Source organism: Trematomus bernacchii, unplaced genomic scaffold (genome assembly GCF_902827165.1).
Source record: "Trematomus bernacchii unplaced genomic scaffold, fTreBer1.1, whole genome shotgun sequence".
Lineage (NCBI taxonomy): Eukaryota > Metazoa > Chordata > Actinopteri > Perciformes > Nototheniidae > Trematomus > Trematomus bernacchii.
The window spans coordinates 11144243-11199833 of record NW_022987714.1 but is presented as its reverse complement, the minus strand read 5'-3'; the positions used below and the strand labels follow the sequence as shown (position 1 = coordinate 11199833).

General features: G+C 41.0%; 1 protein-coding gene across 4 annotated transcripts; it reads right to left on the bottom strand.

Moving 5' to 3' along the window:
• Positions 1 to 11011: 11011 nt before the first annotated feature.
• si:ch211-1e14.1 (UPF0606 protein KIAA1549) lies at positions 11012 to 52544 on the bottom strand. 4 transcript variants are annotated; one of them, XM_034142009.1, is made up of 21 exons: positions 52389 to 52544; positions 51139 to 51428; positions 35317 to 37449; positions 35060 to 35148; positions 34485 to 34644; positions 34264 to 34394; positions 32925 to 33117; positions 32764 to 32823; positions 32521 to 32666; positions 28468 to 28645; positions 27550 to 27734; positions 22375 to 22601; positions 21319 to 21455; positions 19789 to 19994; positions 19069 to 19298; positions 18775 to 18919; positions 18050 to 18373; positions 16144 to 16190; positions 14508 to 14659; positions 13686 to 13840; positions 11012 to 13031 (listed from the first exon to the last, which is right to left on the bottom strand). In XM_034142009.1, exons 2-21 carry the CDS (start codon positions 51269 to 51271, stop codon positions 12798 to 12800), a joined length of 5265 nt encoding a protein of 1754 aa, XP_033997900.1. In that variant the 5' UTR covers positions 51272 to 51428; positions 52389 to 52544; the 3' UTR covers positions 11012 to 12797. The 4 variants fall into 4 exon arrangements, with proteins under 4 accessions (XP_033997900.1, XP_033997903.1, XP_033997902.1 ...); XM_034142012.1 differs by having other exon boundaries at positions 11012 to 12989; XM_034142011.1 differs by having other exon boundaries at positions 19069 to 19292.
• Positions 52545 to 55591: the final 3047 nt, after the last annotated feature.

The window sequence follows — 55591 nt, the reverse complement described above, 5'->3', positions numbered from 1 at the left end:
ATAGGCTAAACATAAACTGTTATTGATTTTTTTCTGAAGGTAATAAACTGACTATGGATAAGTACCCCATACCACCTACTACAACAATCAGAACTATCCCTTTAAAGGCCAATTATAAGAGAGGCAGAAGCTGGTTGTAGTCACTCATAAAGCCAAGTGCTGTAGCCTGAACTGAACCCATTGTCCCATTGCCTCGGAAAAATCCACTAAAGCCAAGAATAAAACAGAACCCAACCACACCCAGGGCATCAAACCACATTCAATAGGACTTTACACAAAATACATCTGGGGAAAAGAAGATTCCCACAATCCATGTGGCAGTTTGGCCTGAGCTCAAACGGTTCAAGGAACTACAGAGATCTGGATTATGGAAATTATTTTTTACAAAATCCCTGCTGTTCTCCTGCTCATGCTCAGCCCTCTGTCTGTCCCTCGTGTTGAACTTGCATGAGTGCCCAGCTGGAATCCCCACCCTGTCAGACAGGCTTTCTTTAATCCAGTATTCAATTGGGACTCTTCCATCACTACAGTTATTTTCACAAAAGCCCTGCCCCCTGCCAAGCTTTTGCACGAGTCCACGAGTCAGTTGTGTCATTTTGGATGGTTACTAGGTTACATGATTGTTTGTTTAGTGCTGTTGTGATGAAGAAGGCCAGTATAAGATGAGAAAATACAACTTTGTGCCAGGAAAGCACACAAAAGTCAGCCAAAAGTGCAAACAAAGTCATTATTTAGATAAAAAGATTTAAACAGAACAATAACAAGATCTAAAATGTCTTATTCTATGAGACACTTTGGTTGCTTTTTAAAAATTAGATACACTGAACTTTGCATGTAAGGACAGCCAACCAATATTTATTTGATCAAATCTTTGGTTTAATTTATTTGTGTATATGTGGTGTACAGTATATGAAGTGATTTAACTGGGGTCATTTTTGTATACTTATTAAATTATAATGCAAAATAATTATATAATTGTTCAGCATTTCTGAAAAAAAACCAAGACAACTTCCTTCTCAAATTGTTGTAATCAAATCTCCCTTATCAAAAATACACCTCACTAATTGCAATTGACGGAAACTTTAGGGACACACATTTGTAACATTCACAATCATCAAATGTCAATGTGTCGATACACCATTACGTTCACAGCTCTTTAAGCGTGTTTCATAACTCTGTGACTCTGGCTTTGTGTGACTGACACACCGCCTGTCTGAAAGTTGATCCCGGTGGGATTGGGAAGAAGAACCAGGGACAGCTGCAGTGAAAACTCAGGTCCAGTTGGGACTCGCTCCACTCTCTGTTGTGTGGACATGAATCATATGTCCAAATGTGTGTTGCATCTATTTATGAACTTCTGACCCGTGTCTGACCTCATGCCAACACCCCCGGTCTGTGTATGTGTTGAGGCGTGTAACCCGCTCCTTGTCGCCCTTCTCAGCGTTCAGGGCTGCCATATCCTGAGCCTCTGATCTTTACCCCCCTGTTTTTTGTAATTTTTGGCCATTGGGAGCATATTATTTTTATTGAAAGTCTGTATGGTTAACATGCTTGCAAACAGGTTCATATGTGCACATACAGAAGACATGAAGCAAATATATTTAATTTGGAGTTGTGTTTCTGGAGGAATCAAGTGCAAAAGTATTGCTTCTTTTCGCTCTGTTAATGGTCTCTGTTGTGCCCATTTGTATGTTTTTTGTTGTTGATTGTGAGCACTGGATTGTGCAATGGGGCACAGAGAATTTAAGTGACCTCACCGGCACAGGTGATTGAGGCTGTGTGAGCAAACATTTTTCGACCGTGTTGCAAACACACGCCTTTTTTGGTTTAATAAATGGTATTAATAGCAAGAATGTCGTGGTCGTAATTGGAGAGCGCACTAAAAAGTACACAGTGTCAATCCATGGTAATGTTGAGTGGCAATAGTCACCACAGTCTCCATCTTCTGAGATAAATATCCAGCTCTTTCGCTGCTAAATGCTCCACTGTTCACCAGCTAGTTGAAATGATTAGCCTTATTGGTGCTCGGCAGGTAAAATCAGAATGAATTGTTACCAAAAATAACAAAATTATTCAAAAAGGAAAATAATGCTTTCTGCAACAAAAACAGTGAACTTGACCCTCACATGAGCTGAGGGACATTAAAATGCTCCATAAAACTGCTGTGTTGGTTTATGATTATCTGGTCATTTGTTGCAATGAGTGCAGCTTTAATGAGTACATTCAAAAATATAGTGTTGATTTCAGTTGGCTATGTTAGTGGTATTTCTCTCACACTGATTACGTTCCATGAACAATTTCAACATTGGCAAGTCACACAGTCTGTGTTCGATACGGAACTCAATTATGTTCAACTAAAATGTATATAAACCATGAAGTTGATGTAGACAAGCTTCTATGTTCTTCGAGTTTATGTCTTTCTGCTTTCGACATGTGTTTCCTGTAGTGCTGCCCTTTTTGGTGGGGTTATGGTTAAGGGTCAAAGCCACAATTAATTGGGGTTAGTGTAAGTTGAGGTTTTAGGTAAGTATTACAGAAGAAAACTGATTGGGGTTTTGGCTAAGGTTGGGCTTTGTTAAAGTAAGGAGAGTGTTGGAGTCTTGCCAGAGTCTGGCAGCCAGGTGTGGAGCTTTAAGTGGCTTTTGACCTGAGCAGTTTGGTTACCTTGGGAAATGTAACCACTCGCCTGCCTGATTTGGGGTGACAATAACTTTGGGCTGATTGTTCTCAATTTACACTTCACGACTATTTCATGTTATAGAGTTAGCTTGGAGGTCAGATGAAACGATCTATTACCTTGTCTATGTTTTCTTTACTAAATAAAATTGTAGTCAAATGTGCACAAACCTGCCACATTCCTCAAGCCATATAGCCCTGACCTCTTTCGTGCCATTGGTCACCCACATCTGAAGATGGTTAGAGTTATTACGTGTAAACCAAAGACATGCAGGCAACAGACAAGACTTCTGACAAGTAGGATATCTATTGGAACTGTTTATCCCCAACAGACTGCCATCTAAGCGTCAACAGATGTGTCTTTGTCTATTAGAAACGCAACAGAGAGAAAAACTCTAACCGGCTAAGCGTGTTTTAAAACGTTTTTTTTGTTTACTGACAATTACTCTCACATGAGGCATTGAATAGTTATGGTTAATTGTTTCTGGTTGCTGTGTCATTGATCAAAAAATGTTTTTCCTAGCAACAATGCAACTGTGGGAGTCGCACATGAATTTAAAAAGAAATCTGATACAGAAGTCAGACGCGTATCCCATATGGTGCCCATATGTTTCATGTGTAGTCCACTCACAACAGCCCTTAATCAAATATCCAGCCACCATTTTTATTTTAATGGCAAGCTGTTATTTTGAGAACTAAAAAACTGTCAATTCCTATAAAACTAAAAATCTCTCCATACATATACAGTTCCCCTTCTTTTCATGTAAAGGTCTTGGTCTCATGTTACGTGTTACAAGTGTCAATTCCCTAAAAACAACATTCATCCATTCTTAAGCACTAAAGTGCAACACCTAACTCAATGTAGAGTCAAATAAACATCCGACTGACTTAGTGGGGGAGGGCGTGAAAACAACAAGGACTGACTGTCCCCATGGTGATGAGCTCATGCACATTTCAACTGTCACAGTGAGGAAACCTGTTGTTAACTACACGCAAATACATCAAATTGGTGTATGAGGCTAATATGTTTATTTCTGAATAATCTGTTCAGAATTTAGAGTTATTTTAGACTCTTTATAACTAAAAATAAACTCAAGCCTGAAGAGAGCTGTTTATGGAACATAAATACATAGATAGATACATTTTTGTGGTTCCTAAATTCATTAACTTGATAAATGGTCTTCCTGACTACAGTTTGGGCTGCTGACCATTTTCTTAAAACATTGACTTGCAAAATCAACCCCACACAGTGATGTTTACACACGAAAAAGCAGGGAAAGCCAGAGGAGAATCAAGAAAAGAAAAATGACAAATGAGCAGAAGAAGCGTTGAATATGGCACAGAAAAGCTCAGTTTCTCAGTTTCTATGTAACAAATAGTTCTTCATTATATGTTAAACCACTTCTAGCTGCATTTTTGCTGATGTCTGCTGACGAGGTTAGTTAAAAGGCTGGACGACCTTTTTTAAAACCAACCCAAGAAAATCTGCTTCTGATGAGGATCAAATGCTCAAAGTTGTATTCCAGTTGTGGCTGGAGCAGTTGTTTATGACTGGTAGCGGGTTCCATGATCAAATGAAAAATAACGATGTCAAGGAGATGCTTTTAACTTTGCTTTGGAGTGGACTCCAAGTGGTACTCAAAGGGTTTGGATCCTGTGGTTGTTCCATAGATGTCGATAGATACAGACACAAGTTCTGAGATTATTCATAGAGCAATGTTTAGTCACAGCCTGTCCACATTGGGGCTTACAGGCATCACAGTAATGGTACTTTGTGCTCCAGTGGTGGCTGCAATACAAAAAGAGCTGCTTCCACAAGTACTGAATTAAAGAGATCTGCATAAGAAGCACTTGGAGAGCGCAGACTTCCGCCAAAATCAAATTCCCTATCCTGCAATGAGATATAAGACCCTCCAAAAGGTAATGGATTCTTCTGTGGCCCATGCTGGACCCTTCCACCAATATTCATGAAAACAGGGCTAGTGTGTACTCCTTAATCCTGCTGCCAAACAAATCGCATCAAATCACAACTTCCTTGGCGGAGGTAACAATATTGTGCAGGTTAGTTGTGTGATGAACACTGACCCACAGTTAAACAATCAGACCAGACCCAATTCACCCCTGCAGGGTCCATCTGCTGACCAAAACAAAGCCATTAGAGAAATAATAGCTTAACAGGATTATCTGCTGATTATGGAGCGGACTGCTCACAAAAACAGAAAAACACCAAATCTGCAGCTCTTGAAAAATATGAAGGAGGTACAAGGTCACATGACCGTGATGCCTTTCCATTCACTCCTCTAATCACTCCCTGTTAATGGTTTGACAAACTTTATCTGCACTGCTGTCGCTTCAAAAGCAAGGAAAAGCAGGAAACAGCAGTTGAAATGCACTCGGGAAATTGTTTCAGTTCATCCTGCAGAAGTCTGCTCTCACATGCACGCTCTCTCAGCAGCACATGGCTGGTTGCTGCAGTCTGCTGCTGACTGCTCTGAAACATCCAGAGGCTCGGTGTGAGGACAGCAGAGAGATCCAGTGTCTGCCAACAGGGATTAGCGCTGTCAGAGGATCAGCAGGGGCATACCGGGCAGCTCTATAAAGTTGAACAAAATACCTCTGCCACTGAGCTACATACAGGGTAGTCTTTTGCTTAAATGGAGCCGTTTGTACACCTCATTACCATTTTTTACATATTTTTTATTAGTAAATTCTACTAAAGGAAAAATGTCCACGTATTGAGTCTCACTAAATTGTCCCTCCTGGCTCCCCTACAGTCAAGATGGCGGTGAGATAACTATAACACAGATGTATTGATCTAGTGGATCATACCATCTTGGGTATGGAATGAATCTGCAGATGCTCAAATAGAAAATGAGACCTAACTTTTCTATTGTATGTCAGTTGTTGAGCTACAACAAAAGCCAAAATGTGGCCTCCAACAGGCTAACGCTTGTTTTTAGCCTTGCTAATTCCTGGAAATGCATATTGCTACTAAAGCAGGTTTTAAATAACATGTGGCCTCTACTGGCTGTTTAAACGGAGTAAATGTATACCTGGCTGCTAAATCCTTAGAACCGTTACAAGGTGTGTTTGTTGCATTTTGTATCTTTGTGTAACTTGCTGCAGTTACATACCATCATACTATGTGCAATATGTGCTATATGTGCAATATATACATTATATACATATGCCATTAATAACTGTGTAATATATACCTGGCTGCTAAATCCTAAGAACTGTTACAGGATTTGTAATTTGAAAAGTATTTTTTCTTTAGTTTTATTTTTTTAATTATATTTTTCTTATATCATAACTTTTTTTTTTCAGTACTTTTTTTTTAACGTACAGTATGTAACATTAAGCTGTCTGTGGCTCTTTCCTGCTGTAACAATGCAAATGTCCCCTCTGTGGGACTAATAAAGGTATTCTGATTCTGATAAAGAGTAAGCAGTAAATGGACAGTAAAAAAAGTTTGGAATCACTGCGACCACGAGAGGTCCTTGAGCATACAATTATAAGAAAAGTAAAAAAAAAGAATAGGCTGACGATTCCAGTAGAATGTGCAAGTAAACACGCACACTACCAAACACATGATTTCCCCACAGGCTCATACTAGGCGAAGATAATGAAGCTTCCTCATATATCTCTGGTTTCTGTCCATATCAGATACCAAAAACATTTCAAGAAAAGTTTGATAAAGGACCAAAGGCTAAACAACATGAAAAACCACATTGGTTATCATCTCTACTTAGATATGTTATTCATTCAATTAGATTTAACCCCACTCCACCACACCTCTTATCGCAGCACATAAAACATGTCTGATGCCCGACCCTGTGACCGGGGGGGGGCGCAGGGGTGCTGGGGCAGGGGGCCGCAGGGGTGCTGGGGCAGGGGGCCGACAGCAGCTGACTGCAGGATCAGTGTCTGAAGTCAGAGCGGCGGTCAGCTGCCGAGCAAACGGACAGCCTCTTATGAATGACAGCTATTCACCTCCCTATCACATGAGAGCTGCCTCCTCCACACAGCGCAGCACAATATGTCTCTGTGTCCCCTGGTACAGTAGAGCCTGGTGGGGGGGGGGGGGGAGACAAACTGTGTGACCATGAGGACAGAGATCACCGCTGGCGACAGGAGAGAGAGTTTGTGTAAGCGACCTACCTTGATTTTCTTTTGAATAATCTTTTCAAAACTGTCCTATTTAAAAAGATTTTAAAAGATTTAAAAAAAGATCTCACTTTTGCAACATTTCATATTTTTTGAAAATGTACCTTACATTTAATACAATTATATAATCGGAAAAAATTACTTTTGAAAAATCCCATTACTTCTAAATGAAGTAAATCACTTCAACAACAAAAAAAGAATATCAAAAACTGACCTTCATTTTAAAATGACTTGATTTGGGAAAGATCTATAAATATTCCTTCCATGATAAATGTCCTTACTTTTTTGGTTCTTCTCACCTTGGGGAAAACATAGTTCTGTGTCATGCAGCAGCAAGTAGGGCAGCACCAGCCACTGGCAAAACAAAACACCCCATCATATTCTTTCTTTAGCCTTCTTTAACCTTCACTCCTGCCTCCTCTGCTCATCTGTTATGAAAACAGAGGACGCTGGGGGTCCACTCCTCCTCTCTGTTACGTCAGAAGTGTTTGCTCCTGGCATACACATGTGGGCAAAATGTACCTCACAACCTTTTGTTACAGCTCGGAAATCAAGTTCTCACAACCCTGTATCCCCCCTTCTCACTATGTTCCTTAACGCCAACGTCAGAAGGAGAAATGAGTAAATGACCCAATTACAGTGTACTGCACTGAGAGAAGGAGCAAAGGAGGTGGTAATGGGAGAGAGGAGAGGGAGTGGGGGGGGGGGGGGGGGGGGGGGGCAGTGACGTCATCACCAGTGGGCAAGTGGTCGAAATTAAAAGGGAAAAGATGATAGAACAGCAGAAATGAGATGAGTAAAGTGCTGTTTAAACTGCAAACCCCTGTTATAATGTCCACACAGCTGAGCCTCTGGGAGGGAGAAGTGACCTCCCTCGGTGACAGCGGTGCCAGTTGGCCCATAGCTGGATGCAGCAGAGGATGCTCAGCTGCTGCAGTGTTTCTGTGAGCCAACCAATCCTGCTCACATCGATTCACAAGCAGCGACTCTGGGGCTGTGCAACGGTGCGGCATGCATAGCGTTGCATAATAAAAAAAGCCATGCTGGTAGACAAGGAGGACCACATCCTGCCACTGACACCAAAGTGTTACAGCTGTAACGCCACCGCATGTCGCTGGAATACTTGCTCATTCATTCGTCATCAACCCACAGGAATGTATTTGTCTACACACACACACACACACACACACACACACACACACACACACACACACACACACACACACACACTGTAGAAACAGCACATAAATGCCTGCAACTAGACTGCATCAAGCTCACCACCCCTATGGATTTACCTTGGTTACAATAACAAACAGTGTGGAAAGACTGCCCTGCCTGCTTCTAAACTCTTCCTTTTGCATCCATAACACCCTGAGACACACACACACACACACACACACACACACACACACACACACACACACACACACACACACACACACACACACACACACACACACACACACACACACACACACACACACACACACACACACACACACACACAGAAGGGCAATGTGATGGCAGTCTACTCACTTCTGAATTCTGTGCAGGGATCAGTGAACAGGCAGATATCCTCCTTTCTCATCTGTCAAAAGATTTTGTTTCACACTTGTCCTCCCCCCTGCTCTCCCTTGTCTTCCTGTCTTTCAGCGGCAGACTAAAAAGGGTGGCTGAAGACAGAGAGAGAGAGAGATAGAGAGAGATAGAGAGAGAAAGAGAGAGAGAGAGAGAGAGAGAGAGAGAGAGAGAGATCTGCAGTGCTGGAACTCTGTCAGTATGCTAATGCCTGGATCTGCTCTGCCTCCCACTCTGTTTCTCTCCTCCCTCCCTCCCTCCCTCAGAGTAGTCTCCAAGGTCAGTGGTTAGAGCAGCCTTCTTGACTCCTCCCTCACTGGACAGGTGCCCCCCCCCCCCCTCTCCACTCCCTGCCCCCTTCTTAGGCTGGACACCCGGACAGTAATTACCTTCATGATCCAGATTAACTCCTGGGTGTGCTCTTGTTGTGCTACGCTGGGCCGGGACAGCACACAGACAGGATTACTGTGTGTGTGTGTGTGTGTGTGTGTGTGTGTGTGTGTGTGTGTGTGTGTGTGTGTGTGTGTGTGTGTCTGTGTGTGTGTGTGTGTCTGTGTGTGTGTGTGTGTGTGTGTGTGTGTGTGTGTGTGTGTGTGTGTGTGGGGATGTTAGACCCCACAAGGAGGGCCAGGGGCAGGCAGACAGGCAGGATGGTACACTCTTAAACCCTGCAGGAGACACGAAAGAGACAGAATGAGAAAAAGACACTGAGCTAACAGCAGGAGTGCATCTACAAGGACAGACACAACACGGCACGTCACATTTAAGAAACATTTATGGTATGCAGAGTGTAATAAATCAATTAAATGTAGTTTAAATTAGCAGAATGTATATAAGGGATGATAAAGCCTGATATCAAAGATGCTCACTATGGAATTACACTGATTTACAATAGATTATAACATGTAAAAACTATGTTAAATTGCATCTTAAGCTACAGTATAGGACCCACACGCAGGATTCTCATAGAAGAAACCAGAGTTAAATAGCTTAGCAGTTAGCACTGACAGTTCTCGTCGTTTAAACACACACCAGATTAAGCTCTCTGATTTAAAGGCAATATAAACACAATCAGGAAGTGAAAAGCAGTGCGCTGTCCTTGCCGAGTGCAAAGCAGCCCCCCCCCCCCCCCCTGCAGAGTGAGCGGAGGAGCTTTGCTGACCGTTTAGCTGCTACATTCAGTGGCTTTGGATCCTGTGATGGGATTAGAGGGGAGACGTGTCTGATGGGATGAGATAGAACTCAATATAGAGAAACAGGAAGTACTCCTTCAGCAGTAGGGAAGCATAAACTCAATACAGGACTTCTAATCACATTGATTGACAACAAAGTGTCTTAGTTTGGGGGAAATGCTTCGGTAACAGAGCACATTTTACTCAACATGCTTATTTATTTACATCTATAATGTGTGTTATTGCCATCACACTGTTCCTATTTTTGCATTTTCTGACTAATTATCATAAGAAACACACCATATCATACCCAATGTATAACAGAAGCATTACTGATCAACATGGAATCATTCACCCGCCAAACACTATTTAAAAAAAAAGAGAAATGAAACACATTACCCTTCATTATTCTGAGAAATGATCACAGTTCCTGTAATAGTGAGAAACAGTACATATAATAATGTTTTTTCAGAGATTTACAGAGAGATGCTCAAGAGATGGTGACATCATCCGCAGCCAAAGGAGCCGTCTTTGTTGTGAATACAGTGGATTTTCTTGTGTTGTAGTGACACCTTCTGGTTGTTTGTGGTAAGTACAACACCTGCAATAGTGCTTTGGTACAGAATGAATGACTGACCTGAAATATGATGTGTGCATGACGTCTTTGAACTATTAGGCTTCAAATCAATACTAATCAATTCATTACAATATGCTGGTGCCACTGGTAGGTCAACTAATGTAATGGTGATGTGTGAGAACAAATTCATAACAAATAGAAATCAACATCAAATCGACTTGTAGTAATGAACTTAAAAAAAATCAGAGGACAAGTTTCTTTTGTATTTCAAGACATTTTGGAACAGCATGCGGCAAAACAAAGCAAAGAAATACAATAATAAACATGCAACATCAATCAGACGTGAAGTTGGGCCAGCCAACAGATACCACTCACAATATACATAATGTAGAAATAGATGAAAAAACACCAACAAAAATAATAGTTATAAAAAAAGAACAAGTGAAGGAGCTGTTGTTACAGTACAGAACCAGCAGGTGGAGGCATACAGTGTGAGGTTGGTGACATCAGACAGAAGAGGTGAAATGAAAAACAGTCCATCTCCCTGCATATCAGAGGCAACTCCATACACGGAAAATGCAGCATTAACTGGATGAAATGTCATCTTAATGTATTTAAAATCAAATGTAATCAAGGCTGGTAATCACAAGACCTTGGAAAGTATGTGGGGAAATAAAGAGATGTGCTTATTGTGTTAAGATGAGTCCAAAAGGCACATCACATTTCAAACTAAAAAGGATGGGAAGTAGAAAACTGTAGAGTATTTCAAGTCACACCAGAAGAATTGTAATCGAGCACAAAATATGGTACACACTTTGAAAAAAGAAATCTAAAGCCCTGCTTTTAAAATCCATCATTTCCATCATTTTATTTAAATAAAATATCACTTCAAGCCCCAAAACATCACAACATGTCAGGGGAGGGTTTTGTAAAAAAAACAAACGTAATTATTTCCAACCAGTACGATGACTAAGAGACATTTGAGGTGAACAAAATGACATGAGGCAAGGTCAAAGAATCCAAAGAAATGTGAAAAGCACATAAACAGGACTGGTTGAAGTAAACCATACATGAAAACAAATACAATAAGTACACTTGTCTGCTTCCTGTGCTAACAAAAAGGCAAACGTTAAATACTGCATGAACCAGAGATGTGGTTCAGTAAATAGTAAATACAGGTTCATGTAAAAACACACCACAAGTCTCTGTGAAAGTCCCTCATTAACAGTTCTTCAATGTGACTCTTCAAACTGTCCCGTCGCTGATTTGTCTGCAAGCAAATCTCAATTTGAACAACCTGAGCTGTACCCAGTAGTCTGCATACAGTGCATCCAACTACAACCAAATACATCATTACACCCTAACAGTCGATACATACTGAAAGTCTATATTCATGACACGTGTGCCTGTAGCTCCAAATTCAAGGCCATTTCTTTCCTTGCTTGTGTAGCTGTTAAGTATAAATAAAAGCAAGGAACATGATTGAAAGCTGTTCACAACAAACTATATCACAAAAAGATCACCTCAGACTAACTCTACTGCTATCGTGCTACTGTAGTAAGTATGTAAAAACGACATAGTGTTAATGAGTGTCATTAGTCTCTATAGGCGCCCTGTCTGAACTGGCTGTGATCTCTGACCCTACTGTAGATCATACAGTAGTTGAACTACATCACAGTGTCAAGGCATAGAATGGCTCATTGTGGCAGAAATCAGGAAGTAGTACACGATGGTGATGAAGAGGTTAAGGACCTGCATTTGGTAAACAACAAAATACCTGTATGGTAGGTTAAGAAATGAAAGGCATCCTTCAAATGACACTGTGTCTTTGGGCATGGGTCCCCCACTAGGGGTCGCCAAAGCTTAACAAAGCAACTTTAAATTCAACTAACAGTTGGCCTGTGTCTCTGCTTTTCATTCATTTCTGTGCCAAAAATAAATCAAATTGTTATTGTTAAATGTGCCTTTCCTCTTCCTCTGCTAAACAGCGTAATTAATGAATAAACTAGGTAGTTAAAACAACCAGGGACTAAGAAAATACTGAATTTGTCCAAAAAGAGGAAGCTAACCAAGTATGCATGATTCCAAGAAATACATAATACAGAGAATTGTATTAAACGTTCTTAAAACCAGCAGGAATCATCTCGGAGGCAATATTATTCACACTTGTTCAACACTCACTTCCTGCTGATATTGCTTTCACTTTTAACTAATTGTACAATTGTTCCATACTGTAATTATTATGCGTGATTAATACAACATGAAATGTCCAAAATACTATTAGTCAGGAGTCGTCAGAATACTCAATGATAGAAAAAAGGTTTGGGAACCACTGTCTTAAGGGACACACACGCCATCTCATTTGAAGGTTCCAGCATATTGTTCACTTCATAACACTGTCTCTGATTTGACATGCTGCAGTTTATCTGATTCTGTAGTCCTATTTCTTTAGGAGCCGTGTCAACAATCCTGTCATTCAGTTCTTCAGTGAGAAATCCCTACTTCAGTTTAGCAGGACTATCTCTCTGCTGTACACCCTCAGGAACTTCCATGGGAAGTATTGTCAGGTGATGCGGAGCAGGGGGGGGGGGTCAGTGGCGTGACTGGTGGAGCTGCAGACGGGAGGCTCAGCTGTGGTAGCTGGGCGCGGCGGCCTGCTTCTGGGAGAGGCGCAGCAGCTCCTCCCTGATGGCCTTGATCAGGGAGGCGGAGGAGTGGTTAGGTGGAGACGTATCCAGGGGCGCTGACAGGTAGTCCATCCCCGAGATGTCCAGGTGGACAGGGGGCGCCGAGGGCTCCCTGATACCACCTCTGGGCGTCTGGAAGATAGAGCAGGACGTGTAGTCAGGACAGTCCAGGAACTGAAGGTGAGGAAGGAAGGATGAAGAGAAGAGAAAGAGGGGAAATTGAAGAAGAAAATATCAAGAGACAGAACTAGAGTGTGAGAGAAGAGAGAACTAGAAGAATAGACTTTAAAAAACAGACACTTCAAACTTTCTTCCCCTTATTTATTTAATGGGGTTAAACACTCAAATCAAAATGTTCATAAAAGCTTCATTATTTCCTAAAATGAATGGGTTTTAAAGTTTTTAACAAACGCTACTTAAAACTGATAGAGCATTTGTTCAGGACTACTTTCTTTAGTGGAGTGATACACATTTGGTGCTCTAGTCTAGAGAATTGACATCAATAGGGCAATGTATGTGGGATTGACTTAAAATAGAGTACAGTACCTATGTTCATGTTCATGTTAAAAAAAAATGGCCGCAGTGCAACAGTGAGACTTGCTGTGTTTGTAATATTTCTGAACAAACATGGAGGTTTTACGGCACAGAGGAATAAGCTATACACAGACGTTGAGTACATAGACAACAATAGTTCTTAGGAACAGTTCACTGTTGATTTCTCAGCTTTTTCTGGGAGTTGTTGACATTAAACATACATTTTATTTCAGTATGATATGGATAGAAGACAAGACCTCGGTATTAACAGAAACACATTTGCGATGTACTCACTGAATCTTTCTCAGGCTCTGCCCTGGAGTAATTGTCGCCATGGTAATGGTTCCAGCCGAGGCCTCCGTTCTGCCCCGGAGCGGGCCTGACCCCCGCTGGGTAACCATTCATCCGACTGGACAATCCCACCTGTGTGAGATGATGGAGCTGGGCGCCTACACACACACACACACACACACACACACACACACACACAGAGACACACACACACACACACACACACACACACACACACACACACACACACACACACACACACACACACACACACACACACACACACACACACACACACACACACACACACACACACACACACACACACACACACACACACACACACACACACACACACACACACACACACACACACACACACACACACACAATGTCAGAGCAACACAACCAGACACTCAATCCTCAGCAGCCCCTTTAATATACTTTGATGCAATCACTACAGTCTGAAAGCACTCTGTGTCTCTGCTCAATGCCAGAATCCATTTCTCTGAGCGCAAGTCACATGATGGCAGCAGCATCACGCCAGCTCCTTTAATAATTTAAGACAGAGACAAGGCGTTTTGACAGGTTCATGGGCTGGAAGTATGCGTTTGTATTAGGGAACAGCTCTGTGGCCCACATCCAGAAGTGATGAAATAAAACAATCTATACATTTCTCAACCTTTAAGCATTGATTCCTAAAGTCTTTGAGGTTTAGACAGATGTACACCATGGGTGCTTTGTTTACATCTGAATCCAATCAAATGAGAAGGCATGAACCTGGGTTAAGAGCAGTTTGTGTGTATGTGCAGTTTCCACCTATACCTGTGGACCCCCCCCCCACTGGTCGGGGTCTGGCAGATGAGGGCAGCTCGGCGGCGTAGAGGCCCCTGCTGGAGTACAGGCTGTCGGGTGGGAGCGGCTCACACTGCCCTGCTGTGTCTCCTGGTGGCAGGTAGCTGGAGCCAAGGCCCTGCCTGAAAAACAAGGGACATATTTGTGTGATTTAATGAAACGTGTTGTGACAGATTTATTGGAATTCTACTCAGCTTCAGTCTCAATTTCATATTTCATACTTCATGATAAGGAAAGCCTGTGTCTAACTCAACACAAGGAGAGGCAATACGTATGTTTAAAGGTACAGAAACTTAAAGTATTCCACTGTTATAGATTAATGTCAGAGGTTAAAAAATACTTTAAAATGTGTGTTTACCTTTTCTTAATTGTTGGGATTCTTCAAAAATAATGTAACACATTATAGATAATGAATAATTGCAGCAAATGTTTTAAACTGCTCGATAAAGCTCAATGTTTCCTTGGGGTTTGACATCAATCATTTTGAATTTGACAGCACTTTCACCGCTGGTAAACAGGCTTTACGTTGTACGGTCATGTCAGTGCTTCTTATTCCAGAAGGGAGATATAAGAACATTTCCAGCACTAAAGGGTGTTTTGTTCAACAACATGGAACCAGCCATGTCATGTCCGACTCAGGCTACTCAGAGAAATGTATTTATTTGATAACAAATCAAAAACAATACTCAAATTTGAGCACATACTGCCAAATGAATAAAGCCTGTCCAGAGGAAGGAACAGTTATGTGGAAGCATACTAACACTTGATGATATTGCACAATACATGTGTCCCAAAGAGAGAGGACGGATCTATTTGATGCAAACAACAGGCTCCAAACTCATCAGGATTTTACAGACGTTTTTGAGCGCATCTATTACAAAATATCACTTAACATTGTACTTAGCTCATGCATCTCCTTAGACAACTTTAAATCTGAAAAGGTCTTCCACTTTTAATTTTCTGTAAATATTTTTTATATTATGTCATATACGATAAGATAAACCTTTATTGATCCCTGTAGGGAGATTCAGGTGTTTTATATACTTATTTGACTTGTTTGTATATTCACATTTCTTGTACACATTCTTCTGGTTTCAAAATAGTTTTATAACATTTCTATATTTGCTTTTGACTTTATTTTGTCTTTCAGTTTTGATGTGGTTATACACAAAGCAAAATCCCTGTATGTACATGTAAAGTCCTAGCTGGCAATAAACGGAATTTCGACTCTGATATAGTCTTAACTTTTTCACAATTGACCACCATGAGCGGCTGACAGCTGATGACACTTCAGCTCCACTGTGCTCACATTTCCGCTGGTGATAATGAGTTTGACCACATGGGGTCTCGGGGTAGTTCCGGGACCACTGCTTGTACCTGATCCATTAATCCTATAAAGTAGAGAGGACTCCTCTTTCACTATTCATGAGGCCCAACTTAGTGGGTGCTGCTGAGAGGAAAACATTGCCCCGGCTAAAGTGCTTAAAATCAGTCTGTTCTGATCAATAAGGAATCCCTCTGGTGAAGGAGGAACTTAACATCACATAAGCATATTAATTATTAATTTATACATGAATACTCAATGTCCATGCTCCACTCTACTAACCTGGATATCAGGCCTTGGATTGGAGGAGGGGACAGATCAGTGAACCTCTGGGGAAAGCAAGGGAAGAAACACAGTGCTTAGGAGACAGTAACAATAATAATGGCAAAAACTGAAAAATATCTTTGTGGCTCTCGAATACAATCAACTCCTAAAATATTCAAAAAGTATGTACATCGAAGGCTGCATCCTGTATCCAGATATAGCTGATCAAAATATTGCAATAAAAGCAAAGAGAGCTTGTTTTCTGCAGTAGGTTCAACGCAGTGAGGGGTCTTTTCACACACTGTAGTAAACATTGTTGTTTTGACTAAGCATGCTCTTGTTGGATATCCTTCTTTTCTTCTCAGCTGACCTTTTATAGCATATTAAAGCAGTGAACCTGCAAAAGGCTTTTTACGGCTCCACTGATCACTGTAAAGTGAAGTCTCTCACTATACGTGTCACCTGGGGATGAACACGGTGTTGGACTGTCAGAGGCAGAGCAGTGATTCATGTACAGTACGTTGAAAGCTGTGAAATGCAATAAAGAAGGAATTTTAAGAACGCAAATGAGGCACTTCCAGCATAGTGATTGGTAAGGTGTGGCTGAATAGGGAAGTGTTTTGTTTTATCACTATTAAACATCATAACTATGAAATACTACACTTCTGTTTTTCTGTGGTGGAAGAAGTACTAAGATGTTAAGCTTGAGTAAAAGTAGCAATATAAAATTGAAAAGTACAAAAGTATTGGCTTCAAAATATACCTAAAGTACTCAGAGTAAAACAACTTGTTGCACATAATGATATTTATTAAATGACGGGACCGTGACTGTTGGTGCATTAATGTCTCATCACAGCTTGTGAAGTTGGAGCTGGTAATCACCTTAGCATAAAGTAGCATCAAATGAAAATACTTAAGTAAAGTACAAGTCACTTTACAATTGTACCTAATAAATATACCTCATTACATTCAACCACTTCTGTTTTTTCATTAAAGGTTTTGCAAACGTTTTACTGCACTTCTTGTTGTGATTTCATGGGCCTAAACCTTTACGTAAAGCTAATATAACACTTTACCATCTCTAAAAAAAAACTCATAATTTTTTACCTTCAGAATTGAATGCCTGACGGCACTGAACATCCTATTTTCATTTCAGATCAGTTTTAAGCTACCCCTTAGCTTAGATTCCAAAGCAGGGGATATGCTACAGATCTACGCTGTCTCTTGGCAGCTCCACCCATAACATAAAACACTATTAACAGAGTGCGGCACACGTGCAGTATTATGGACTCCTGGCTTAATGTGCTAACAAACCGCAGCGCTGCATAAACCGGCCTTTGTATTGTGCTGATTTGCTCTCTTCAATAATTACGACAGTTAAAGAATAAAAACAAGCTTATTATTCCAGCAGCCTTCAGGGCGGTTTGTATGACTGTACGGTCTTTGAAAGCAGCCTGCAGAGAAAGGGGCTAATGCAGAGTGAGCGTATATTCCTGAAGAGACTTAGGAGTTGTAGAAAGCTGACGGGGGTTGTAAGGTCGCAGCTTCATGGGGGTGACAGATGGAGGAATACTTAACTGATTAGTTTGCTAAGAGGACACGATTAAAGTTGAAGCTATAGGCTTCATGCTGAGCTGAACAAACCTTGGGAAAGGAAGGAGAGTGAATACAGATGATTTTAGATTTGTCTCTTAAGTGTTTTACTATTTTTATATACGAAGTTTAAACAGGGAGGTTATTTCTCTAAGTTTGTCCCTAGAAGTGACAGAACAGTTCACCAATACTTGATTTAGCAAAAAGAAGCTAAATCTCTGGTGCTAACACATCATTTGGTTCAGTGCTACAGGAACTCAGTATTATTTCATGTTGACTGAATGGTTAATATCCTGTAGATGTAAGACTCTACAGGGGGAGACCAACTTACACCAGGGAAAGGGCCATGAGCTTGGTAGGACGGACCCCACGGTCTGGGGCCCCTGCCCGGGGGGCTGGAGAGGGGGGGGTTGCTGTTGACTCCGGGCAGAGTGATGCCTGCCGTGCTGCCCTGAGAGGTGGGCGACACCAGGGCGAAGGCATCGTCCAGCAGGGAGTGCATCTGCTGCCGCGCCTCCTCGATGGAGGGCTGTGGAGGCATGTAGGGGGGCGGGGGAGGGGCATGGCCCGGTGGAGAGCAAGCAGGGCCGAGGAACACGTCATCGGTGGGGGAGGAGCTGCTGTGAGGGGAGCCTGGGCCTTGGTCAGGGTCCGACTGCAACACACACATTTGCGGACAGTTAGAGGGGTCTGGGGTTGGTGTAGGATTGTACACATGAGGTGATTCCCATGCAGTGTCCATTTTGGCAGCTATTTTATATTTCGTCTCAGTAATACCTTTTTGGAGGAAAATGCTAACGTCACATTTAGGTCGTTTCTATCCTTCGTTTTAGTCCAGATTAAGTTGACGCAGTTTTTTATTTTTAGTCAACTTTTAGTCCATTCTATTCATCTAAATGTTTTTTCTTTACATTTTTTCAGCTAGATTTTTGTTTAGGCCTTTATCAAAATGCCCTTTCTTGCTCTTCCGTCATTTTAGTCAAACTTATTTTACATGATATTTTATTTCATCTTCATTATCTGATTAAAAAACACAAGTGTTCCTGTTCTACTCACTATGTAGGCCACATTGTTGACTCCAGGACACTTCCTGTACACAGCATCATTGTCTTCAGAGATGAGGTGGTCTTTGTCTGCCTCCATCATGCCTCCGATCAGCTGCTCCTTCATCCTCTGTTTGGGCGAGCGCCTCCCTCGACCACTGACAGATAAATGGACAAATATTAATGAATCTATTGTATGGGTATTATTCCATTCATGAAAGCCAGGCCGGATGTAAAATGTCCTACAAATCAATAAAAACAGATCAACTTTTCCACCATAGAACTAAATAAGTGACATGAGCCAAACCTTCTCTTTGAGTCCATGAAGAAGGAGGGCGTCTGGGCATCAGGGTCCAGGATCTTATCGATCTGGGTCTGAGCTTTCTGATAGATGCGATCCTGGTCCTTAGCATCTCCGTGGCCATTCGTGGATTCATCCATGGTAGGGAAGTCATAGTGGCCCTTCCTCTTGGCACGCAGACGGATCTTGTTACGATGGTGCTCAATTTCGGACTTGTGCCTCAGTGCCACCTGGATCTGAGGACACAATTTCCTCTTTAGACAGCATTCTCAAAATAGGCACAATTAAGACTCATAGTAGATGAGTTACGACTAAGCAGCTAGACGATTGTTCATGCGTACATACATTACACAGAATCACAAGAACTACAGCAGCATCAGAGGATGAATAATATTATGTCCATTTCAACCAGTAAATTAGGGAATGATATATTCTAAAGGACTTGTAGCGCTGTCATCTGCTCCTATATCAAACCGATGACAGTCATTGAAGTCTTTGATTCATCTGTACTTCACAAGGAGCCAATTTGGGGTTCAAAATAATGTCACCTTTTCTATGTAATAAAGAAGAAGGACCAGAAGACAGTGTTGCCTACTTTTCAGGGGTCTGTTCACTCTGGTTTAACATGTATTTAACATGTGTCTTCAGTACCATCGATAATAATGTTAATGTTTATACTTTTGGATTCTTTCATCAAGATAAGTTGCCCAAAAAAGAAGAGCAAACCTCTTTGTTGATTTGGTTTGGGTCGGACAGTTTGCCGTTGATGGGGGGGCTGTGCAGTGGGGGGAGGGCCATGGGCTGCATGGCGATGAGCTGGATTTTGTTGGGGAGTCTTCTGCTTGCATCTGCTGCGCGAGACATCCGATCGACGTGTTCAAAGATGGCGGCCGAGGACAGCTGCTCGTTTGTGCCATTCATAGGAGGAGGACCTGAGGAAGGAAGCAAGAAAGTAAAGGTCAAATCTCAGGAAACACGGTCAGTCCGAATGCTAATGGGGACTTAAACCAGGGGACTAAACACAGACAACTACTGCGTAAGAATTGGAATGAAAACGTTGTTTCCAGTGTGGAGTAAATGTTTCTGGTGTTGAAATGAAATGAAGACTGATTAGTATTCAGAAAAAGCTAAACCTCATTCCAAACAAGGACTTTCCCTTTGTTGGTGAAGTTGGTCTCTACACTGTGACGGACAGCTGATCAGACAGTGATGGATGGTGAGGCAGGAATCTAGCACAGAAACAAACAGACAGCACAGACACAGCTGCTGGAGGTCAGGCCTGAGGTCTGCAGGGACACAGACAGAGAGGACAAACTCTTACCAATTCTATTCTTGCCTGCAAACCGCAGCAGAGAGGGAAAAAAAAATAGTTTTATAGAGGAGAAGGAGATCAAATAAAAGCAGCTGAGATAGAAGTGGTTTGAAGCAATAAACATTAAAAAAGCCTTATGAATTGAGGTCTGCCCACCATGAGAGCTGTTTCAACTTTAACAAATGAGGAGAATGAAGAAGAGAAGCAGACGTTCTAAAGAGGGACGGGGCAAGTGAGTCATCTAGGAGGATGAATTTCTGCGGCTAATAAAAGCTTCTGGTCTTGTGAAGTTCATTAATCAGAAAGAAGGGAAAGGAAGGGAAAGAGCTGCTTCGGAGGATCAGAAACACACGGATCCACTGACGGGAAGAGACATTACATAGCACTGAGTGTGTCTCATGCGCAGCCTCCTTATGAACACTGTGGCAGAGCATATACAGCGCCGGGCGGAGCTTTATCAATAACAAAACAGAGACCATTCCTCTGTGAGTGAGTCAGGCTGGAGTCTGTGTGCCTGACTGCCTCCGGCTCCAGCTCCTAGTCCCTGACTGGCATCGCAGGCTTGAGTCTATCAACAAGCTGTCACATGGAGTAACTTCATCTGGGTTTTCCCCGCCTATCCCTCTCTGCCTCCTCTTTTTGGACTTCTTTTGACCACCAACTAGAGTTCCCACCAAGTGTTTTTTTTACCCCCACTGTTCCCCTCTGTAATTTTGATGTCATTGCTTGGCTCGTCGCCGCACTTTCCCCTCTGCGTCATTTTTTTTCATCTCTTTAGAGAGTGACCCCTGCCCTCTATTTGCCCCGCATGTCAATCAAATCAGGCCAGCTTGAGTTGCTCTCTTTTTGTCCGCCCAATCCTTTCCTCCGTCCCCTTCCCCCCCCTCGTGTGTGCTCTCTGTGTTTGGAGGAGTGATGAGAGTGTTGCTACGGCTACTACTTGCCATTTAAAACATTGATGGGGAGCTTATGCGTCTGCTTTCTGTCGCTGTGCGTGGCGTGCGCTCTCAGGTTCTCCTCTGTCGATTCACGCTCGCTGGAGTGGTCACTTACCACCGAGTCCCCGTCAGACGGAGAGATCCTACAAACACACATAGTAACATGAATAATACAAGCCTGGGAATACACTAACATGCGGAAATACCCATGCATAATTGTAAATAGTGCTTTTTCAGAAAGACAAAAGCAGAAGAGACTTCTAGGAAATGCTAATTTGGTTTTAAGTTTGTAGTGCTGCATGCTGGAAAGTGTTTCCACTGAGATAATTATAACATTTGTCCTGGTTGGCTATCAAGAGAAGAGGAAGAACCATTATTAAATCCTCACCATAAAACAGATTACTGTAATGGACTTTAATAGAAACTTGAAATGCATTAAACAATACCTTCCATGCTACTGAGTTGGTGTCATCTCTTAAGCGATGCAATTAGTGTTATAACTAAAGTTACAAAAACTTGAAACCCGGGTATGTACAGTATGTGAAAATCAGTTTAAAATATTTAAAAATAGGCCGGGAAAAAATACAGACAACAACAAAAAAAGGTATCTTTATTGACTATATTGAAAGGGATATAGACAGTCTGCAGGAATAAATGAAGGACCCTTAATGTCTGGTGCATTAATAATTGATCTGAGGATCTGTCAGAAGCTTTTTGTCTGCTTGACTGACTGTCCCAACTGAGGAAGGTAGAAAACCAGAGTGATGGGGTGAAAAAAGCAGCTGTTAAATGTGTAAATAAATACCTTTATAGGGTGGAGAACTAAAACCAAAACACATTTCTTTGATTAAAACACGTTTTTGACCAGGAGAAGGGAAAGCACTACACAATAAAAGGCTGGTAATGCCTATTTAGAGACTATTTTTTACCCTTTTTTTCTTTGCATGTAACCCATGACAGCACAACCTACGCAGACATAAACTGAAGTCATTTAATGTCCTTATTTCTAGACATTTATTTGGACTAATTTTGAAGGTTTTTGAGTCGCTCTGCAGCACTGACCTATCTCGCCTTCTGCTGCTGCGTGACGCCTTGGTGGAGGCTTTGGATAAAGGTGTGGGGATCTCCCCGTTTTCAGACGGACTGAAGCCATCTTTAAAGCATAAGGGGAGGGGTCCGGGGCCGGGCCCTGGCTGGACCGCCTCCTGGATCACCATGACATCATCCTTACTCTGCTGGCCAAGGTGCAGCTTGGCAAAGTCGAAGCCTTTCACACTGGGAGCCTGCAACTGAGGAGAAGGAGAGCGAGAGGAAATATTAGGGAATGGAAATATAAAGGTGGGAAGCCATACAGACAGAAGTAACAGACGTCAGCAAGGGTGTGTCAAATACTAAGATTTACTAGAAGACAGGAATACATTCAGTAATGTTGTGTCCATCGTCAAAATCTATATATTTTAGTGTATATTAATAGTGTATAATATATATATATATATTTTGTAGCAAATACGGGTTCAGATGAAGTTTTGAGTACACAATTAGACTGGATGACTCAGAAAGGACAAGACATTAATGAATAGAGAAAAAGAAATTGAGAAACAGGGATTGAGAAACACTGAGCTGCTTCCTCTCCATGGAGTTGGTGGGGGGGGATTAAGGCTGACGATGGAATCAGTGAGACTATCAGAGTGGAAAGCCCTCGGGACTCCAACAGCCATAGAGTAAACAGAGGATGTCAGATCCCGGTATGTGTGCTTGCAGTTTGTGACACTGAGATGTGTATACCAGAGAGCAGAGGAGTGACGTGAAGTGTTCCCGTTAATGCTCTGAATTAGACGTAAACTCGCTGAGTTTATTCATGCAAAATGTCTGGCTTAGCAGAGACTTGTTGGTATAAAACTGCTAATCTAGGTTGCAGCTTGCCAGTATGAAACTGCTAATCTAGGTTGCAGCTTGCCAGTATGAAACTGCTAATCCTGGCAGGGAGACAGAGAGTGTGTGAATGTGTTATGTTTGTGCTCTCTACAGCATATAAACAAGGCCAGTCTTAAGTAAAGCACTGAAAACACTGCAGTAGAAGCTGTTCAAGAGAACATGTTATGCAAATGTTCAGGTTCATATTTGTATTTTGTGCCTCAACTGTGACATGTTTACATGCTTTGAAGTTCACCCTTTGTCTGAAACCAGAGCCCAGTCTGCTCTGAGTGGTTAGCTGGCCGGCTCTTATGTGATTAGTCAAACGCTTAGAGATGTCCCGCCCCTAAGCCTATCAAGTACAATGTGTTAGAGCGTTCGATGCATCACATTAACATGACCATTAGCCAATAGAAGCGCAAGTGTTACAAAGTGACGTTACGTACAGTAGTGATGTCACTATGTTATAGAAGTAAACAAACGAGTCCAATCGAGGTGTTTCAGGCAGGGGGGGAGGGAACTTTGGGATTTTAGCCTTTGCAGACCATTTACATGCAGGAAAACCTTTATAACACACGACAGGAAAGGGAAAACCCCCCAAAAGCATAAAAGGGCCTCTTAAATTGAAAATGACCACTCTGGCAGAACAACATGTAAACACACAGCTAGCGATATCACTCACTCACTAATCAGTACTCAGCTTGGTTCGGGTCTCAAAGTAAATTAGGGAACCAACAAACAGTATAAAATGATGTCTATTATTACTACTCCACAACACAGTGATGGGTCAGGATCTACATACTATAAACACACCACTTCTAAATCCACAGTATAATAATGGGTTTTCTGTCTCGACATCATCATAACCGGGTAAAGCAGGATCCTATTGTCTATCAACGCACACAAGCACTAGCATCTAGCACTACTGAACAATATACCTCGTCCTGGGCTCTCCTCCCTTGAGTTAACACTTTCCTGTTGTCTTCTTTTGTCTCTGCTGTTTTCATTAGCACTGCTTTGCTCTCTTCTCTTCTTTGATCTGCTGCTTTCGTTTTAAATTGCGTATTTTTCTCATCTTCTTCTTCTTCTTCTTCTTCCCCCTCGTCGTCCTCCTCTTCTTCTTCTTCTTCTTCTTCCTCACACTCTTCTTCCTCTTCTTCTTCTTCTTCTTCTTCTTCCTCCTTAGTGCTCATACTCAGTGTGTGTCTAGGAAGAGCTACTGGTGTCTAAGCAGAAGCAATGGTAGATAGCATCAATATTTCCAGTGATGATGCTTGTCTATATTTCAAACATATCTAAAGACTCTGCTAACTATTAGCTAGTGTTGTTCTTTATATAACTGCACAACATGTCAGCTGCTCAGACAGCAGACACACACACAAACTAGGTCTCTTCTACATCTTCTCTAAAGCACCAGACACTGCTATGTACCTTCCCTCTTTTAACCTCTTCCTCCTCCTCCTCTTCTTCTTCATACTCCTCTTCTTCGTCCTCATACTCCCAGTCTTCCTCCTCACTAAGCTCTATATGCTTTTTATACGGAGGGAGAGTGTGGTGAAGCGGGGTCTTTGATTCTCCGAATGAGGTAGTAGACTGAGAGAAGGGGAGCGGTGTTATGTGACAGATGATTGTGTTAAATGATAGATCTGCACATTAGATTCATCACATTAACCCAATGTACAGAGTGAAGTTCAAAGCTCAGCTCCACATGAAGTGGAGGGAAGTGAAAGCCAGACACAGACAGAACGATGAAAGGAGTCAGGAAGCAGAAGTAGCACACACACATCTCAAAAGTAGGCTGGTTGCAGCCTAACATATGACACACATCTTTTTCAGCTGAGAAAAAGCTATGCAGGTGTTTGTTCCTCAGGATGGGTTCCTGTTACTGCTGTACCACAGTCCCTCCGGTATTGTTGGTGGTCAGCGCAGCACAGTAGATATGTCACACACCTATGCATTTGACCTTGATATAAATGTTACAATCAAAAATAAAAGCTACTTTTTATTGCGTCATACATTAGGAATTTGCAGAATTGTTTTATTTTACATAGAAAAAAGAACACTGCATGAAATCTGGGCTTTTAAAACCCCTTTTTTGGGGGTTGCTTTTCTAGTATATTAAATATGAAATATAATATTGTTTCACAGTTATTGCATATTATAAAACGGACAAGTCAAATCAAGCAATCTGATTGGTTCTTAGCCGTGATATACTGAGCGTATACCACGGGTAGAATTGTAAGTTACTTTTCACAACAACTCAGTATCCCTCCGCGTCTGAGAAAAACAGTATACAGTTGGGCAGACTGGAACAAGAAAGCAGCGGAGAAGTAACGGAGCAGAAACCCTCCTTTTTACGCAGCGGTCCAGACATAGACATCAAACGGCAAAAACATATTCAGTGTGCAGTTCCTTTGGCATTAGGGCAGGGATATCTAGATACTTTCCAAGGTTTGACATAATGAATTGTGCTACTTTTAAAGCAAGCAACGATGTTTTCAAATCTGTAATCAAAAAGGTCCGCAAAAACATTTAAGATTAACTTCGACCTCCGGGGGGGGGGGGGGGGGGTGGGTCTTACTATGGAGGAGTGGATTGATGAGTGCGAGTGCCTATCTCCAGAACAAAAAGCACCTAAACGACGACATGTAGAGCTACGTGAAGAGCAGGTAGACCAACTGGAAAAGTACCACCATTCAAAAGCTTTCTGATGCGGGTCTTGAAACAAAGCAGAGAAATTATGACCGTTAGTGGCCACAGGTGCGAAACCTCTCTCCAGAGCTACTGGAAGCCGAATCTCGGGGACCGGAGAAAGTGGAGCAATATTCTCGCCACGCCAAGCAACAGCCTAGAACAACCTCAGCCTATACAAGTAACCACGTAAGCCATGCTGCTGATGCTGGACAGTTTTTCAGTGGGTGCACAATAAACGGCAACATACACATTAATGTAAATAAATAGCCAAATAATGGATCAACGCTCTCTGTCTAATATGTTCGCTAGCTGTTGTTAGTGTTGTTGCATAGCAACCACCTCGCATGTTTCGTGCAGAAGGCAACGGAGGGACTATTTTATTTTGAACATCATTATTTACTAATAACAACTATTTAAATTAGAGTGTGTATTTTTCTTTCATATTGCCACACTTGGTAACCGTTTTATAAAAGCAATAGCTCACGACAGGCCGTGATATATGGCCATTATATCACAGTTAAGGGGCGTGGTTCGGCCCGACGCGAAGCTGTGATATAATGGCCATATACCACGGCCTGTCGTGAGCTATTGCTTAATTATAAAAGGGAATGTGCAATAACTGTATAGAGGCAATAATATATTTAAAAGCAGAAGTAAGGGCTTTATTGACTTCATTTGTTCTATTAATTGTCACGATTATTTATTTATTTAAATATGTATTTATTTATTCACATGCTACTTCTTTAACTACTATTTTTTTATCATGTATTTTGATTACTGTGTGTGTGTTGTGTTTGAGCCTACATGCATCTGTGGAGTGTTACATGCATGTTTCAAAGGCTGCATGGCACATTCTGTTGCACAATGTGTGAATACAAATAAAGGCACTCTATTCTGTTCTAAACGTGACCCTGTTTCTCTTAAAGTTAACAGACTTGCTCTTAGCATAAAGGACATATTCTTTAAAGTACGAGAGAAGAAATACTAAGACAGGAAACAGCGCCTGCTCAGCCAAATGGTTTCAATTCTATCTCAAGTTAAGTTTTGTATCTATCACAAACTGAAAATAAATCAGGACAAAGGGGAACTGAAGGGCAGGGTTGTTGATGCTTCGACAAAATCAGTATGTGAGAAAGCATCAAAAACGTTTGAAATAAAATAAAAGATCAGCCAAGAAGACCCATTACATGCACGAGCATCATGACTTCAAATCAGCTCATGTCCTCTAATAAGTCTCCTTCTCATTCATATTTTAGTCATCCTATCAAAAAGAAGGAATGATGAGGTCCAGATTGTGCGCAGTCCTACAGCACATTCATGGCAATGACAGATACACCTCATTAACAAGCAGTTCATGGGAATTTAAAAATGGCTCCCTCTTCCTTGCTTTTTTTGTCTGCTGCCTTAAAACTTCTTTGAACACAGTCATATTTGGGAAACTGTTTTGACCATTTACTTAACTTAACCTTATGTAACACCTTAAGTGTAACCCTGATGATGTTATCCATCAAGGGACTGCAGGGCCAATCACTGTCAAATTTCATATTTCAAGAACGAACTTAAAGCAAAAAATCTGAAACCCTGAGAGGATGAAGTCAGGCCTGAGGTCAGACCCTGGTGGGACTCTACCTTCTGCCTCTGCTGGATGGAGGTCATGGCGTCTGGCTGGAACTCCAGCTTGTCTGTGCGACACAGTTTCCAGTACAGGATGGAAATGATGACGATGACCACGAGGAGGGGAATCACCACGCCAATGACGATCCACGTGTTGGTGTTCTCAGCGTCGGAGGGGGAGGACGCCACCTTCTCCATGGCTACAGATCAAGAGATGGAGGAAGAGATGGAGGAAGAGAAGGAGGGGGTTTTTACGGCATTCAACCCAAATATGCACCAGTGAGTCATTTTAATTGGTTCAATATTGTTTAGGCATATGGCGTTGTTGCCTTTAAGCCTGTAAACAAACTTGGGAATGCTAAGCTAAACAACAGAAGCTCAACATGCAGTATTGTTGGCGTGCTGCATTAATGCCGACCTTCATTAGTTTTAATTAACACTCATTTGGTCCCCTGGGAAAGAAGAACACAGTAGGCGCAGGGACAGGACTCCCTCGAGGGGCTCTCATTAGGCCTTCATCCCTCTTGGTACAGCGTGTACAGGGGGAGGTAATTAGCTCAAAAGTGACTATAAACACAGAGGAACACATGGAGCCAGCAGTTAGCATGTTTATCATTTATAAGGAGCTTGTGAAAAATATATCCTTTTTTTTCTCTTTCATTTGCATCCCTCTGTTTAAACTCCTCTTTAGCTCAGTTAAGTGCAACTAGTCCTTGAAAAGGCCATTGGCTTTGTCCTTCACATAAAAAGAGCAAATCAACTTCTGACAAACTTTATTTTAACTCCATACCAGCACACAGGAAAGTGGCAGTAAGATGCTTGCAGACATGGAAGCTTGAATGTAGATTGTCCATGTCAAGGGGCATCTTGGTAATCACCACATCACCCTGCTGCCTTGGAACGGCCTTTATCTACTATGCAAGAAATACTCACGCTGCGCCAAAATGCCCTGGACACGATATCCCAAGACGATGGCGGCCCTTTGAACGTCCAGGCTGTTGAGCAGGGCCGCTGTTTGATCTGCAGGCATCCTCTCACCACTGGGACCCTCCACAAAGTACACTATCTCCAAGGGATGGTCCGCACCCACCAGCCGGCTCGCACTAACAACCTGGGAAAGGGAAAGAGAAGAAAAGTAGTGTCATTTGTGTAATTACCTCTTTTTCTTTTAAGATGTACATATCCCTTTAAATCAATAACAGTTTCAATTATCTTATTTTTTTAACAAATGTCTTACACCAAACAAGATGTAAGGCCAAGTATACAGTATGTATAATACTGTGCAGTCATCTATTTTATATACTGTTTATCCTATTCTATTTCATTTCTTTTTCTCACAATTTTTGCACTTTCTTATGTCTTAAGTATAGTATGCTGCATTGTTGGAGGATCTAGGGGGTTTTATTTTGCAAAAAACTACACCGTGCATATGACAATGAAGCCTTTGAATCTTGATTCCATCTCTGAACCCTGTTATCCAGCTCCTGAGTTGTTTGTATTATAATATTGGAGTGTGAATATTTCTGTAAGTGATAAAAGTGATTTCGTTTCCCATAATAAAAAATCAAGAAGCATGAATTGGTGAAATGATGGAGGAAAGTTTCTTTAGGTCCACTGTATATTGTGGATTCTTGTGGGAGAAAATCCTCAGGATACATTGTCTTGTGTGTGGAAAGGATGCCAGGTTGCTATATAACTTGGCAGTCATACATTTACACGGGGCAATTATCAGGGTTACTGACTACTAGTGACTCCAAACTGTTGGCAGACATTATGGCATCTTATGTCATTTTCCAAACATAAACATATCCGGATGTAGAAAAAGTCTGAAGGACACTCAATAAATCTTATTACTTATTCACATTGCTTAGGGAGAGGCTTTAAATCCTCAGTTAAAGGTCTTTATATGTCTGTTGATTAACTTTTACCACCATGGTTCATCTTTTTTTAATACATCCACAACAAGGTGCAGACTAGTTGAGCTTCAGTTCAAATCTATAATTATTAACATTACTTGTGCAACTTGTTTTAACTTCAAAATTCTCATTTGTTAAACTATAAATATTTTCTCTCTGCAGCATTTACGATCAATTCATGCTGCAAGCAAGCAACTGGAAAAGAGCTTCCAGTAATGAAAGATGAGGCACTGCACTCTCATCAGTAAAAATTGAATATCTGATGAAGGCCCCAAGCGTGCTTATTCCAATTAAAAATATGACTTTTTAATGGAGAGTGTGATGGCTCACTTACAAGGGCAAACTTTAAAGTGCATTTTTTTTTCTGTGACAATAACCAGCATTTCCTATTTGGCAACCATACCTGCGTTTAAATATATTATAAACTAGACAAGACAGTTCTCTGATGTGTTTTATTGTTATAATTTAGCTTATATTTAACAAAATAAAATCAGACTCCCATTGACTTAGTCTTTTAAGACATTCAAACTATCAGTCACAAGATTTGACATAAGGTCCTAGAAATAATTTCATTCAATCTAACACGAAGGACTAAGGAAAAACACAATTACTTTGAAAAAACAGTGCCCATTTATATTGACTTTTTCGTTCAGGTACAGACAAAATAAGTCAAATGTATTATTTATATCATATTGTATTTGTCTGTATCCTTTTGCATGATGTGCTGCTATTATTTGGATGGACAAAAAACATCTGCATGCACTAATAAACAAACACAAATTATTAAAAAAGCACAATCATGATATATCAGCCTGCCTGTGTGTGTGTGTGTGTGTGTGTGTGTGTGTGTGTGTGTGTGTGTGTGTGTGTGTGTGTGTGTGTGTGTGTGTGTGTGTGTGTGTGGTCTCCCTCTGGGTGCCCTGAGGCGCAGCACAGTCTCCTGTCTGCATTACTGGAAAGAGTAAAGCGTGGGTCATGGCTGGGCTGACACAGAAAAAACGCTCGGGCTGGTCCTCTCATCCAGGGGCTAATCCAGCCCATGCATGGTTATTAGAGTGGAAAGGCGGCAGCGTGGATGTGTGTGTTATTGAACAACACCACACTGATACTGTGTGTGTGTGTGTGTGTGTGTGTGTGTGTGTGTGTGTGTGTGTGTGTGTGTGTGTGTGTGTGTGTGTGTGTGTGTGTGTGTGTGTGTGTGTGTGTGTGTGTGTGTGTGTGTGTGCAATAGAGTGAGACACAGGATTCTTCACATGTTCGGTCTATGTCACCAAAACTCTCATTATCTGCAACAGACACTTACAGATGAGTGTCTTTGAAATGTAAAATAGGATAGAAAGAAAACAAACACATAGTATTGTTTCTCTGACATATTCATCACTGGGAAATATATGATTTTAAAAGGATGCCAAAGCCTAAAATTACATGTCTAATATTACCACAAAGACACACTCTCTTTTACATAAAATGATCAGCTGTTTTGTGGAAACAACAACTAAGGAGACAAAAAGGTCAGGAAGAGTGAGGCAGCTACTCAGCCAAGGTTGACCCTCATCACTCTGACAGCCCCCCTGTTTGAAGACCACCCTATGTGCTCAGACTTCATGAGGTCAGCTCGAATACGCATCTCTCGCTTACCAAAACAAGTCTCCTCTCTCTCAGTGTTTGGCTTTTCTTGCTCTTTTTATTTCTAAATATTTTACCCTCATCTGTCTTTGTATCTCCCCCTCCATAATATCTACCCTGACAACAACAACAACAACAACAACTCTTAATCATCACAACTGCAGGACACAGAAGGAGAAAGAGAAACAATAAATAATTGATCTGCTCTTAGCAGCTCAAGTAACAGGACCGGAGAAACGAGGAAGAGGAGAAAGAAACAAGGGGCTCGAGAGGTTGTGGTCTTTCGAGTGGCCAGCCCCTGGGATGAATGGGATGCTGTTGCTATGGAGACAGAGCCCTATCCTGTCCCAGAGATGAGTCGAGCAGGTGCGGAGCGAACCCACAAAAGCTAGTGACTGATTAGTAAAGCAGTAGGGCGCTCGGAGGTTTCTAACGCTGCAGCGCTCACATAATGAGCCCTCAGTTCTCAGGGAAGGTGGTCAGAGAGAGCTTGCATCAGGGAATCATGATGATATAAATGGCACAAGGAAGGGAGCTTTTTCAAGATTTAGCGAGTAATCCATTAACAAACTTCCTGTCAGAGAGTTTACAAGTGTTGTGTAATGAGCACAACATTAAACAAGGAATTTATATTGTGTAATTTCCAAAGAAAAGACACTACCATGACTGTCTCAACAATAATTTAGGGTTTAGTGTTGAGCCTGCCTGTAAGAGTGGACTTATTTACTTGTTTCACTTAGTTTCCTAATAATCAGACAATATTTTAAAATAGAGAAATAGGCCCTCTTATCCTCATTTTCAGGTGCATATTAGTATTGTGTTCCTCTACTGTGACATGTTTACATGCTTTTGGGTTCAAAAAGCTCTTTATTTCTCTCATACTGCCTGTGCTGCAGCACCTCTTTTCACCCTCTGTCTGAAACCAGAGCCCAGTCTGCTCTGATTGGTTAGTTGGCGGGCTGTGATTGGTCAACCGTCAAGAGATGTCCCATCCCTTAGCTTATCACATACAATGTAATGGAGCACTTTTCAATACAATTGTTACCTAGTGATGTCACTATGTTAAAAATAAAGGAGTCCAATGGATGTGTTTCAGTGTGTAGGAGAGAAACTCCCTCTGGAGGGAACTTTGGGATTTTAGCCTTGATGATTATTTACATGCACAAAAACCTTTATAACACACTACAGGGAAGTGAAAACCCCAAAGGCATAAAAAGGGCCTCTTTAATGTCTCTTACATTTGACTTAGTTATGTTTTATTCAAGTGAAATGATTTCCCCTGGTTTCATTTCCTCCCCAAACACTGACATTAAATGGCTAAACAATACAGTAATTACATTTCGGATGATGCTTGCTACATTTTGCTTTATATCGTCTACTAAGGCTATGCAACTGTGAATACAACCGCTAAGTACAGTGTTGAATAAATGTAATTGTACAGTACCTGGACACTGCTGTTGCCTATAAGGGTGGCTCTCTTAACGCGTCTGATTAATCCCGTTGCCTCTCCGAGGAGCATGGCCACCCGGCGCTCCATGTTGGCTTGGAAGGTCCTCTCACTCACTTTCTGGTCCAGCACACCAATGAGCACTAAGCACAGAGATCATTCAGAGTATCAGCACACGGAGCCTTTCAATTAAAGTAGATGAGTTAACTTTAATTATGCCAAGAAGTGAAACCGTGATACCTGTTCTAACCCAGGTGGAGCGAAGCAAGTGGCTGGTGTTCAACTCTGGATAATGGAAAGCTGTTATAAAAAAAAAATGATTTAAGAGTTATTACAGTAAAGGTGACTTATGACGAAGTGAAAGGAGTTTAAATATAGAAAGACTACACTGCGGTACTCACGCTCAGCAATCTGCAGTACAGGAAAGCCCATGTAATAGCTGAATTCCACCATTGTGAGCTTCATCAGGGCATTGCTGACCTCTGACCCCATCAGGTAACCCCTGGAGACGCGCACAGTGAACGTTATGTCCACCGGCTGCCTCACTAGCCGCTGTTCCTGATTTTTCGGAGCTGCCATGGTGATGTTTATGATCTGAAACACAATTAGACGGAGATGTACTGTTCAGCAGACGAACGATTACTGAACGGAAAGTACAAAACATTTTCCATCCTGCGTGAGTCTCTTGGAAGTTTATTTGTCTCATAAAATAGTTTGAATGAAGTTCCCAATCTTGGAATTATTGGCTTCTGTGATCGGAAAGTTGAACAGAAAATGTAGCAGTTTGCTAGATTTTTATTAAACATTTCCAAGCTCCTGCAATAAAGCTTGATTTAATCCTTACATTTATTCCAAATAAAAGACGGTAACACAGGCATCAGTGTAATAGGATTACCCAGAACTCTATTGAAACCAGCTAACCACATAGCCAAATAAGCTCTTTATTAGCAAACAGTAAGCTTCCTTAATACTCAACAACTAGAGCATGAACTCCTTAGAGTATGAGTATCCTAGTGAAGTATCCAGGGGTTTTGTTCATGAGTGATACTAAGATTGAGAATCACTGGTGTGGAAAATGTAAAGTAGAGAAAGAGCTGAGTTTGAAGGTGCCTGAACCCTAGCCTGTGGTTATTACATCTGTGTAGGGACCAAAAACTGAGGTTGTGGATAAAGCTTGTAAAAAATGAGTGTCCTATGTGGGGTGTCTGAAAGTGAAAAAGCCTCTCTTTTGTGTTGGAAGGAGTCCACTGAGGCGCTCTAGGCATGATAACAGATAGAGAGAACCAGCAAATACAATGGGGAGCATGATAATTGGGCTACTTTTCTTACCATGCCGGTATGGATGGATATTTTGTGCATTGATCAGATTTTGTCAAACCAAACGAAGTGATTCAGATCATAATATACGCTTTCTCTTGCTTTTGCAACCAATAACTCGCTTAAATATAAAAGCTTTAGTAACAGTTTGTCATTCGTTATTTAGTGACGGACTGAGACTAAGATTTAAGTGACCTGGCTAAGACATGCACCGGCACAAATAACATTGTTAAAATTACAAAAGTATAATATGCTGAGATAAGTGCTGGGAGTGAACAGGAGTTTGGTTAAAACATTTTTAAACTTCACTATTTCTTTGTGCTAGAATGGTGACATCTTACCTTGAAATGCTTAAATAAAATAAATATAAATAAATATAAATACATAACTGCCCCTGGTTAATTAAGGTGCATATTCACTCACGTGCACTGTGAAGTTGGTTGACTCCTTTGAGCGCCGCCGCATTTCTGCAAAGGCCATGGTCAAGCCTTTCTCAATGCTTTCGCTGAAGTTGCAGTAGCGCACATCTATGGGAGCAGGAACAAACTGCAGCACTGCACAGAGTTGGGAAAAGGAGAGTTTAGATCAAGTTCAAGCTTAAAAACAACAGACAACTAAAGACAGCTTGTTGGAAGGTCATTTACCTGTGTGGACTTGGTATTTACTGTCTGGTGTCGCCCAGTTGGGAGACACAGACAGGAAGCGGCGCCCAGACCTTCGCAGAGCGTTGATGACTGATATGGCTGTGTACACAACTGGACCAGACACCACCCGAAACACAAACTTTGGTGGGGGGTCCACAACCTCCACAGACAAAGCAGGAATAAATGACATAGACATATCAGTCAGTCAGTCAGTCAGTTAACCTACAAGTGTTACATAAGCAGCTGATGTTTTTGAGAGGTCATTGTGTGCTTGTGGATCTTGATGTGACTACATTGTGGTTTGTTTATCACAGAACCACTGATAAAAAAAACTCAGGAATTGGTCTGCCTTAGTGGTTCAACTGCACCGCTGTAATGTACACACACATACACTTACACACATGTTACTTACTCCACAGTCAATCCAGAAGCATTTTAGTTTCTAATATGATCTCTTTTACGTTATAATGTGCCTATGTTGCTTTTTTATGTCTTTTTTAATTGACAAACAAAAACTAACATATTGCATGGTATTATATTAAAATGTAATTAAAATATTCTTAAGATAGATTTACCTGCAGCTCTACAGACTTGTTGAATTCCCCTTTCAGTATGTCTCTCACTTGAGATTTGGCATATCCAACTGTGGCCCCGAAAGGGAAACCTTTAGAAGAAAGCATAAGCATGGTACAATCCCATTACAATTTATGACAAATGTACATTTCAAATCCAAATAACAGATTTCCGCAACAATTTGGACTCATCATACATGTGGATTACACAAATACAATTTTGTAATATAACAGAAAGCATAATTAAAAGTCCAACGTACCAATTTTAACTAAATAAGCAGGCCTCTCGAGGTTGCAGAGATACTGTCGAGATGTTGGTGTTGTAGTTGGGGCCTTTGTGGTGACAGAAGGGATGTTGACACTGGTTGAGGCTTCTGTGGTGGCAGGATCTCCAGTCGAGGCTTGATGGGAAGTAATGGTGGCAGTTGGGGTCGTGGGTGCAGTAGAGACTGTATTAGCTTCACTGCTAGTTGGGATCAAGGTCATTGTGGCTGTGATGTCAACTCCATTTTCAGTCACCCCCTGATCCCCCAACAGGACTGGAGGGACCAAAGTGACATTGGGTGTGGGTTCAGTTGACTCTAACGTGATGTTGAGAGTTTGTTCGGTTGTAAAAGGAGAGTCTTGGGGAGTTAATTCTGTTGAACCCTCTGTAGTGTTGGCAGCAGGGTCAGTGGGAACAGGGGAGAAGGCTATAGTTGCAGTTAAGACAAAACTGGTGTTAATGGTTTCTGATGGGTACGGCTCTGTAACAAACCAATGGACATCTGTCAGAGAGGAGGGAGACATTACATCATCTGGCAGCAGAGGCGTTGTACTGGGTAACATGGATTCTGTTAGGCCAACAGTTGGAGATTGTGCAGGCCAAACGGTGGTAGACTCGCCACCCCAGACCGAAGAGGGATCAAAGTAGTGGCTTGGGGTTATGGAAGGATCTAGAAACGGCTCCGAGGCATTGACCAGCTGAGGACTCTGCTCTGTGGTTGGTGCTGGGGTTGAGTCATTTTGAGGCTCAAATCCTGACAGATCACCAGAGGACTCATCCTCAGTTAATTTGGTATCATTGGTGATGCTGTTTGTGGGTGTGAGTTCTGTAGGGCTGATGGAAACCACGGTAACGTTCCCTTTGTGTTCAGCTCCCGCGTCTGAACTGTTCTCCTTGGTCAACTGAGTGGTGTAATACTCCAAGCTGTTCATGTCGGGCAACAGGACATCTGTCGGTTGAATCGTGAAAGTATCGCCCCAATCTACGTCCGATGCGTCGGGTATATCGCTGTTTGCGGAAGGAGTAGGGTCCAGTGTGTCTTGAATTGTAGAGGACGAAGAAGAAGGATGTATGGATTGAAATGGGACAATGGTATGGTACGCTGTCGTGAAGCTCGAAGATGGTGAGACGTGAAGAGGATTCAAGGACGAAGGAAATATGCCCACTCTTGAAGGAAACGATGTGTCATAGCTTTCTGTGTAGTCCTCTAGATCATACGAGTCAGCGGGCACCTTGGTGACCAGAGCGTAGTCCTCCCCATCTGCGTTTAGGTATGACATCGTCTCCAAGTAGTCCCCAGACCCCCAGTCGAAGTCCATGGTGTTGGTGGGGTAGAATTCCTCCGGAGAGATCTCAGTGGGTTCAGATGAAGGAGACGCAAGGTGTGGGGCGATGAAAGGCACATTGTAGCCGGGGGCCAGAACCTCATCTGGGTTGGGTAGCGTGTTAATGTCACGTGTCGGTCCGCTCTCCTCTAAGGGGGAACTACTGGGGCTCAGCTGGTTCACATCCAGTATTTTACTATCGTCTGCCACAAAGTCAGGGAAGGCCAGTTTAAGGGGCTCGAGAGGCTGAGCAGGAAATGAGGTCATGATTTCCAGTGTTTGCTCTGATGGACCATCCTGCTGCTTGCTGAAGGTTTCTTTCTGCTTAGAATTAAGACCAAGCTGAGGTGGTGGCGACCTTGTGAGAGCAGAGGGGCTTAATGACGCTGTGGATATATTCGACTGAGGCTGAGCGAGAGAGGAGGATTGTTTGGCCGACTTTGTGCTGGCCAGCTTCCAGTCCGAAGAGAGTTTAGCTGGTGATTCAAATTGCGAACTAGACCCCGATATGGGTTCGGAGGGGCTTAATGAGGGACTGGAAAGAGGGTGTGGTTCTTCTGCAATGAGGTCACTTGCTGTGAAGGATTTCTCAGAAGCAACACGTCCCCACTGAAAACGTGACACTCCACCAGTTCTAACTTCATGGTTTGGTTCAGAAATGGATGGCAGGGTACCAGGTGAGTCTGGGCTCTCAAAGGCAGTGTGATGTGAGGCTGGTAAGGCCAATGGTTGGAACCCTGTTGAACTTGGAACATGTCCACGAAATCCCACAGGGTGTTGTGTGGAGTCCAAGAGAGACTCATCTGGAGAGGAACAAAGAGAATGCTTTAGTTAAGTATTGAAGGAATAAAGAGCCTACATTCCATTAAAAAAAAACAATGTACATTTCAAGGATAAGGGCAAGACTGAACCAAATTGGGCTGATTCTATGAAATGTTATCGTTCACACACTCAATATGATTTACTTGAACTAACAATTTAGGGGCCAGAACTTGGCAATCTAATTTCCATATATCTTTTGGGTGTCAATTATCAAGAATAGTAGCTTTTACAAATGATTCAAGCAACTTTCTTTATGTGACTCTAATCAATTGTAATGATGTCAGATTGTTGAACTGAGCTAGGATGACATATATGGCTTTGCATAGCATACAGTAGGGCTGTGCAATTAATCGTATTTTAATCGCAATTACGATTTTGGCCTGCCACAATTACGAAAACAACATAATCGAAAAAAACGATTATTTTGCTTTGCTAGGTTGTGACAGTGCACTGCAACATATTTGATCTAATGTATTTGTATTGATCATATTTATATATGTTTAGTAGCTTGTTGAAGTGCGCTCCAAAATATTTGTTGATCTTGTTTATTGGTATTTATTATTTTGATATTATTTATGTATCATTTATTTTTGTATTGGTTTTTCAGTTGAATTATACGTTCAGGGAAATCAACAGTGAAAAAGATACTGTTCAAATTATTATTTGTATTTAAAAGTTCAATAAATGGATGTTTTCAAAGTCAATGAATAATCGTATTTAATAATCGTGATATCAATTATTGACCAAAATAATCGTGATTATGATTTTTGCCATAATCGCACAGCCCTAGCATACAGGCAAACACTTTACCCTGCTTTATGTTCTATACAAAACTGGACATAAAGAATAATGCCATTACATCAATAGGATAGCTTTAGTTCGAAAAATGGTTCCGTGAAAGACAAAAATAACCATTGATTTCTGAGGAAATAACAAAATATATTGGATGTGCTCACAAGGACTTCTCATCTCAAATGAGTAATTGTAACACTTCACCTCTGCAGCGGAGGTCACAGTCATACACAGACTATAAATAGACACTGCATCAAATCTGTAGAACCCGTGGTGCGTTTAGGAGGTTATATTTAACCTTGGCCTATATTAAGTGAACAATAATCAATACTATATTGACGGATGGTTTATAAACAACAACTATTGATACAATTGGAATTTGAGATCCATTAAGGTAATAAGGTTGGTTTACCAGAACACATTAGTTATATAGCCGGCTCATTTGACTGTATATGACAGCATCAGGCTGCAATGTGTACTAGTTTACTTTGTGATTGTTAAAAACATGATCAAGGCCTCTTTTTACTAGTCAAACTAATGTACAATTTGCTAAAGTTGATGTCAAACGGAACCATTAATCCTGAGAGTAATTCATAATTAGATCAGGGAGTAAGAAAATATTCTCATAAAAAAAGACCATGCCAGGCTGAATTTGTGATATCATAATAAAACCCAACAATGACTGTTTTCTCCTTTAACAGTTTTGAACTACGGGAATATTCTGACACGCTTGCCATGCACTGACCATATGCTGCGAAACAAATGAGTGGTTGTTCTGGCTCAGCACCTCGATGACCTGTGGTTTTTAGCGGTGTACTCCAGGGAGATCGTCTCCTATCCTTTTTTACGGTACCTGACCTTGGAGTGATGGATGGGCAGTTTTCAGCTCGTCAGGAGGAAACTCTACCTCTTATACACAACATTAACATCCTTTAGGGGGACATTAGACCTGCCAAATTGTAGGGATGGCAAATGTGGCTTATGTAATACATTTCTGACTGAATTTGAGTCCCAGGTGGCTTTCTCTCCATGTTGCGTAACATGGTGTAACATGCATGATTTAATTTGGGAAGTGCCTTGATAACTCAAGTCTAAGATATTCAAGGAATGCAACATGAGGTGAAGGAAGAGAATAGTTATTACATTATTCATAGTAATAGACTTTTTAACAGTTACATGAAGCTGAATAAGTTTGCATCTTTTATATGCGTAAATGTGTTTAAAGTTTTATGATTCTACTGGAAGAAACCTTTACGTATAACAAAGGAGATAGTATCTTATTGTTATTGGGGTTATAGGTCATCAAAAAGAACCATCATGTGTGCATACAATCATAAATAGACCACATCAACGAAAAAACAACTGGTAAATAAGCTTGGTGCAAACTGCATGGATTTGTGCCTGAAAGCATCTCTTAAACAGAGCTAGACTTTATTATTGCTGTTGCCTTAAGCAAGCTACCAACAGCCTGACGTAGTGACTCAGCAGCTGCTCTTTGTAGCGCACAGAGGCTCTGCAGAATCCTACACTCTTGACAATAGTTGCAGAATCAGCTGAGGGAGAAGACTATTTGTAACGCTGGGAGCACAGACCAGATCTCTTATAAAAAGCATCAAAATTAAAAAAAGAATATATTTCTTGAGAGTCATCTTCAATTTACTGCATGGCTTTGTACAGCAAGACTGCCTCTGGCTTGGCCCAGGAGAAAACTCCCAACTTAATTATAACCTACTAAAGTACCTTAATTGAGTCAGCATGGTAATATAACAGAGTCCTTTGGAAAAGAGTTGGAAAGGAAAAGGCAAGACTTCTCTAGTCTAGTGTGTGCTGCACGTTTCCAAACAGCCACACGGCTCTTTGTCTGCTGTGCCAAGTGTTTGAACCCCGCACAGCTGGACAGATGCGCGCACACACACACACACACACACACACACACACACACACACACACACACACACACACACACACACACACACACACACACACACACACACACACACACACACACACACACACACACACACACACACACACACACACACACACACACACACACACACACACACACAAAAAAGTGTGTGTCGTATATTTGGATGTGCTGGTTCTTTTTTCACTAAAACATAAACATTACACTGCTCAACTGTGTATGTTATGTTCCATTTAGCTGTCAAACAACTAAATATACATTTTAAAGTGCTGCAGATATAAAAAAGAACTGATAAATGCCATACAGACTAGCTTCGCAGGAGACCATGTTTGTCTGAAAAACATGCTGACGTTTGAGGTCATACTGTGGAACATGACCCCAAAATGTCACCTCATCTCAGCACATCGTACAGCGACAAACAAATAAATTTATTGTCACATTTAGGACAATTAAACATGCATGAATTGGTGGCATCTAGCTAACTAAGACAAATACTATTATTGTGAAGTGTTTAATGACAGCAGCGCTAACTGTACTGAAAATGACGATTTTGATGATGAGGATAATGATGATAAGGATTGCTACAGATAAAGAACCAATAATCAAAATGAAGAACAATCCTTGCGGTAGTTTATTTTCAGCTTCATGAGGTTACATTTCTAGTATTATGTAATATTATGTTCGTAGAAACTAAGACTTGGCTGTTTATTCATAATAATTAAGCAGGCATCAATAACTCAAGGCTAATCCTAGATGATGAGAGTGACAGACAGCAGCCAGGCACAAGTGAGAGCGGACTAAATTGGAGCTGACGTTACAAGTAGAAATTGAGGAAGGCCTTTCGGACTAAGCAGCGCTGCCACCTGTCCCTCGAAACACGAGTGTGTCACACTTGGATGGCCCCTCATTGTTGGGCCTGTCAGTGAGACCCCTGCTGAGGGACACCTTTACATCAGGTTTAGAGAGCATTGATGTACAGTGCCGGACAGTGGCAGAGTCCAACTATGGTTTTTCTTCTCGCTTTCTAATCTCGCTCGTCCAGATGGTCACCTTTTTCTCTTTCTGGAATATGTGAATCATTTGCTCAAAAGATCCTAATTTCACCGCCGAAAAAACTCATTACAGAAACGGGGTTAGGCTGTTTTAGGAATCATCAAAAGTGAGAAATGGAATCATATTTCTAGTTTTTAAAGATTTGAACAAGCGGCTTCAACCTAAAATATTATCCCACTTCCTCACAAAAATGTTACAATACTTCGTCTTATTACTCTGACAACACTGAAAAATGAATGCAGTGAGATTCTCATTTATTCATTACATGAAACATCCTAGGCTAATGAGATTCCACTTCCATTCATCAGGCCTTGATGTGTCTTTGAGCCTCGACTAAACTAATGAATAGCTGCCTTGTACACGCTCTGAACTAAATAAGCATTTGACCAAATTAACAAGTTAGGGGTTAGGGTTAGGGTTAGCGAATACTACAAGGTTGTAGTATATTTACTCCGGGGCTTTTCTACTATGTGTTGTTTATAAACAGCTAGGTTTGTAATTGTGTTATTGTTGGGAAAATACTGAATGTACTCCTCCAATATCAGAGTAGCACATGATAACAAAGGCCCTACGTAGCTGTGTACTTGACAGGATGTATGATTACCTAGAAGAGCGTCAGGACACACTGTTTTAGGCATATGATAGCTATGTGATTAACATGATGATTCAGCCTCTTTGGAGATAGGCATATGACTGTCATGTTTATTGCTTACGCAGGCCTTAGCTAATCTGAACTAAACATTGAATACTGCTTTGAACCGGTATTCCTCCATCTTGTGACTGTAACACCCTCTCTTGTATATAAGCATGTCAAGGACACTGTTCTGGGAACTATTTGTCCCATGCAGCTCTGTATGTGATGACTACTTCCATTCTTGCAAGGATAATAAATACATGTATCCTGATATTGAAGATCAAGCCGGTGACGACGAGCGATATTTTCTTAACAGTTATTATAGTAAATCTTGCAAATTATGCAGTGCAGAGACTGGCATGTATGTGGAAGCGGTGAGTGTGTTCGTTTTTACCTTTGCTGTTCTCTAAAAGGTGGTGTAGAGCATCTTTGGTCATTATTGAAACATTTCCATCTCTATCAGCTGATTCAGTGAAAACCAAACTGTGCATGTTTGAGCAGATGATGACACAAAGAAATGCCCTTCTTGTAGCTCGGTTGGTTTGTTCTGTAGCTTGGCTGGTTTTATACATCTTGTAATTGTACACTTGGATTACTGCCAGCAATCATGTAAAAAGGATTCCTACAAGAGAGGGATTATTACTGCGGCTGGCTGATGTGATGTTCTTTTACAAAATGACCGCGATAAAAGAGACGGAGGAGAGACAGGCCTGAAGGCACACAAGTTCACGCATCTGAAATAGCACTAACCCATTTACCCAGGATGGATATTGGAAAACTCTTATGAGATCATATTATGGAGCTCTCCACTAACCTCAATATGTGTTGAAAATCTCTTACCGAGGCCCAGTGTGTGTCATCAAATCGCTTATAGCACATTAAAGCTAAGGTGGGTGATGTATTTGAGAAATCTTTGTAGTTATATTCTGTGAAATACACTCCAAACATCCAAATAACAATCAGACAAATGAAATGCTCTGGAAGAATCCTACAAGCTGCTAGCTTGACAGCTGCATGTGTATTATATGTTCTACTCTTTATATGTACAGTCTATAGTTTTACTGTATCACCAGCCATGTTTTTTTTTTGACATTTAAAATGATACTTTTGGGGGACTAGCTTCGGAGGGAGGCCTGGAGAAACAGGCTGTCGGTTTTGCCAACTCAGTTTCTAGATACCGCAACTTTATAAGCTTCGGCTGTTATCTGTTTTCATTTGAAAAGAGTTGTCAACTTGTTTTCTGATGCCATCATTTTAATATCCAGCTTACTGTGTCTGGCTATACTCCAGTGTAACCTAACTACTGTAAGCTTAGGATGTAAGAAGGAGAATTATAGATTATTAATATTATTATAATAAATGATTTGGTTTTCATATTGTGCAATGTTTCTATCATTGGCACATTTGTTTTTCTTGAATTTAACCTTTAGAAAATGCAAACAGTATGTTTCGTAAAGGGCACTCACAGTGGGGGGGGGTTGTTTAGCTTCCTCAAATGAGTAACAATATGTTTAGATTCATTTCAAATTAGAGACAATAAATGACTTGCTTTTTGCAGTGCGTCTCGTTCTTGTTTGTGTGTTAATCATTGTCCAAAACATATTACTTCGGGACTACAACAATGACAACGTTTCTTTATGTATGGAAATGTTATGATTTGTGTTCCCAGAACACACATTTTTCATTTTCATTTCAAGTTTACAAAAGGGTCCTGTGCTCTTTACGTAAAATCTCACAGTAAACTTTAAACATATTGAAAACTGAGACTGGATAACAACACAGAATACTACCAATTCATGCAGTAGTAGCGTCTTAAACAAAGCCTGCAACAACTAACACAAACAGATATAAATAAAATAAGATACAATGTGATTTTGTCTTTGCTGCTCTTTCATGACTACTGATTCAAAGTTGATAAAAGAGTTAACCTCAAAATGCTTTATGTCTCGCATCAGATCATAGAAAAATATCTTCTACCCGACCAGACCCTGCCCTCACTGATAGAGAAGTAGAAAACAAGGCAGTAGCCTAACCTGATCAGTGTCCTTTAACACAGTGAATTATTAGGGCATGTGAAAACTGAGGGACAAAATAGTTGTGTTCACAGCAATTTTTGCAGAAAAGGACATTTATGTTTTGTCTCCACCGGCTTTAATGCATGTGGTTGGCCTGGGTGAAGCCCAAATATGTTATTCTTGGTGAATGGATGAGCAAAAGGTGAGCTGTATAGATCCCAGTCCAAACAAATTACACATACACAGAGAAACACAACACAACATGATATGAGGTCCAATTGAGTTGTTAAAACTGATATTCAGGTGTTTTTCACAAGAACCAGCCTACCTTCATTTAGGAATACGGTTTCCATAGCAGGCAAACAACAAGTTTGAGCCAAGCAGCTGTGAAACTCAGACGTGCGCTCATGTGCACATGCACCGACCACACAGTAGTAATGCACCCAAGCACACATACACCCATGTATGTGGAGAAACCTGAGATACCAATTACAGAGCCTTCTAATGATATCATTTCCTATGTTTGCCAGACTGCTCATTGCTTGAAAAAAAAAGTAATTTAATGGTTGTGTAATTTGGAAAAGAGAAGAAAGCGTATTTCGGTATTAATGCTAGCTAACTACAACCCCACACATGGTTCTGTTTTCCGCTAAGCCCCTTGCGTGACTGGCTCTTTTCAGTTGGCAGGAGCTGCGTACGCTGAGTGCAGTCGAACAATCTAGATATTGCCGTGTTGACATTTGGTTTATCGGGGAAGCTTTTAAGATGGGAAAGATTCCATTGTGTTATCAGTGCATTTCAATTAGATCAAACTATGAGCCAAAGATCAAGGAGCCCCCACAGAAAAAAAAAAAATTCATAAGGGGTGAGTTTATTATTTAAACTAAAACCGGTTGCTTCCGGGACGGACAATGTAGCCTACATCTAACAGAGAAAGATTAGAGAACAGATTTCAAATCATATAAATAGAATCTAGGTTTAAACGCTAATCCAAATCCTACATTTGAGCGCGACATAAAGTGTTGTAGATGGAGAGGTTGCAAACATTTACCGTGAGTTAATTTCGAGGTGAATCGGCTAAAAGTGAGAATGAGAATGGAGACCTGACTGAGGTCATGTCTGCACTTCATCAAATATTCATGTGACCCTTGTTTTGTTTTCCTGAGGGCCTACTTTTTAAGATAAGAGAAAAAGGGGAGAGTGAAAAGGGGGGGAGCAGGATATAAGGGGGAGTGGAGTAGTACTATTGAGAAAGAGGAAGAGAGGTTACAGAGGGAGAGTGAGAGAATCTGAAAAGTGACTTTATGAAACATTTTCAGCGAGTCTTCTGGGATTTATTTGATGTCGGGCTACTGCATAACAGATTTACGGATTTAATAACTTAAGTTTATGAAAGCAGAATCACTCAAACCCAACATTCACAACCACTTTATAATATTTTGATGTTGCAATGCATGGTGTGACCTTTTTTCAGAAAATACACAAAAACACACGCACAGTTTGGGGTACACTCCTTCACTTTCTGCAGTCCGGATTTCTTGGAAAGACAGGAAGGCAAAGACTTGTAACCAGAGAGGCTCAGAGGACCGTGTCACTCAGCACCCTCCTCGACTTCTCCTCTCAGCACAGGCTGCGAGTCCTGGGAGAACAAACACTGTCTACTGGGCAAGTTTCATCTCTGTGTGATATGTGAGCAGAAACACGGGAAATCTCCGAGCAGAGTCTAGCGACATACTGACTGTCAGGTTTTGCTGTGATGTTGTAAAGAAAAAAGATTTTTAGCCTGAAGTAGCCAAAAAGAGGCCTGGCAGAACCACACCATCTGCTCTGAACAAATATATAAATAATCAGCTGCAGTTCATCGGAGCACTTAGAGATTTGGGTTCAGCACAATATGGCCTCAATGTTGATCCCAACACCGTTAGTTAGAAACTCACAGCACAGTCAGGACATTTTAGTCGTAATAAATAAAGCTTACCGAGAGGTTATGTTGTGTACAACCAACTTTTGTCAAGAGAGATGTTTCTATTCAGTTCTCAGTAGTACGCTTTCTTCTCTTTTTAAGTGTCTAAATAATGTTTAATAACTTATTTTAGATTATTTTCCCCTAAAACCTTAATAAATAGGTATTTCATTAGTCGACTGTCTATTGAACCAGAGACATATTGTATCACAAAATGTAAAGAAATGTTGCATTAAACAAAATGTACGAGCATCCTAAAACCCTACCATTGTTTGTTTCCACTTCTGATCTTAATTAAGCGCAAAAATCGTGTTAAAAAAATGCAAATATTATGGTAAAAGCTCAACTTTATACTTATTGGTACGTTTGTCTGGAAAAACAAACCAACAAAAATCTCTGAGTAACTGGTCCCTGATTAAAATAAGATCATTGTTCGAGACAATATTCATGCTACGTTTGGACACTCGTATGATGCTGAAACTGCAGTGGAAAATTGCCTCAAAAAAAGGGTACACAAAATCACTAACAGATGTGCATTCACCCCCCCCCCCCCCCATGGTACCTTCACATCACAAGCTACCAGTAAGATGACGGTAAAAGGGGACAACTGGAAAAAATTAAGCAAATGACTACAGCCATCCTCCGCTTAACTGACTATAAAATAACTTGTACCTATATCGAATGGACACCGGTAAATATGTTGAAGAATGCCATAAAAGCTAATTCTTTATTAATCAACGTATATCTTTTCTTTTATACTGTATACATCTTAGAACTAATCGCATCTGTAAGCAATGGAGAAACATTAACGCCTTTTAAAAGAGTTGCTTATTTGATTATGACCTTCTTGTAAAGGCAGATATATGCACACTTTGTGTATGCAACGTTGATCAGGAGAGGACTTATTGCCAACAATGCAATTGCAAGGGTTTTCCTTATTTTTATTTATATAATTTGTATCTGTATATTTGTGCCATCTTGTGAAGAAGGCATAACGATTGAATACAAAGTTGGTCACATAAAAGAGTTGATTTTAAAATGTCTGCTTGATATCACAAACCAGTCCTTGTCCAGCAGAGCAGCGTCCACACTGCCAGATCACTCTGGAGAGGTCAGTGGGTAAAGAGACGGGGTCAGCCATGGGCTCTTTTCCAAAATATATTTCTGGTCAAGCTGCAGGCCTGGAGAGAGCCACTGTTTGACTTTTGATAGCTTCTACCCATTGATCTGCAACTGGCTCCCAGCTCTAATGAATAATGAATGGCCATATTGTCATCCCACACGGATCACATTTCACATGGCGACTGACTGCACTGGTGATCAGCCAGGACTCTGCTGGGCCTGCAGATCGCTGGGTTCAACTCGCCAGCTACTGCAGTGCAGATGGAGCCAAATTGCATTGGCGTTTTCACATATAAAGCTTATAATTATAAGCTATACATTTGTTATGATCTCGGATTTAAGATCTAGGGTGTAGATGTGGAACTATTTCTTTAACTGAAAGTTGAGCAGAGAAGCAGGGAAGTATAAGAAAGAGGGAAATGACTGTATGATGTCGGATCTGGAGGAACAATTATACGGAGGTCGCCACGCTCTATTTGACCTAGAAACTATAAAGATTGCTTTTCAGAGTCTGTAAGAAGAAAGCTGTGTGACTGGTGCTTTCACTGCTGAATACAACCATGGATACTCAGTTATCTGTCATCCAGTGCATGAATTAAAGTGAGCCGTAAAGCAATTGGTGAAGATAATGAGCACCTCCTGTCATACAATATAACTTACACTACTTCTAAGGCATTCTGGGGGAAGACTTTTACAAAAATGTTGAGGGTTTTATAGGTTCTTATAAGATCCTTAGCTATGATGTATGAGTAATGCAGTTAAATCTAGCTTTTAAGGAGCAATCATGTCCCAAATGAAACAGTGTATGAAACAGCTTAGTTAACTTAGATCTGTGTATATGATACTGATTCAACAGTCAGAAAAACAGTGCCAGCGAACCACTTATCTTTGCGGGATACTAAATAAAATTCAATTTCATTTTCATTTAATGCGAAATAAGCATGAGAACACATTTGTTTACATTTGATGGATGTGTAAAAAGATGCAAAAGTGGACGATAAAGAGAAAAAGAGTAAGGTGTAGTATTGAGGTCTTTTATGCTAACGATACAAGGAAATGTTCTGTTCGTACTGTATTTAAATATACTGTCGAGATTCATACTATCGTTTTACACATTAACAGCCTTAATTTGAAACAGGTGAAACTTTACAAACATCGGACTCATATTATAGTGTTCTATTTTTTAAGACTGATCCCTTCATGTTCCCAGTAAGCAGCAATAATTTAGAGAGCTTAAAACAGGCTAATTGAGAACAGCGTGCAGCTCTCTTAAAACTGTACAATCCATGGCTGATAAATGTTCGCTCTTGTGATGCGGTGGTTTGCAGTCGGCCACAGAGAAACTGTCTATGACAAGCTCCTCAAAGTGTTGCATCTAGCTTAGAGCGATCATCCAAACCACAAAGAAATATAAATAAAACACGCCTCTGCTTTGCCAGAAGATATACTTTCCATAAGAGATGATGAAACTTTGATTTGAAGTCAAATGTGAATTTGAAGTAAAATGTGTTTTAACTTTATTCTTTCCCCCATTCTATGAACTGGGTAACTTGTTAGGTAAAAAATAAGATCATTTACAAAGTATATGGTATGTGACACCAGGCATTTGTTTTAGACACTAACCAAATAGCGGGACACCAGGAAGATTCTACATCTTATGTTTGGGATATGAAAAAATATCTTGTTCAAGCCTTATTGTACAACCGTCACCAACACATACTGTCAAGGCGAAACATGGAAATAATTAAAAAATTAGGTTAATTTGCTCAGAGCAAAACATGTCTAGGGGTTGTCTTACACGGTCCTCATTAATGCATTAAACTGAGGAAATGTTGGTGGACCACATTAATGGTCATTACATTCAAAAAGTTGTGAATGGACGGAGAGTTTTAAGATTGACTTATTCCTGGTTTCCTGCACAAGGCTTTCACCCCAGCATTTACTACATAATCCTATTACAACACGATATCAAGAGATTTTGGCTTCTCTTAAAACGTTTTCTTTTCACTGGGCAATGTGTCGGGGGAGGGGGGTTGGTGGGATCATGTCACTATCTATAAAAGTCAGCCTGGGGAAAACACCCACCAAGTGGATGGATTTAGACCCTTTCTCTTTCCCTAATTACTGAAAAGGGGTTTAACTCAGTTACAGTCAACTTAACATGTTATCCAGAATCAAACATGAATGTCTCTTCAACTTTCCGAGGTCATGCTGTAGCCCTGACTTTATTGAATGAAAATAAAGTCAGTTTATGCTGATGTAAACTTCAAAACATAGACATTGCTTTTCGGTACACTACTCAACCAATAGCAAAACCAACGGCTGCATTTTCAGGGCTGCATGGCATTTCTTCTTAGAGAGAGACGTGCTTTAAAGGTCCCATGTCATGGCCATTTCTACTGATCATAATTCCATTGTTGAGGTCTACTAAAATAAATGTATATTGTGCAATTTTCCAAAATCACATTGGTTTCTCATACAGCATCTCTGTATAGTATGTGTATACTATTCACTCTTTGTCCTAAACGGCTTGTTGGAGCTCCTGCCCCCCCCCTCCCTGTGAGCCCAGTGGCCGTCTGCGAGACAGCGAGACACAGCGAAACCCAGCGCGAAACACACACCCGCAGCCTGGCTAGGAGTTTGTGTGTGTGCCCAGGCTGAGTTCCGCGGTGTCTCGCTGTCTCGCCGACCCCACACCAGTGAGCCAGCTCACAGTGTCCCGCTCCTCGCAGCAGCGAGCCTCGCAACATCCCGCCGAGTGTGTGTGTGTGAGGAAGTCCGCGGATTGGTTCCAAACGTAACGGCTCCGCAATTTGCGTCACTATACCCGAAATGCGTCGCTATACCCAAGAAGTAAACAATGGAAAAAGAGAAATCTCCAACGAGGCGTTCTGGGGCAGCATAGACAGGTCTTTTCTGTGTTAGAGTTTTACTCGCTACAGGGTGTACTTTGAGGGTTTGTGACTCTGCAGACCGTTTACATGCATAAAAAGCTACATAACACACAAGGGGACGGGTAATAACCAGAAAAGCATGACATGGGACCTTTAAGTAAAAGAGTTTGAAAGAGTATAAAGGTTAAGATAGCGATCTCATTACTGGAAGGTCACTGGTAAAGTTGGCCTTGTACAAGGCCACTATAAACCCAACTGCTCCAGTGAAGCTCCTCAGTGGCCGACAAACAAGACTATGGTTTTTACTAAGCTTCTCCTAGATGTCAAATATTGCTGAAGATAAGCATTCCCGCTAAGGAAACCTACCCTAGTTAAATAAAGGTTGAAGAAAGATACATATAGGAAAGTAAAAATGTTTAGGTGATGCTCTTGCCGCCCTGCACACTGGTGTTAAGAAACAATAGATGGCTTTAAACTTCTGATTTAAGATCTTTATAACGCCTGCCTTGCATCCTGGATGCCATTAAAACAATCCACCACAAACACACAACTGGTTAAAGGGGTCCTATTATGCTAATTCCCGGTTCATAGTTGTATTTTGTGACATGTTTACATGCTTTAATGTTCAACATGCTTTATTTTTCTCATACTGCGGACCTCTTTTCACCCTCTGTCTGAAACCCAGTCGGCTCTGATTGGTTAGCTGGCCGGCTTTTTTGTGATTGATCAACTGTTAAGAGATGTCCCTTCCCTTAGCCTATCACATACAATGTGTTGGAGCGCTAGCCAATAAGTCAATAAGTGGTACATAGTGATGTCACTATGTTACTGAAGTAAACAAAGGAGTCCAAGGTCCGAGGTGTTTAAGGCAGGGGGAGTTTGTGGGAGAGAACTTTGGATTGGAGCCTTTGCAGGCCATGTACATGCACAAAAACACACACCATAGGAAAGAGAAAACCCCAAATAGCATAAAAGACCCATTTTAACAATACTTTCTAGTGCAATACATGAAGCTATTTTAGTTATATACGCCATACACATGTTTGGTTGTGCGGTACTGTATGTGGCCCTTGTTGTTCCACAGATACCATATTCACTTTTATTCACTAGTTATTTTTCATTTGCATTCATCACCTTACAAGTGAAATTTGAACTGAACTTGGGGACTATTACTAGTCAATGCTTCAGAGCTAACTGATTGTTGAATGACACACACAAGGTACAAATGAGTGGATCGTGTTGTGTGAGTCAGCAAAAGGTGTTCTCTTACCTGCAACAGGTGAGTCAGCTGCGATTACTGTTACCAACACCATCATCCCCAGGAACACTGCACGCTGGCCATGGGCATGCATGAGAGCCTTGAGCATCACCACCAAACCCACAGAGGAGACTAAACCTGCCATGGTACGGCAGGGGCACGGTCAAGGCATTTCAACAAGGTGAGAAGACAAGATTCACTCCAAAAAGATAGTCAAGGTTTGTGTTAAATCCAGCTGCCTGGTTTGGTCTCCTTCAGTTCAAGGCTCCTCCTTCCATAACATGTGCTGCAATGAAGAATGGCTGTTGAAAACAAAGGAGCAACATTTTCTGTTATTACTTAATAATAACTTATTTAATCAGCCTTTAGTTGGAAGAAACTGCTGCTGAACTTAAGTTAACCAAACAATAAAGATGTGTATTGAATTCAAAACCTGTATTTGATTAAAGTAACATTCTCATAGCAAATAATGTTGGCAATATATGTTAAAACCTGTCATATCAGGGGCAGATGTGTTAGTTACAATACAATAATTATATTAGGACAAATACATAATTGTTCAGGAAATTATACGTTTCTATTTTTTCTTTTATTTGAGGTAATTACAAAAACAAATCTTAATGCACGTGGTCTTTTACAAACAATAAAGCTAAAGGTGTTCTTAATTCCTATTCTAAAACCATTTTTTGTCATGGACTTCAAAATTATATAAATCCTTTAAACAAACATAAAGGGCTACACATTCTAGTATTTATAAAAACATGTTTTTTTAAATGGGGGTTTGTTTTCATATTGTTAAGTCAACCTGACACATTTCATGCACATGGCCAAACAGGTCATACTAAGGTAACGTTAACAGCATAGGTCAAACTAACACAAATTAGGAATTATTATCTTTTTATAAGATGTAATAAAGAACCTAACTAACTCTACATATCTGTGTGGATAAGGCGGCTGCACACAGACTTCATCCCCGCTGTCTGGCTAGCTTCAGTCGGTCTCATCATGACACAGTACAGTCTCTTGTCCTACATCCCGTCCCGTTACTCGCAAGTTTACGGTCATGTGGCTTTCCGTAAGGCTAGACAAAGCATGATACATCTTTCATTTGACTGTCACAGCATGATGCTACAACCAGGTTAGCTAACATACTTTAGCCCTATTCCCAAAAGCTAGCTTTGAGTGCAAAGATAACACGATTTTTTTCTCTTTTCCCTCAGCCATTCCTGTCAGCCTGCTCATAGCTGCGCATTCAGACTTACCAAAAAAAAGGAGCTCCAACTCTATCAATTCCTTTGTCTGGGTTCCGACAAATATTCCTGCAGGAAACAAAATATTGTGAAAGGCTCCGTCATTAACCTTCATGAAACCACCTGCCTGCGTTTGAAGTTATTTCAGTGTAGACGTGCCCGAGCTGGTGGCTGGCTCATATCTGACACTCTTTTAGTAACAGTTACCTTCTCTCGTCCTGAGGATCGGGTTAGTCCCGCCCCCTGGCTGATCTGATTAGCTTATAATTTATCAAACCCGGCTCTCATTGGCTGCAGCTCATTTCTGTCAAAGTGGGGTTTAAAAATTAGGTAGGTCTTCTCTACTGGCGTCGGCGGCTTCCACGGCAACGTTGCCTCATGCGATGATGCACTAAACATGGTATAGCCATGGGTGGATGTATCTATCCAGACTTTTTTTGTTATTATTGGCTGAATAAAGTTAACCAAGTCATGCAGTAAAAAAAGAAAGCATGACTCTAGATCGATAATCTCACATAATGTTTCTTCAATGATTAATTGTTGGTGTAGCATACTTGGTGTTGCACTGATGTGCATGCTGATTTACAATTCCGTCAACATTTATGAGCCTTTTAAGCGCAGTGTTTACAAGTCTATCTAACCAGAAACAAAGAAGATGCACACTTTGTTTTTATTTGTATGCATGACTCCAGAAAGAAAGTTAAATTCCCAAATTCCAAACAGTTCACACCGCGTAATATGCGCAGGATACATCCCCTGGTTTAACAAGGGTTTTTGGTGAAAAATACATAGAGATAATCAGCATAACCTTATCACGTCACTGCCAGTTTATAGACGTCAACCTGTTGGTGCACACCGCCACCTAGTGGTTGAATCTACGAACAGTTTATTCTGATCAGAATATTCTGATCCCTTTGTGAACATTTAGCTGAAATTAATATCAAAGAAAATGTCCTAACATTTAAAAAAAAAAAAATGACCTGGTAATTGTATATGAACAAGAGCTTCAATGGATTCAGTCTGTTGTAGGAAGTGAACTAAGTAGCTAAAGTTATCCAACCACTGTATTTAGGTTACATTTGGAGGTACTTATACTTCACTTGAGAGTTATAAGTTCATGTTTCTTTTTCCACCTCCTATGTATTCCAAAGGCAGATATCGCATTGACTTTTGTACCTCACTATATTCATTTTGCTAGCTGTGCTTACAATTACTTTCCAGATTCAGGTTTTACACAACACACGGTATGATAAACTCAAGCTAAATGTTGTAATTATTCTCAATGCACGTATTAAATATCCTATCATGTATTTTTTTCCAATCTTCTTTATTTTTTATTTCCTACTTATTTAGGGTTAAAAAAATATCTTGCAATTTAGACTTTTTTAATTAAATTTGATTTTTAAATGTTACAGTACGTCCACTGTAGAGGACGTCAGGACCATTTTTGTTTGAAAAGACAGCCAAAATTAACAGATAGACTATGTAACGTATTATGGTTATAGAGTGATATTAATAAAAGAATACATTCACCTTTATTTAAAACATAAATAAGTAATTGATCTGAACATTGCTGTTTATTTGGTCACTAAAAAACTAGTTTGTTTTTTGTTGAATCTTTCCAGATCTTCAAAGACCTGTAGTCAATAGCCGCGTTCACACCAAGTACTTTCCTGTACTTAGTTCCGGCACTCAGAGCCCCGGCGCTTTTAACCCCAGGGCACTTAGTACAGATCGCGTTCACACCGGAGTACTTTTCCCTGAGGGAAGATTACGCAAATGAGCCGCTGACGTCACTTCTTCTTCTTGTGCTTTGGCTTTACTGGCAGGCCACAAACCACTTCACGGCGAGTACAGTAGGTGGCGGTATGCACCTTAAAGTTGTTTGCAATCCGCTACAAAACAAGACAAGAAGAAGAAGAAAAACTTCCCGCGTATACTGTCTGTTGTTTACCTTCCGACCTCAGACATGATGGAGATGGAGTCGACTGAAGTTGTGCTGTTTGTGCTCATGTTATACATCTTTGTAACTTCGTTAATGCGGCCTGAGCCTGAGCCTATTTGGCGTCCGACACAAATCCGGAGCCGCCACACGTCGAATGCTATAATCGCAAAGTTTCTTCAGCATCAAAGGCAGTTTAAAAGCCTTAGGAAAAGGATTGGCCGACGGAAAGCACACATGATTGCCATGTTTCACCGTAGGATGGCTGATGACGATGAGCGTTTTCACGCCCTAAGAACAGCAATGGTAAGTTCAGTAAATTATTAATACTATCTAATGTAGGATTTGTGGAGTTATGTAGAGCTAATTTGCGCCTTTGTATGTGTTCCAGATATGCAAATACTACGGGACGCGTCGTGTCCCGCGCTCTCTCTGGGTGAACAATAGAACGCTGCGCGTAGATCAGGTGGTGCAGTTCAGCCAGACCCAGGAAACGGAGGCCAAAATGATCACCTCGATGGAGCGCCAGTCAGAACTGTTCCAGCAGCAGATGGAGCGCCAGCGGCACCAGGATGAAGTGTGGGCGCTGCGCCAAGAGCTGCGCCAGGAGCGGCAGGATGAGCAACAAGCGGCATTTAACACTGGGTTTCTGGAAGTGCTTTCCCAGCCAACAGGTCTTCCTCCAAATAGTGGCCCCTGTTAATGTCTGCTGCTGAGCCTATGCCTAGTTTAGGCATAGTTTAGTTAAGTTTAGTTTATTTGGTTTTTACTGACACACGACACACAACTTTGCACTAAGGTGTGTATGCTGCTGAGACTATCTCCACACCTGGGACCGTTTTATTTTATATTATTACTGTTATCACTTTATTTTATATATAATGTTTACTGACATGTCCAACTGACACTTTGTCACTTTATTTACATTAAAAAATTGTTCTCATTTCATGTTATGTCATATGCTGCAATAAAGAAAACCAACATGGCGATTAAATCATCTTGCTTATTTCTGACACTTTATCTTTAGTGACCTGTGTAGCATCCTATACATCACATGTAAGTGAGTATTCTGATACCATCATGTTTCATCGGTTATAAACTGGCAAAGCTTTATTTGTCATTTATTTATCATCAATGTTGCAACCTTGTGGAGGAATGGCAGCGGCACATACACAAATATGATAATTTATATCATTTTAAATATTTGACCTAAACTTTTAATTCCCCCACATTTCACACAACACAACATGGAGTCCACTATGGGCCAAAAATG

Excerpts from the sequence above, each read along its gene's own strand:
- si:ch211-1e14.1 (XM_034142009.1), bottom strand. The coding sequence starts at position 51,271 with ATGGCAGGTTTAGTCTCCTCTGTGGGTTTGGTGGTGATGCTCAAGGCT. Across the intron at positions 37,450-51,138 it reads AGCTGACTCACCTGTTGCAG|ATGAGTCTCTCTTGGACTCC; the intron begins GTAAGAGAACAC and ends GTTCCTCTCCAG. Across the intron at positions 34,395-34,484 it reads TAAATACCAAGTCCACACAG|TGCTGCAGTTTGTTCCTGCT; the intron begins GTAAATGACCTT and ends AACTCTGTGCAG.